Genomic DNA, 72,089 nt, shown 5'->3' with positions numbered 1-72,089 from the left:
AAGCGGTAGTCTCCAAATGGGGTATGTTCATATCATAGTGCACAAAGATGATTCAGTAGCAGGTAGGAAAGAACCATGAGAAAGTTTCCTTGTAAATTTATTTTCATAACCTTTTAAATTTTTTTATTTTTATATATTTAAAAATGTATATAACATTAACACTATAGTTCAGTTATTTAATTTACGTATAAATGCATGCATATGTATTGGAGGTATGTTCTCAACATTGTTATTGATGGAGTGTATGAAGAAACAATTTTCAGAATTCTTCATTAAAAGATCTTAAAATTTTTGCAATAAAGCAATATTACTTTGAACTTACATCACTGTGGGCAACTTTTTGTGTACATATGTATCATCAATTGTGATCCAATGAAACACTTTGGAAAGCGATGCTTTAGAAGCTCGATGCTTATTTTCCAGACATTTTTGCCTGCATTTCCTGGATCTGCTAAAGGGGAATGAAAATGACTCAAATTTTGGTGTGTAGTTTGAAAATTCAGTTATTCTTGGGAACACTTGATCAGAGAGTACAGAACTAAAGCAAAGGTATTAATAATTTGGATTCTTACCTTACTTGCAAGTTAGCCTGCCACACTTTAATAGATGCTGATAGAAGTTATGAAATCCTTAGGTCAGAGATAAATGGGTCAGCCTAAGTGGTAGCCAGAGTATCAGCATTTCTGTTTTGGCCAGTTTCCTAAGCCCCACTTCCCACAGGGAGATGGGAAGAGGGCTAGATGAAACCTGCTCAAGTCATGAACTGCTTACAGGAGGGAAGGTGTGAGCTTCGAAAACCTGAATATTTTATAATGGGCAAGAAGCATGCTTCCTGTTTGCTTCAGATAAAGGCCTTATCTCTAGTTTCCATGGCAGTTCACGATACAAATATCCTTGAAAAGAGTCTGGAATTAAAGGCAGTCAGTGCCTCTCTGGCAAGATGACAAGATATGCAGAAACATGAGATTCATAGAGAAATGTCTCCCACTTAAGCTGTAATAATGATTTGGTTTTACAAAGAGTAAGCCATCATACCTTACAACTAGCTGAATGATCCCTTTCAGACACTTGCACACAGGACCATGTTTATGGTCCTTTGCAAACACATAGATTTCTATGCTCAGAACCCCCTCACCTCCACCCCACACTGTAGCTTAATGGTCTGTGGTTATCTGTGGTTGCTTCCTTCAAATTCTTAATGTTATCTTAGAACTCATATTTTGTATGAAGTCTAATGGGATAACAGAGCAGATGCCAAGCACTTGGAGTCTTGGATTATGTGTGGTCCTGCCTCTTGACACCTCCTTGCCTTCTAGGGTCTAGGCCATCTGCTACCCTTGACACTTCACCCTGCCCAGCCTCCCTTTCTGTTTTCCATCCCAGGAAGGCTGTCACTCTTTGTCCGGAGCAGTGACTGGATTGTGTGAGTTGGGGGAGGCACCCCATTCACTGTTGACCTTCTCCTCTTGGGTTGGATGTGGTGGGAGATTTTTACTCTGAGCTGGCAGTTGCAAATGCATATAGGCCAGGTAAAGATCACATATGGGTGGGAGTAAGTCTCTAACCCACCTTTGATCCAGGTACCAAGTACATCCTGGCATATATTGGAGTTTAAAGACCCTGGGTATGGCCCATTTACCATGGTTGGAGCAGCAGGCCTGTGGGAAGGAGAGACAACTGATTTGACTTCCCTAGAGCCCACTTCATCCACAAGGCCCTATGTTAGTCTAGCAGCTGGCAGGAATGGGACCCCAACATGCTGTGAGACACAGGGTGGAGGCCCCAGGCACATACAAGAGTCTTCCCTTGCCCTGTAAGTGTCCTAGTTCCAAAAGGAGCACTCCTCCTGCTGGCTACATGCCTTGTAGAGCCCATTCTTCTGACTTACAACCTTCCTGAATCTAGTATGCAGTGTTTATTCTAGCTAGTTTGAAGCACCCTCTGAGTACTAGCTGTGGAATACAAATTGTGTAATTTTGATTTTCTTTAAATAATTTAGTGCTCTTATATTCCCAGTTAAAAAGACATTGTAACAATGAGTGCTTAAATTTATGCTAAGAATTTAATATTGTAACTTTCCTTTGCTTAGAGCAATATTAAATAACAAATAAAACACATGATAGAAAGTTGAGAGACAACAGAAGAAAAATTTACATTTAATACTTTATATACTTTTTCCCCACATTTTCAGCAAGGGATCCTGCATTTTCATTTTGCACTTGACCTCTGCAATTTGTGCTGCTACTTTGCTCACTCAAGGTATTTCTGCTTCACCTCACCCCATGCCCTTCACTTCAGAATGCAACGAATTTGGAAACTATTAGAGAAAATATCCATATTCTGTATCTGAACCATGCTCTGTTCTTTCTACTATTTACAATGGAAAAAGAGTTCCTGCTTTTATCCTGCACCAACCTATCGCCTTGTATTCTGCACACTGTACTCTTAGACTTATTAGGGACCTCCCACTAGCAATCATTCTCTCACTCTCCTGAATCATCACATCTTCATTATTTTCATCTCTTCCACGTGATTCCCATGTATATACAAATGTGCTGCAGTATTATGCTTTTTTAAACTTTAACATTATACAAACAACAACAATCACATACACAACAAGGAAATCTCTTGATCTTTCAACCCAGCTGTAGCTGCCTTCCCACTTCTCTGTTGTCATTCACAGAAAAAAATCTCAAGAGTCATGCTGCACTACCCACTCTATCTTCACCTCAAATCCACTCATCTTCCCACTTCACTCCAGATATTGCCCATACATCTTCACTGAAATTATTAAATTACCAAACAATCTCTTTAGTGCCAAAATCAATGCTCACTTAATCCCCCATCACACTTGACTTCTCAGCAGCATTTGACATAATTGACAATTCCTTTTTTTTCTTAAAATTCTTGGTGGTGGTGACTTCTGACTCTCCTCACTATTCATCTACCTTGTTGGCTATTTATTAGTTTTATTTGCTACTTCTCCTCTATTGAAACTTTGAGTGTTGGAACGGATCCAAAACCTAGTACTTATCTTTCTAATTTTTCTTTGCGCACATTTCCTAGGGTACTTCAACCCTAAGACTACATATAGTCCTGAGTATATAGCCACCTGCTTTATCTCAGATATCTAACAGGCATTTCAGAGTTAAGATGGTCAAAATGTAACTTTTTTTTTTTTTAAATGGAGTCTTGCTCTGTTGCCAGGCTGGAATGCAGTGGCACGATCTCAGTTCACTGCAACCTCCATCTCCCAGGTTCAAGCGCTTCCCCTGCCTCAGCCTCCCAAGTAGCTGGGATTACAGGCAGGCGCCACCACACCCGGCTAATTTTTTTTTTTTTTTTTTTTTTGTATTTTAGTAGAAACAGAGTTTCACCATGTTGGCCAAGATGGTCTCGATCTCCTGACCTCGTGATCCGCCCACCTCAGCCTCCCAAAGTGCTGGGATTACAGGCATGAACCACCGCACCCGGCCCAAAATGTAACTCTTGATTGTCCTTCAGTACCCTGTGCTTTGTCTTTTCAAGTTCAATAAATGATATTGTCATCTAATAAGTTTTTCAACCCCTTGTTTTATCTTCCCTTTACCTTTCCCTTGCAAGTCATCAGTTAGTACTATTTGTCAAACCTATAAGTCTAGTTGGAATCTGTTCTCTTTTCTATCTTCTCAGACATATCCCCATCTAAGCTACCAATACCTCCTGTTGGCAATAGACTCTTGTCTAGTCTCATTTCCACACTTGTCCCTCTGCAAAACTGACAATGATCTTGTTACCTGGTGTAATCTCTATGTAAATAGCTGAATTTCTACTCTGTTGTAAATTTACTTATCATTAAGAAACAGGATACCAGCTATAAAAAATTCCCTTTGTAACCAGATCAGCTGAGACTGCTTAGAACCAAGATAGCAGGCCAAGTGACTTCAAAAGGACCTCAGACTTCATTATAATCTCATATCTGTGCTAAATGGCACTCCCACCAGCACCATGACAGTTGACCATTGCCATAACAATGACTGAAATAAGTCAGAAAAAGACAAAAAGCAAGGTACCACTCTAGTTCCAGGAAGTTTGCTACCCATTTCCAGAAGAGACATGAATATTCCTCCTTTTGCTTTTAATGTCCAGCCCCTTCATTAGAGAAACCCTATATTTTAACCCTCTCACCCCTTACTAGTGAAGAAATTGATTTGTGAGCCATGCTCCTCCTTCTCAATTCCATGGCCATGGAATAAAGCCTCCACTGCTTTACACTCACTTTCGATCTCATATATTGGTTTTGTAACATCAAACAGGGAAAGACTGTATCCTTAGTGAGGTACCAGCTTGTTGGTCACAATCTGAATGATTTTTTAAAAAGATAGATTATGTTAGTGTTCAAGTACCATAAGTACCATGGCTTGTAGCATCATACATTACTTGGCACCTGCCTACATTTCCAATTTCACATTGTATTATTTTCCCTAGCATATTCCAGGCATGCTGACCTCCTTGTTCCTTTCACAGACCACAGAGCTCATTTTCTTGGGGACAAATACCTTAGAGCACTGGCTGTCATCTAAAAGCAGTTGGAATATAGTAATCAATATATGTTAAATGAATACATATATTATTCATCCACCCATCTATCCATTTCTTCCCTATTATGAGCATATTACGTTCCTGTTATAATTTGAGGATAAATTTTATTATTGGCATATTTGGAAAATGCCACAGTAAACTCTATAAAACACATGCATTCACATCTAATAGCCTCTGTTTTTAAAATTGTTCATTTCATTCCCTTAAACAGAAACACTTATTTGTTACTTTAATGTTGTGGTTTGATTGTTTCCTTTAGACTATTAGTGTAATTGATTGGTAGAATCATGGTTGTGGGAAACCATATAGCTTAATGGAATTTTTGAGGACCAGGAATTAAAATTCATCCTGACTTTATACATCTATTATTTTTGGCCCTGTACACATCCTTATCTGGAGGGTAAAATTAATATAATATCTATATCAGGGATGAGCAAAATTATGAAGCAGGGTGTCATGTAGCTGTATCCTACTTCTGGTAAAATGGAGGTGGATATGAAGAGGGAAGAAACACTAGAGCACTCATATCTTCATCTACTCTTTTACATTTTGGAGATTCCATCATATTAAAACATTTCCTCTATGTGAACTTTGCTGCTCTTTAGAGGACCATGAAATTACATAAATAAAACTACCAAATTGTCTATTGATTACAAACACCAAAAGCATAGGTAAAGAGGAGTAGATTTTTGGAACACCAGATATTTTAGAAGCTGAGAGAGCAAGGTTATGCCTGACAGTAAAGCACAGTGGCCAGAACTTTCTTTTTCTCTTTGTTGCAAAAGTTTTACAAACAAATTAAACAGTAAGACTTATTTTTCATCCTTTGTCCAGGACTTGAAAATACTTACCATAAAACAATGGTAGTGTCAGAGTAGGTAGTCAGGCAGACCTGAGCAGGGAAGGAGACGACCCCCTAACCCCCAACCAGGAATGTCAGACGACCATCAGGTGATGATCAGTTTTTTTGTTTGTTTGTTTTGTTTTTTTGAAACAGGGTCTCCCTCTGTCGCCCAGGCTGGAGTGCAGTGGTGCAAACTCGGCTCACTGCAACCTCCACCTCCCAGGTTCAAGCAATTCTCCCATCTCAGCCTCCTGAGCAGCTGGAATTACAGGCGTGCACCACCACAGACCAGCTAATTTTTATACTTTTAGTAGAGACAGGGTTTCACCACATTGGTCAGGCTGGTCTGGAACTCCCGATCTCAGGTGACCCACCCACCTGGGCCTCCCAAAGTGTTGGGATTACAGGTGTGAGCCACCACGCCCAGCCCGTTTTTAAGCTGTCTCTCTAAAATCACAATTGGGTGCAGCTAACACCACGGAAAGGTAGTCTCCCAACGGATAGAAACACCTGAAACTGGTGATTAGCAGCCTCCCAATAAGATCTCAGGTGCTGGGAGAGTGGGCTCAAGCATGCACACTAAAAGACAAAATGGCAGAGTTTAACTGGTCTATGACCTTCCTCTAGAAACGCGACTGGTGAGAGAAAAAAGCCTCAAGTGAGCCTGTGTACAACTTCATTAAACACACGGTGCATGTGGCCCCTCCTAAGAGTTGACAGGCCACTGTGCATATGAACAGCCCACCCAAAGGGAAGAATCAGGGAAGAGATGTAGACTCTAGAAGAATGCCCATGTATAAAAACATCAAGTCAAAGGTCAAACCGTGCACTTGAAACTCTAAAGTCACCTTCTTTGCCCTCTTCCAACTGTACTTTACTTCTTTTCATTCCTGCTATCCTACTTTTTAATAAACTTTCACTCTCGATCTAAAACTTGTCTGGGTCTCTCCTTCTGCCTTATGCTGCTCAGTCGAATTCTTTCTTCAGGGGAGGCAAGAAATGAGGTTGCTGCAGACCTGTGTGGATTCACCACCAGTACCAATAGTTCCTATAAATTATTAATGATGAAGCATTTGCATATCCACATTTCTTCTTGTAGCAGGATAATCTCTTCTTTTCTGTGTCAGACTCCTATGTTTCAAAAACTTAAAATTAGAATTTTTAGTTGCAGGGGTAGTCTACATCTCACCATGCATGCTTTTATTTTGATACCTTTGGAAATAGAATAAGATGGTATTGCTTCTTTTAAAAATCACTGAAGTGTTCAAATATGGAGATACTGTAAACACTGGCTCATTATCACCACCCATATACCCCTTTGACTATATTCTTGAGTAACCAACCCAATAGTTCCACGGACTGTTTTTTGTTTGTTTGTTTGTTTGTTTTTTATTAACAGAGAAGTTGATCCTTCTGGTCTTAAAGCTTGAAACTTACATTTGCTTTACCTGTTTCTTCCTCAGGAAAGGAGCCCCAGGCCTCTCAAAAAGTATGAAAGAACTGGAATTCACCAGATCATCACATCCAGACAATGAGACACCAGGCCCCTCATTCATCATGATGGCTTCTTTACCCCTGTGGAGTTCCTGTTTTCCCTTAGATAGTTACATTTCTTCCCTGCTATATAAACCCCTAATTTTAGTCAATCCGGAAGACGGATTTGAGCTTCAGCTCCCACCTCCTTGGCCGCAGACCTGATTAAAGCCTTCTTCCGTGGCAGTACTTGTCATCTCAGTCATTGACTTTCTGTGCAGCAAGCAGCAGGACCTAGATGCAACCTGTGGTGTTTCAGTAACACGTGTAGTAACTAACATTGTCTGACATGCTCATTACATGTCTTTTCCTAATCCCAGTTTTGCTGTCTCCTCAATTTTCAATTGGAGATTATGCCGCATGAGGTAATCTGTTTTGAAAAAAACAAAAAGCTGTTGGACTCTATCCACATGTGCATAATTTTTCACCCTAGAATTAGAGCTTCCATACTTACTTGAAATAATCATATATATTAGTGTAAGCAGCAGATTTAAAAAGAGATTAGGCTTAGGTTCCGTAAACAGTAAATGGTTAATACGATTTTTCAAAATTGCTTTTTACAAGTGAATCACTGGTTCAAACATAGGATAAGTTAGAAATAAACAAAGTTATTACCCTCTGAAAGTTAACTGGTGATTTGGGTTCAGTTCCTAGTTTCCCCTGTACTAGTGACCAGCCTCAACAATTAGATTTAATTTAGCACGGCTGATGGGAAAGGGTTCTCTGAAAGGGTTGCATAAATGGTTTCTGGGGTCAAGTAATAAAAATTCCTCCTAACTCAGGGGTGAAGTGCTGCTGAAAACTGGAACTCTTGATAATTTTATGACCTCAGTCCAATTCAGTTAGATAAAGTAAATACTTCTGTAGCAATCACACACAAAGTACACAGAAATTAATAACTGAAGAAACACTATTCTGAGAACATTGACACATAGGCACACCTCAGCTTTTTGTTTGTTTTTAGGATGCTATTGCCTTCAATTTACAGTGGTAAAACTATAACCATGCTTACCCAAATTTCTCTCCCCACAGGGTAGGTGCTGCAGTTTAATTTAATTAGGGAGAAGTAATTCTTACTTGGGTATTGGTATATTAATGACCATTCTTAAAAGCTACCAGGGTCAAGTAATTCTTTGACAAAACATACCTATTTGTATTTATCATATTTGAACAAAGATAACTGGGAAACACTCAATAAGCAGAATGGTAAAGGAATTTCAAATTTTTAATATGAAATCAAACATTTTTCATTTAAGCGTGAACACCATTGTTGCTAAACATACTTTGTGGGTTGAATTTTCCCAGAAACACCTGGTAACTCTCTTTCCTTTCCCTTTTGCCTCTTTAAGTAGGTGTTAATCATTTGCCAGATCTGTGTTCCAGCCTATCTGTGGTTCAGAGTCAATATTCATAATACATGGTGGTGGTGGTGGTGTGTGTGTGTATGTGTGCACGTGCATGTGTTTGTGAGTCTTTGTTGATTCTACTGAGTTGATGTTTTTTTAACAGTCTTTGTCCAGAATATGTATGTATTAGAGTTCCTCAGATAACCTTCTACAACTTAAACTCAAACTGCAGTCACTCCAAACTTGCTGACCTATTTGCAAATCTTTACACATATCTTTGCATATCTGTTTTCTCATTTTCTTTCTTCTCTTCTCATACTACTATTTTTCACTTCTCCATATCTAATTTTTCTTCAGTTGTTTATATCTGTATTAGGGTTTAAACCCTGAGGTTTGTTCTTTCCCATTCTCTGAACAAAGAGAGAGATTCATTCAAAATTTGGAGAAAACCCATCACTGAAGCAGTAAACATCTGGCTTTGGGCAGTATTGCTACAGAGCACGATTGTAAAACAGATACTGTTTACTGACACTTTTTCTTTTATTTGCTTCTTTCTTTTGTTTGTTTGTTTTTTTAGTTCCTTAATTTAAAAATAAATATATGTTAATTATAGAAGAAATTAAATATAAAAAGAATAAGTGAGAAAAATCAAAGTCATCCATATGCTTAACTCCTAGAAAGAGCCTGTTAACTTTCTGCTAAATTGCCTTCTGATCTTTTTCTAGTGTACGTGAAGGCTAGTTTGTATATATATGAATATATTTAAATAAAATGCATTTGCATATACATGTACTTATACATACATTCACGTATATTTGCATACTTGGGATCGTAGTGTATATATTTCTTTATCCAATTTCTTACTTATTATATTGTGAATAATTCCCATGCCATTTAACCTTCTTTTTCTTTTTTTTTGTTTTTTTGTTTTTTTTTTGAGACGGAGTCTCACTCTGTTGTCCAGGCTGGAATGCAGTGCCATCTCAGCTCACTGCAACTTTTGCCTCCTGTGTTTGAGCGATTCTGCTGCCTCAGCCTCCTTAGTAGCTGGGATTACGGGCACGTGCCACCATGCTTGGCTAATTTTTTTGTATTTTTAGTAGAGACAGGGTTTCACCGTATTAGCAAGGATGGTCTCGATCTCCTGACTTCATGATCCACCCGCCTTAGCATCCCAAGTGCTGGGATTACAGGTGTGAGCCACCATGCCCGGCCCATTTAACCTTCTTTATAAGTTTATTTAAAAAAACTTTTTTACTAGAAGATATAACATGTTAATTGCTGAAACATGGTAATTATGAACAAGTAAGTGGAAAGGAATAAATTCAGCAGTCTCACTGTCTAGAGATATCGTTCACTGTTAACATTTTCATCTATTTCCCTCTAGATTTTTGTGTATATATTATATATGTTTTTTATATATATGTGTTTTAAAAATAAACACTAGTATCATATTGCACAAACTATTTTGTAACCAAACTTTAAATGTAATATATTTTAAATATTTTTCTCACATAATTTTTATGTAAATTCCTATTTAAATAACTGCATAATAATCCAGTTCTTCATTTTTGAGCTTTTCTGCCAAGCTTGCCAAGGCCACCACGATTAGATCTTCTATTTATTCACTGGCAGAAATACCATTTTGCAGATCTTAACATTTGCTCTTCATTGTAAATTTTGTGAGGTCCAGAAGAAAAAGGGGGGAAAAATTTAGAATATATTTCTACTTTTCTTCCTTTTCTATTTGGAATTCAGTGTTGTATTACAAAATCTTCTTGTCGCTATTTGTCTTGCAGTATTTATTGAGTCATAAGGGTATTAAATTATTTATAGGTTAGTAGTTGATATTGATTAAATATTGTAATTTTATCCCTTTCCCTATAGATGCCACTCCTATGTGTAGAGGTTTGGAGACACTAAAAACGACAACAGAGTTGATTGAGAAATTGTAGCAAAGTGATACAGGACAGACAAGACCCCAAATTGAGGCTTAGCTTGGGAGGTTTCTTGGGTAAACCAGGAAAGAATTCAAGGGTGGGTCAGTGGTCTTCAACAGCAATTTTTGTTGAAGCAATAGTGTACAGCAGCGGCAGAGGTACTGCTCCATGCGGACCAGGGCTACCCTATAGGCAGTGTGCTCAAGAGTAGCAGATCAGAGGCAGTTCTGCACAAATATTTATACCCACTTTTAATTATATGCAAATTAAGGGGTGGCTTATGCAGAAGTTTCTAGAATGAGGGTGGTAACTTCCATGTTGTCAGGCCAATGCCATGGAAAGTTGCCATGGCAATGGTAAACTGACATGGCACACTGGTGAGTGTGTCTTATGGAGATGGTGCTTCTGCCCCAGACCTGTCGTAGCTAGACCTCAATTTGTTCTGGTTTCCAAGTCCCACCTCCAGAGTCAAGTCCCACCTCCTATCTCAAAAGCATAGTGTGGATTGTGTGTTTAGAGGGAGCTGAGTTGCTAAGAAAATCGTAACACTGTTCTTGAACTTTAGGTTCAAGTGTTTCAAGTGGAATTAATCTATTAATGCAATAGGGAAGCTATGGAGAGGAGTAGCTGGTGGGAGGTTGGAGTAGGAGTGGGAAGAACACTTAACAAGGAGTGGTGCAGCACCCTGGGAACGTAATGATGGGTTATTATAACCTATAAGACTGGCCCTTGAAAGAAGTGGTAATCCAGTGTTGTAGCAGAGACAGATCTAGGCTTCATGGAGATTAAATCGTCATTTTGTGTGTCCTTATTAAGAAAAAAGATGATAAAATTATGATTGTAAAATTGAGTAGGAAAGTGAATATGCATTTAAAATGTGAAACCATAACAACTTGCAAATTAAAAAACGCTAAAATAAACTGCATCACAAAATCCAGAATAACCTAATATATTTATTAATTAAAGACCTAACAGACATCTATAATCATTTCTCCTGCATTTTTGGCAGCATACTCTTTGATTGCTTTTTTATATGATAAATATTGTTGTACTATCATCTTCTGCGGAGAATAGGAAGATAATTAAGTCTTTCCTCTAGCAAGGTTGGTCTGAAATTGTTCTTTATTATTGATAGTTTAGAAAAGTTTATTTCTGCTTCATAATTTATTGCTGATAATGTAAGGTAATATTTCAGAATTGTTGTCAGATATGAGAAAAGCTCTTGGAATTATCTTTCAAGTGTGAACAGAGAATTAAGAGTTTCTTTTGTGCAATGGCTAATCTTAAATACTCCTTAAATTCATGACATTCATAAACCATTCTGACCTTAGTGTCACCAGTGTTCTTGTTGTGGTATATTATGTTACCGTCACTGATACAAATTTTCAGATCAAATCAGCAAGAAATTGAAATCTTTGTCCAATAGTTCTTTTTTTATTATTTAGATTGCTTGTAAAAATCCTCAAATCTATTTATTATTTCTATTTGAAATTTCCATCTTCCACTTAATGATTACTTTGGTATAATATAAATTTGGTATAATATAAATTTTTTATTATTAAGTTCACATTCCAAAGTTAGAATACTTTTTGCACATTTTCTTTGATTTCACTGGGAAGAACATTTATATGCAGCAGATGCAAAGATCTTAACTGGACAGTTCAGAGTTTTGACAAACATATATCCATGTAATCAACATTCTAATTGAGATATAGGTAATTCCATGAACCCAGGAATTTCCCTTCTGAGCCTTTCTTGTCAGTCTCAACCCCTAGCCCTAAATGTTTGTAGACAAACATTTGGCTTATTTCTGACATTCATGGATTAGTTTTTCCTATTTGTGCTTCATGTAGTTACATTATACAATATTTTCTCTTTTGCTCCTGATTTCTTTTACTCATAATACTGTTTTTGAGAGTCATTCATGTTCTCACATATAACAAAAATTAATTCCTTTTGTTAAATGGTGAGTAGAATTCCACTGTATAGATCAACTTGTTTAACTCTCTTCTTTTGCTAAAAATGCAGAATCTTCACAAATGTAGTCAAAATAGCTTATATCTGAAATATGAGCTAGTTTGACTACATTTATAAAATTTTTCCAGCACTATTTGTTGAAAAAATATTCCCCATTAAATGGACTTTCTGTCTTTTAGATAAGCAACCATTATTTGAACAATTTGTCACCTGTCCAGTTTCACACTGTCTTGATTATTGTAGATTATGACCAGAGCGGCTAGAAAGATTTTGGTACTAATATTTTTGTGCACATATTTTAAATTTTCCTTTGGTAAATGAGTGGAATTCTGTATCATAAGGTAAGCATTTATAAGTTTAGGGATAAGAAAATACCAAACAATATTTCAAAATGTTTGTACCATTTTTCTTCTTTTATGAGTACTGACTATTTGTCCATCTTAAATTTTTCATTTTAGTCAGTGAAACTCTTTGTGTTTTATATGCATTTCTCTTATCCCAAACGATTTTTATTTCCCCGATGGTTAATGACACTGGGGACATTTTAATATAATTTTAAAAATAAATTTCTGGATCTTCCTTTTTGAAGTATCTGTTTAAATCTTTCACACATTATTTTTGCATCTTTATATTGTTGTTGATTCGTAAAAGTTCTTTAAACATTTTGGATACAACTTCTTTCTCAGTATACGTATTGAACATATAGTTTTCCCAGTTTCTGACTTACTTTTCATTTTTGTAATGATGAATTTTGAAGAGGAAAGCTTTTAATTTTGATGAAATTCAATTGATGATTATCTTATCTTTAACCTAATATATTGTCTTGTGTTCTTTGTAGCTTAAGAGTTTTTGTTCATATAGGTTTGGGTCTGTGATTGTTGTTGAATTAATTTTTGTGTAGGGTATGAGGTAGAGGTTCAGATTAATTTTATATAATAATTTATAAAGTTACTAAATTGTTGTTTTGCTGAAAAAGTCTTTTATTTTCCCATTGAATAGTTGGTGTCTGTGTAAATCTATTTCCAAGATCTCTGTTTTGTCCCATTCATCTGTTTGTCTGTTGTACACCAGTTATACCTCATGTACACCAGTTGTTATACCTGTTGTATGCTATCGTGAGTAATAGCAAAATTTATGTTAATTTATGTGTCAACTTGACTCTTGGAAGAAATGACCAGATAGCTGGTAAAACATTATTTCTGGATCAGGCATGATGGCTCATGCCTGTAATCCCAGCACTTTGGGAGCCCAAGACAGGCAGATTACCTGAGATCAGGAGTTCAAGACTAACCTGACCAACATGGTGAAACCTCGTCTCTACTAAAATACAAAAAAATAGCCGAGCATGGTAGCACACGCCTGTAGTCCCAGCTACTTGAGAGGCTGAGGCAGGAGAATTACTTGAACCCAGGAAGCGAGACTGCAGTGAGCCGAGATTGTGCCACTGCACTCTAGCCTGGACAACAGAGTGAGACTCTATCTGGAAAAAAAAAGTTAATTAAAAACCAACATTATTTCTGGGTGTGTCTGTCTCGGGGGTGTTTTCTGAAGAGATTAGCATTTGAATCAGTGTATAGTGTAAAAAATTTCTACCTTCACCAATGTGGAGACGTCATCCAATCTCTAGAGGGTCCAGACAGAAGAACAGGTAGAAGAAGCCTGAATTTGCTGCCTCTCCTTGAGCTGAGATAGCTTCATCTTCTCTTGCTGTTGGACATCAGACCTCCAGGTTTTCAGGCTTTTGGACTCCAGGACTTATATCAGTGTTGTCCATCACGCAGCCTCCAGGACTTATACCAGTGTTGTCTATCACCTCAGCCTTGGGCCTCAGACTGAGAATTACACCATTGACTCCTCTGGCTATCAGACTTTCAGACTCAGACTGAATTACACCAGTGGCTTTTCTGGTTCTCCAGCTTGCAGACACCCTATTTTATGACTTGTTAATCTCCACTTCCATAATAAATCTCCTCATATATTTACACACATCCTATTCGTTTTGTTTTTTTTTGGAGACCCTGACTGATACATCAAGTCACGTGAGTCTTCAACTTTATTACAACTGCCTTATTAATTTTTTCTGAAAAAAACCTGCTGACATGTTAATTGGGATTTTAGTCCATCTAAATATCATTTAGAGGAGTATTCACAGCTTAACAACACTCAGTCTTTTTTTGTTTGTTTTGTTTTTTGTTGTTGTTGTTGTTTGTTGTTTTTTTTTTTTTTTTGAGACGGAGTCTCGCTCTGTCACCCACGCTGGAGTGCAGTGGCGCGATCTCGGCTCACTGCCAGCTCCGCCTCCTGAATTCATGCCATTCTCCTGCCTCAGCCTCCCGAGTAGCTGGGACTACAGGCGCCCGTCACCACACCCGGCTAATTTTTTGTATTTTTAGTAGAGACAGGGTTTCACCGTGTTAGCCGGGATGGTCTCAATCTCCTGACCTCGTGATCCGCCCGCCTTGGCCTCCCAAAGTGCTAGGATTACAGGAGTGAGCCACCACGCCCGGCCAACAATACTCAGTCTTTTAATTAATAAACATGACACATTTCTACGCTTATTAGGTATTTGCATATATATACTTTTAGTGCATGTTTTCAGCTTGATGTAAAATTGTTACACATGTAATATTAGAGTTATTCTATGTATCTTATGTCTTCATTGTAAATAGTAGTGTTTTAAATTTAATTTTATTTTTCAATCACTTGCTGCGATATTAGAGAAATACAAATAAATTTTTATATGAGCTTTACATCTGACAAACTTGCTATATTCACTCATTAGTCCCACTAGTATTTTGTAGATTTCTTAAAATTTTCTATGGAAACAATAAAGTCTGTTATAAAGAGAGTTTTACTTCTTCCTTTTTACCACATTGCTAAAAATAGGTGAAGTAGGTATTTTTGTGCCTTATTCACCATTTTAGGAAAAAGCACTAATATTTCATTATTAATTATGATGTTATCTGTAAGTTTTATGTAGATGATGTTTATCAGGTCAAAGATGTTCTATTCTTAGCTGAATTTTTTTTTAAATAATGAATTGTTATTGACTTTGTATATACTTTTTCTGCATTGATTGAGATTATCAGATAGCTTTTCTTCTTTATTCTGTTTTTGTGTACTAGGCTGAATAGAGTCCCTCTGAAGTTTATGTCCACCTGGAAGCTCAGAATGTGAACTTATTTGGAAAAAGAATCTTTGTAGATGCAAACAAGTTAAGATGAGGTCATACTAAATTCTGGTGGAGCCTAATCCAAAAACCGGTGTCCTTATAATAGAAGACGGAAATCTTGACACAGCAACACATAAAGAAGAAGACCGTATGAAAATGGAGGCAGAGATTGGTATAATGTACCTACAAGCCAAAGAATACCAACAATTGCCAGCAACCACCAGAAGCTAGGAGAAAAGCATGAGATAGAGTCTATCTTATAACCTGCAGTATTAACCACGCCTTCTGACCCCTTCGTTTTGGACTTCTAGACTCCAGAACTCCAAGATAATACATTTCTGTTGTCTTAAGCCAGTCTGTTCGTGGGAAATTATGACAACTCTAGGAAACTAATGCGAACTTTGGTATTAGTTTCTTATTGTATCATTCCCATAGGTACATCTTCCTGTGAGGCAGATTCTAAGGTAGATATTTATATGTGGGATTTAAAAAAAATCAACATATGGGAGACTAAAGAAAACAGGAGTGGCCAGAGAGAGACACTGGACATTGGGCTTTGGTACGGTCACAACAAAGGAGTCATTTAATCCCACAAGCAGTTCTGGAGTAGGATGACATTTAGAATTTTCTCACATTAAGGAAGAGTCCAGGCTACATCAACTACTTAATTCTAGAAGCTTGAGCAAATGCGTTCTTCAGTCCTTAAAGAATTAGGGAATCTGAGCAGCAGCAATGCACCTAGTGAAGCCCACACTATGCACTACTTTGATTCATTTTTTTATATTATTTCTGGGAGCAATTCCTTCAGGATTCTGGTGGTACTCTTTTCCTGAGATGAATTCGTAAGAGGACTGCTAGTGGGATACATTACATCCTCTGCAGCTGCAGCTGATATTGAGACTACAATTGATACTCATGATTTATTATTTATTTATTCTGCTATCCACTCATGGTTAGTTCCTCTGAAATCAAACAATTCAGACCATAATCTGTGAGAGACTTTAGCCCCTAGTCACCATGTTCTTCTTGGGTTGTGGCTATTGCACTTGTTCTTATATCATTTAAATGAGAGCAAAGGAATAAAAAGGAACATCCAGGTGATCCAGGTGGATCACCTAGCTACCAGTCTTAACTTTCTCAGGTTGTGAAACAGCAGCCATACCTGTTCCTGATGCACAGGATCAATTGCACTTGTCATATAGTGACTGCTTTGCTTGCAAGCTGATATCTCAGCACAGAACCTAAAGTGCTCAGGTGCCAGCCATAGGTTAATATACTTAAGCTGTGTTACCATGTTTCCAAATGGAAGTATTCTTAGTCTGGAGAGCAAGACCTCTAAAGTCACAAACCCTTGAGTTGTAGAGTTGGAAATGCAATCACCCAAGTGGGTCCCTGAGAGTGATGGTAAATGGGGCCATTTCTGATTCCACCCTTTAATCTCTAGACCCCCAAGTCTGTTTGAGCTGCCGTAACAGAACAATATAGACTGCATGGCTTACAAACAACAGAAATCTATTTCTCATAGCTCTGGAGATTGGTAATCCCAAGAGAAAGTCACCAACAGATTCAGTATCTGGTTAGGGCCCGTTTTCTGATTCATAGATTTCACCTTCCCAATGTGTACTCCTCACATGGTGGAAAGGAGCAAAGCAGCTTTATGGAACTTCTTTTATAAGGATTAATGCTGTCCAAAGAGTTATGCTCTTATGACCTAATCATCTCTGAAAGTCTTCACCTCCTGATACCATCACATTGGTGATGAGGTTTCAACATATGAATTTTGGAGGACGCACATTTAGACTATAACATTCTGCTCCAACCTCTTGAAATTACTGCCCTTCTTGCCTGTGAAATACATTTATTCCATCTTAATAACCCCCCAAATCTTATTTCTGCATCAATTAGCATCTAAGTCCAATGTCTCATCCAAGTATCATCTCAATCAGATATGGGTGAGACTGAAGGTATGATTCATCCGGGGGCAAATTGCTCTCCAGCTGTGAGCATGTGAAGTCAAACAAGTTATATTCTTCCAAAATACAATGGTGTGAGAGGCATAGAGTACCAGAAGAAAGAAAGAAGAAAGGAAAAAAGAGTAACAGATCCCAAGAATGTCCAAAACCCAAGTGAGCAAGTAACATAAAATTTTAAGGCTTGAGAATATTCTTTGACTCAATGTTCCTCTTGCTGGACACACTGTGGTGGGGACTGGGCTCCCAAGGCAGCTCTACTCATGTGGCTTTGCTGGGGGCAGCTCATATTGCATGTCTTATAGGTTAGACTTGCATGCCTGAATTTTAAAATTCTCCTTCCCTTTTGATTAAATTCATATGTCTTTAAATCATTTATCTCTTCTCACATTTGACCATAAGTTTCCAAGAGAAGCCAAGCTACACCTTCAACATTTTGCTTACACATTTCTTCAGCCAAATATCCTATTTCACACCTTACATGTTCTACTTTCCACAAAACACTGGGATACAAACAATTGAGCCAAGTTTTTTGTTACTTAACAGCAAGGATTGCTTTTTCCTCTAGTTTCCAGTAATATGTTCTTCATTTCTGTCTAAGACTTCATTAGAATAGACTTTATTGTCCATATTTCTACCAACATTGTGTTCACACTCATGTGGTCTCTAAGAAGATTGAGACTTTCTCTATAGATCTACTTCTTTGCTTTTGAGCCCTCACGAGAATCATCTGTAACAGCCCATTCACCACAGTGTAGGCTTTTTCTAGCATGCACCTCAAAATTCCCCCAGCCTCTACCTATTACTCAGTTTCAAAGCTGCTTCTACATTTTTAGGTATTTGTTATAGCAGCACACTCACTTCTTAATATGAAAGCATGGACTAAATCTGTCTTAGCTCATTCAGGCTGCTATAACAAAATACTGTAGACTAGGTGGCTGACAAACAACAAAAATTTATTTCTCATAGTTCTGGAAGCTGGGATGTCCAAGATCAAGGCACTGGCAGATTCAGTGTCCACTGAGGATCCATTTCCTGGTTCATAGATGGCACTCTCTCACTGTATCCTTACATGGTGTAAAAGGGCAAAGCAGCTTTTTGGGGACTCTTTTATAAGGGCACTAACTCAATACATGATAGCTCTGTCTTCATGATCTGATCACCTCCCCTAACCCACCTTCCAATAGCATCATCTTGGTGATTAGTTTTCAATACATAAATTTGATGGGGGTGGGACACAAAGATTTATACTATAGCAACACCTTTGCTATTGGAGACATTATACCATATAAGGATCACTGACAGGAGCACATACTACATCTTGGAGGATGGTTCTCTCCCTTTCAGGATATCATCTTCAAGCTGGTGCCTCAGTTGTGCCATCAAATTATATTCTCTAGCTTTATCAGGCCAACACTTTTGGGTGGTACTGTATGTGATAGGACAACTTGGACATTATGGTCACAATTCCACAAATCTTTGCTGTAACGTGTGCGTCTTTTATTGATATAATGTTATTAGGATCCCATGTTGTTGGATCAAATATGCTGAAAGTCTCAAATAATGGTTCGGTGAGCAGAAAAGGCAAATAAATCCATATGCAGAATATATATTGAATCCAGTCAAAATAAATCTCTTGACCCCCCCAGAACTGAATTTCAAAATACCATCAATAGGCTGGTTGGTACCTTGAGGTATAGTGTCTATCAAGGATTCATCATTGGTCTCTGTTGCTGGCAGTTTGGGCATTAGACAATAGCAGTATCTCCTGACTTGGTGAGTACATGCCCATGACATTGGCCCCATTTGTAGCTTCCATACCTGCCACCATGCATCCACTGTGCTAGCACTAGTCATTTCTGGCTCTTTAATGAAGAATGCTCTCTTGTGAGCATTGAAATGAGATTAAAAGATTGTCACATTTAGTGCTGATTTTTAATTTTTTATTATCTTCCTTTTTTATTATCTATCTTTTTATTAATAATAACACAATAATTATTATTGGCCAGGTGTGGTGGCTCACGCCTGTAATCCCAGCACTTTGGGAGGCCGAGATGGGTGGATCACGACGTCAGGAGATTGAGACCATCCTGGCTAACACGGTGAAACCCTGTCTCTACTAAAAATACAAAAAATTAGCCGGGCATGGTGGTGGGCGCCTGTAGTCTCATCTACTCAGGAGGCTGAGGCAGGAGAATGGCGTGAACCCAGGAGGCAGAGCTTGCAGTGAGCCAAGATCGTGCCACTGCACTCCAGCCTGGGCAACAGAGCCAGACTCCATCTCAAAAATAAATAAATAAATAATAATAATAATAATTATTATTAGCTTATACCATAAAATCTCTCCTACTCCAGCAATGCAGATTTTATTTGAAAAGAACATGTGGCTGAAATGAACATCTGCGTACTTGGTGTTCAGGTATTTATGGGGAATATTGGCTGACGCTGTGGTACCAACATTACTAGGGAGACAGCCTCCTACTCCTACCCATTTTGTCTTTTGGAGTCAGAGAATATGTGTCTAAATTGGGTTTCACTATGTGCCTGGGGCTCACAAAGAAAAACCTAATACATAGTGTTATTTTGTTACTTATCTCCCATCTTATCAGAAAGAATGACTATGCAGAGGGGAATAAAACACTATGGGAACTTCATGTTTCTTTTTATTCTTTTTGCTTTTAAACTTAGCGTCAGACTGATCTTTCCATCCAACTAAGTATCATTAGCTAGTAGACAGTACTCCCTAGGCTTGTCATCTGGGGACCAATTATCACTAACTGTAGCTAACGCAAATATTATAAATTCAACAAAATCTACTTCCAGTGAACATCCTTGTTATGTCTCTGTGTATGTGACTTTAGAAAACTAATAGCTGAAAGTTTCCTTTGTATAAATTGGAAAGGATATTAACCGTAGTGCTGAATTTATGTAATACCTTGCTGCTGAATTCATACCCTGAGTATCACAAGATTAAGGGACTGAACAATGTTCAGAAAGTAGGCAGAAGAGACCTATTTGCATATATATGATTTGATCAGAGATAGAATTTTCCTTTAGTGGAGTGCCATGCCAAGTGATTATCTCAGTCACTAGCTCAGATCTATGGGAAACCTGGTTTGATTCTTGTGTGACCGAGCCCATAGTGGCTCTTCTTAAGGCTGAGCCTCAGGTACAATATGCTGTAGTAAATCTGGACCCCCTTTACAATGTTATTATCTCCCCCACTGGTTTAATTTATGTATTTAATTTTAGTTTCCAGGGCGCAATATGGCTAATTACTGGAGAACTGCAGAACCTTACAAGTGAAATTTTTTGCTTTTATAATTTGTGGCACATCAAGTATAATAATGTACATTTAATTTCCTCAAAAAAGATAATTATGCTAATAGAATTATTTGAATAAAAATTTGTACTTTGTGCTGGATTGTGTTCTCTGTATTATATTCTTGTATTATATTAATACAAGTCAGTAAGGAATTTTATTTTTTATTTTTTTGAGACGGAGTCTCGCTCTCTTGCCCAGATGGGAGTGCAATGGCACGATCTCGGTTCACTGCAACCTCTGCCTCCCAGGTTCAAGCTATCCTCCTGCCTCAGCCCCCCTAGTAGCTGAGATTACAGGCATGTGCCACCATGCCGGGCTAATTTTTGTATTTTCAGTAGAGTTTTAGTCGGGGTTTTGCCATGTTGTCCAGGCTGGTCTCGAACTCCTGACCTCAGTTGATCCACCTGCCTTGGCCTCCCAAAGTGCTGTTACAGGCGTGAGCCACTGCGCCTGGCCAGGAATTTTTAATAAGCCAATTCAACCCTGAGCAAGCCTGGGAACATCATACAGATACCACCCCCTCTCTTAAAACTGGGAGGAAAGAAATGTCTCATAGAACTGCAGGTCTAGTATTCCTATCAGATAAAACTTCATAGGGAATATTGTCTAGGTTTAATTGGTAACACAGACAATTTGGAAATATGGACTTTGGTGGAGGGAGTAAACAGATTTGTGGAAATCTGAGACCAAAGCCAGCTTTTTTTAAAAAAAAATAACAATTTTCTATTGGTTATGAAAACCAAATAAGGCTTTTTGCATGCATAAACATTTTGTGGTGAGAAGTCTTCTCTTTATTTTAATTGTTTAAGGAAGAGTCATTTTAAAAAGTTATATTCAGACTGCCCATAGGTTCTACATAGCCACAGTAGAGTATGATAGTTGAGGGAGTGTTAGATTAATACTAATAACCAATCACCTTGGGTCTACTGCTGTCATTGTTACTTGCTTATTCTACATGAGAATTACTTTTGTTTCATTGTTTAACGTTTTAAAATAATACCATCCATTTAGGGAAACACAAGACTTCTGAGTCACTACTAGATGCAGAGTATACAATTAATGTGCTTGAATGGAAGGACAGTTCTAGTCACTAGTCATTGCAGTGCAAAATCTCTGTAGGGAATTGTGATTGGATTTTATTGCTGTGTTATTAAGGTAATTTGGGTTGTGCTTATGAATCCAGGCCTATCTTTGGACTTCCATGAGAATCCTTAAATAAAGGATGAGTAAATCGTATTTTTATTTTTGTTGAGTTAAACTTTCCTTTTTGATGCTGTTGTTAGTCCAGCAAAATTCAATGATTTGGCAAATGTGTACATTATGTGCCTATTGCAGGCTTACCATGTGTCAGGTGTTTTTAACTTATGGTGGACTCTATGACAGTAGAGCCAGACTGAGTGTCTGACTTCATGGAGTTATTATACATATATTATCACAAATATAAATGGCTTGCAATTAGAAATATCTATTATTTTACTGTCCACAATTGTAATAAGCTCTTAGGGCAACATCCAAACATTACAGAACTGTAAATAAACTCTTCTATTAACGCTACATCTGAAGCTCATGATTAAGAGACGTGATTGGTGGTGTAAAATCAAAAAGACTCAGCTTAAAATTGTGCCTGGGATATGAATTAATTCTATGTTCTTGACAAGTCACTTCCATTTTCTGAACCTTACTTTCATCATCTTGTAATGGAAACAGTTATAATACCTACCTAATAAGATGGCTGTGGGGACGAAATGAAATGAAATGTGTAAAGAGAATGACAATGCCAAGCACATAATGTGCATTTAATAACTAGAACTGTTGTAAAAATAGCAAGCTTGTAAATAGCCTTAGTAACTCTTTCAATGTACGTATCGGTTGCATCACTGCATTTTAAAACAAATTATCTACCTCAACTCAACAGAAATAAAAAATAACTATCCTGCAATTTTTGGAAAAGCTCAAATCACTGCAATTTAAAAAATTATTCCACTATCGTGGCTCACTTAATCTGTAATTGAGGAGGTGCTTCTATGCTTCTTTAAAAGTAGACAATGTTGCTGGTGATGCTGAAAGTCTTAGTTTTCTAGAAATAGAAATAAATTGTGGAATTAGAATGGTGATAAAGCCACCTTATTTCAGAGTTAAGAAAACAGGCATAGGGATGGAAAATAATGGCTATAAAGACATTTTTATTTCAGTTTTTAAGATTTTGTGTTTTTAGAGCAGTGGTAGGCTCACCTCAAAATTAAGAGGAAGGTACAGAGATTTCCCATATGCCCCTGTCCCTACACATGCACAGCCCCTTCATTATCAACATCCCAACCAAAGTGGTATATTGGTTACAACTGATGAACCTACTTTGGCACATCATCATCACCGAAGTGATGGTCCCAGTTGGTGTTGTACATTCTATGGGTCTCAAAGACTTATTTTTTTTTCCAATTATCTTTTCATAATTTAAAATTTGGAAGAAAAAAATATAATTTTTCCTTAATACCTTTTAGACACTTATTTAATTTCACGCAATTCTTTTTAAATCCACTAAAGGTAAATGCAGAAAAAGTTGAGGTAAATCTGTGGAAACACACTAAACTCTAATAACATTCTCATACCACTTGCTTGTGCTACTATGATGTTGGAAATTTGGCCTCTTGTTCATGTAAAAATTCCTACCTTTCTTTCTTTGATGATATTTATATTTATTTATTTTTCTTCTTTTTTAACATGTGACTTCAAATAAAAATCAGTGATGGCAGTAAGCCAAGATTTGAGACATTTCATAAAATTAAGACTTGTGTGATCTATTCTCAAAGTGTGTAGTCAAAGTCATTGTTTTCCGATAAGGAGTTCAGTGCTCTTTAAGTCAGCAATGTTGACCTTTCATCTTGCAAGTTCACTTGTTTGCCTATATATCACATCATAAAATTAATAATAAATACTAAAGAAAGTGTTCTTATGATTCTGGGTCTTTATGCTACAGTGCAAGCTAGTAACATTCTAGCTTACGGGAAATTCTGGGCTTTTAGTATTGTCTTTGTTTAATGAGCTCACAACAGAATTACCTGTTCTTTGGAAAACTATGTGTTTTTTTTTTTAAATTAATTGTTCCTCTAAATTATCTTACCTGAGGTTACTCTGACCCTGGACAGTTAATTGTTCCTTTCTCTGTGTTCCCGTAGCACTCTGCTCATACCATTATTGTAGCATATTGTTGTATAATTATTTTTTTCATTATCTGTGTTTCCCACTACACTTGGAGCCACTTGAGAGCAGAGACATTATATCTTTTATTGTTGCTAGACTAATATTGAGCTCTAGTAAAACCCAGACTAGACTTGGTGCATGGTAATATCATATACTAATACATATTTCCTGAAGTTTAGTATTAAACTATATATGTCTCATAATTGGTTATAATTAAGATGTTTAGTAATAAGATATCACCTATTACATTATTGAGTGCCTACTATTTGTACCATTTTGGGGCTAAATATCATAACACCACCTATACCTACACCCTCAGTTTTTATATTAGGAGGTTTTTACTCAACACAGTTTAGAAATCTGTCCAGTTTCACAAAGTTCTTGAGAAATTATAATATGAAATCATAATTTTTACACTTCAAAGCCATTATTATATTATATAACCTTGTGGCCATATGTAAAGGATCTGGTCAAGGTTAGGAAAAGGGAGGCAGTGAAAATGGAGCCTGAAACTTTCTAAAAGAACAAGGTATGTCATAAGTGCAAGAAAATAAAGTTTTACCTCTAATAGAATAGAAAAAAAGAAATTTCCTGTTTCACATCCTTAGTGACATTATTAGTCTGTTTGTGCTGCTATAATAGAATACTTGAGACTTGGTAATTTATAAAGAACAGAAAATTACTTCCCACTGTTCTGGAGGCTGGAAAGTCCAAGAAGAAGACACTGGCATCTGGTTAGGACCTTCTTTCTCCTTCCTCACATGGCATAAGAGCAGGAAAAGAGAACTCACTCCAGAGAGCCATTTTATAGTGGCATTAATCCATTTATGAAGGTTCTGCCCTGCATTAGGCTCCACTTTCCAACATTGTTACATTGGAGATTAAGTTTCCAATACATACATTTGGAGGAGACAAAAACATTCAAACCATAGCAGTGACTACTTACTCATCAACTGTTTACTGTGTACAACAAGTCAAATATTACACTGGGACACAGGTTAATGAGAAACTGTCACTGATTACAAGGGAATATCACTACATTAATGGAAATGGAACAAAGTCAAATACATTTCCTGGTATAGGGATCATAAGTCTCTATGGTGTAAATATGAGACTGTGTAAAAGGGTATTAAAAAGTATGAACATTGGCATCAGAAAGACATGAATTTGAGTTCTGTTATTCAAATAACTATAAGATCCTAGGCAAGTTATAAACTACTGTTAGTATTAAATCCTTCAGTTGTAAAATTGATGGAGTAAAGTAACTTATTCCTGTGACTTTAAAAAATTACATCTATATTTGCATATAGAAAAGTACTTATTATTTCTTATAATTTATTGTATACAGGTTATACTAGTTACACAATGTTAAGTAAGTGCTTAGTAGGCAGACAAAACAAATAGTTTTCAAAGCTGCAGTTTATGAGAAAGAAAGGAGGTGATTTCGCTTTTCTTGATTTTTTAAAAAATAAAACAAAATAAAGATTAGGAGCTCTCTGATAAATAGCATACACAGGATTTATAAAAGTTCCCAAAGACCAAGTTCCTGGCCTAAAGGAAATAAGAATATTTATAAAGACTTTTTCACAAACCAGACTTCATCTGCATGCATTTAGTTTGAGGTTGATAAAACAAGTGAAGGACAATTCATGCATTTCTAGTTAAAATATTTTGCAATCCACTGTCCTTATAGAATTTGGGTAAAATTGCCAGTGAATATGTTGGCAAGTAAGTAGCATTCTGCAGAGCTTTTGTTTGCTTTTTCTAACCCAGTTGAGTACCGAATGACTAAACATTTCAAGACAGTCAGTAATGGGTAGTAGGCAAGTGTAAGGAGTAGGAAGCACCTAGTCACATTATTACATTGATGTGGCTGATTAGAATCTACTCAAAGGAGCTATGATAAACCAAACACATGCTTACAGAATCTATAGTGAGTTAACCTTCAATAAGCACAATTCATTATGTAACATCCTCTAGTTATGCATTTAATACCCAATGCAGAGTCCCATTATTATTCACACTCATTTAAAGTTGAACTTGCATTGTGACAGTAATCTTCAAAAGGCACCAAAGGAGTTACTGTGTTTGATTAAGCAAACAAAATATTTTGAATTTTTTTAAGTGGTAGAATCTTCGTTACTTGCAAAAGGACAGTCTTGATTCTTACCACTGTGATAGCAACTTAGTCCCTGGGTCTGGCTGATTTCATCTCCGACCTTTCATACACTGTCTGTAGTTAAGATCCATTCATGGGATTCCCTTAGGCGTTAAGCCTATTGTCCAATTGTTCAAAGTATTAAAACACCTTTTGCCCCCAAAATATTAGTTCAAAGTACATTTTCTTTAGTTCCAAGGCACTGATCTTTTCCCTACTATATTCAGAGATTCTGAATAACTCCCTTACTTCATTTATGTTTTTAACTTGAAGTTACAGACCTTTATCAAGTGTCTACTAGTCATTTTTTGTGACCTCCTAGAGAGATACTCTGCCCTCTCAGTATTTCCCTACATTTTATCATTGAACCTTTTCTGTCATTTTTGCCACCTTTCCCCCTCCAGGTTTTTCTGTCCCTTTCATTAAGCTGCAGGGGCTTGTGCTGCACCACAATATCTCTATTGATTGTCACACTAGGACTAGGTGGCCCTTCCTATTCATCTGCAAGAAAGCTTCTTTATTATCAAGTCCTTGTATTGTGAATCTACCAGCTGCGTATTTTTCTTTCTCTGTAATGCTAGTAATATTCAGCATTGACTTAAGCGGCTTAAGTGCTGAAAATCACGTTTCAAAGCTATTCAGAATTGTGTCTTTTCACTTAGGGTGAAATTCCATTGGTCTTGAGAAGGAAATATAGGTGATTTCACAATTCTAAACTTGTTCCTAATGTTTTATCAGGGCTTAGTTTGGAAGACCAGAATGCTTCCGTGAATGATAGTTGAAGGAGAGGATTCTTTGAAAAATAAGAAATTATTCTGTCTTGTTTCTTTCTTTCTTATATAATTACTCATTCTGAATTAAAAAAAAACATTTGCAGAGGCAGGGCACGGTGGTTGACGCCTGTAATGCTAGCACTTTGGGAGGCCGAGGCAGGCGAATCACGATGTCAAGAGATTGAGACCATCCTGGCCAACATGATGAAACCCCGTCTCTACTAAAAATACAAAAATTAGCTGGGCTTGGTGACAGGTGCTTGTAGTCCCAGCTACTTGGGAGGCTGAGGCAAGGGGAACCACTTCAACCCAGGAGGCGGAGGTTGCAGTGAGCCAAGATCGCGCCACTGCACTCCAGCCGGGCGACAGAGCGAGACTCCATCTCAAAAAAAAAAAAAAAAATGTGTGGAACAATTTATGAGTATGCAGTATATGTAAAGTATTGGGTCAAGTGCTATAAGGATTAAAAAATATTAGTTGAAAACTGTCTTTCACTTGTTTTTGAACTGTTCTTTCCAGGGATGGAGATGTATTTTAACTGGTATAGCCACACTCCTTCCTTTTGTCAACTATATAGCACATGCTGCCTTATTTGAGAGATGGTATATGCACTGGATAATAGTACAATTTAAGGAATTACATTTCTTCAAATTCTGACATCATCACTTATTATACAGGCAAAAATTATTTGACTTTTCTAAATCTTTTGTTCCTACTGTGTAAAACTGAATATAATAACCATACCTACCTCATGGTGCTATTGTAAGGATTTAATGAAACCATCAGTGAGAAGCCCGTAGCTCTTCTACAGAGGAAGCTTTCAATGGTGCTTGCTATATTTATTCCATGCTTGTAGGGCCATTTAGGTTGCCCAGCACCTACATTTTCTTCTTATATGGAGATCTTAAAATAGATTCAAAACAAACAATAGAGGCCAATTTTCTGTCCTCTATTACTGGAAAGAAAGGAACAATAATTGTGTGGTTCACCTATGGAAGTTGCAACGTTGTTTCCTGAAAGTGACACAAATTCTAGAGATTACTATTTGTAGCCTCAGTGGAAATTCTGAGACAGTAAACTGCAATGCCCAGGCCTGGTGGGAGTGTTCTGTGGGGCTCTGCCTTTGTAGGCAGATGGTTCGTTGGTTTCCCAGGACTCTCACCTGCCTTCTCAGCTCAGAGAAACTGCCTGGTCTTGCCTGGGCTTCCCTCCCTGTGTGAAAACTCTCAACAGGCAGTGAGCAGATATTTTGATGCTATCATAATTAAGTTACCCAACCATAATGAGGCACAGTTATTGATAAGAGAATCCTATAACTTGAATAAAAACCTGCAATGGCTCCTTGATTCTTAAAGAATTAAATTCAAACTCCTTGGCCTGAAATACGAATTCATCTAGTCATTGGTCTTGTTGTCATACCTGGTAAAAATTCTGACTCTTCTGTTCTCAGACCATGGGGATTTTGTTAATTACCGTGTCCCTCCTGTTCTTTATCTATAAATTGGTAATCATAGGGTTATGGCGAAGATGACGTAAGATAAAACTCAGTAAGTGGTATCTTATTTTCCGCTCTTATTCTATATACATTTTCCCCAAATACTACTGATACTATGTCGTATCAGAGTGTGGTGGTAAATTCCTTACAAGAATAGCTTTCAGATGTTGCAGCAATGTCAAAATTGCAAAACAAAACCATGAACTTCATACCCCTCACTTATTTTTTCTCTTTTATTTCTTACATATAAACTCTTCTACCCCTTTTTGGAATATTCGCCGAGCACTGCCTTCATTTCCTAACTTCATGCCTATTTCAGTGGCTCCTCTATGCTTCACTTATTTTCTAGTAAAACTTTTCTCAGAGCTCACCAGCACTTCTTTCTTTCTTTCAACACTTTTTGAAGTTTAAGTTTGCCAACGTTTACCTTGTTGCGACATAATAAATATTAAATTGTCTCATCCTTCATCACTCTGAACGATGGCTACTATTTATTCCTATTTTCTTTTCATTTGGTTTATTTATTTCATTATTTTGCTCAGTTGTTTGGTTTATTTTAAATAATGAATTACTACACAGGTGTATCTGTGTAAAGTCCTATTTTAAAAGAGGTTTACAGGCTCTAATATTTTTATTTACTTGTTAAGGAAAAATTCTATTTTTAAATTCAATTATAATTTTATTCTCTACCTCTGTATCAGAAACCATGTAGCATTTCTGAAAAGACAGGGCTATGATGGAGCTTTTCCTTCTTATTTATTTACCTTTTTCTTGATTCTCTTTTACAAACATCCTCTTTCACAAAACTGCGTTTACATTAAAAATAGTATAGATCTTGTATTTCTTACTGTAGTTTCCTATGTTTTTATTATTCTCTCAACTTCTGTATGGTAATATATCATTACCTTCATAAGAATAAAAGATGTATATTTTTGTTAGCCGTCTCAGTCTCCCCAAATAAATACAGCAAGAAGAGAGCTGTCTATCTAAAGGCCACCATAAAGAAAAGAAAGGATTCAATTACATGTACAGAAAAAGCAAAACTAATACATATTTGGAAATCACAACCACAACAAACTCAAAAAGTAAAGAAAGTTAAACATTTAATTGACTTATATTTATTTTAACTTTGTACTTTTATTTTATGTGAATTACAGTCTTTTAAAATATTGTGTTTTCATACTGTGTTTTGTATCAATTATTGAGGAACTCTGATTAAAACCTGTATCCAATATTTCTAATTCGATTCCATGATGCATATATAGAGACATGTGTTTAGGGGCCATCTACTATTCTACTGAATAATGAATGGTCTCTTATGAAAGGTTGCATTTGAATAGACATTTGTGGTATTAGAAGGTATTATAACAAGCTCCTTGGAGCTTTCAATCATAAAATAAGTATCATTGAACGTGTATTATATTTAAGGCATCATCCTAGGTGCCAGAGCAATATGATCATTGCCTTTAGGGAACTGAAAATCTAGTTGCAGAGATATGGATGCACATGCAAGCATGTGAAAATGATTATTAATTTATTGACTGTCTACTATGTGCCAGCTGCAATCCCAAGCATATAAGATAGTGGTAAATAAAATAGGAAAAGCCCATAGCATTGTGTCAAATGGATATAATGTCTACCGGAAGGGTCTAACTGGTTCATGGGAAATGAAATTTTTGTGTATGAATACAAATGTGTATTTAAGAAATGCAATATATGAACATACATATATATACAGTTAACAAAAATATAATAGAATGGAGTCCTGAGACAGGTGCATACTACATCTGAGATTTTAATTATCTCCTACAACAATTTTAATTATATGTGACTTTCAACTTAATTACACCTTAAACTTAGAAAAGAGGAAACTCAACTGATATAAAACAAAAAGTAGAGTATATTCTTTAAGTGAAGCAATTGGCTTTTAAATGTTTAATGAGATAATTTTTAAAATACACATTTACAGATTGTCTAAGTTCTCCAGCATTGACAAATAAGCATATTGTAGTAGATTTGGGGTCTTATACTCAAATTGATATGGGCAAATAATTTAATTTAACTAAATTTGTGCATTCTCACCTATGAAATGAAGAAAATAAAGGTAACTACCATATGCAGTCAGTAATGATGAGAACTTTGTCAGAGTTATTGTGTATTTATTTATATATATATTATATATACAAATACATATTTATTTGTGAATATAGATGAATATATACAAATAAATATATATACATTCATTTATATACACACACATGTTTGTGTGTTTATATATATTCTTAAGACCTTGAAGTTCTGTTTCATAATTTGAAAATTTTAAGATAATTTTTATAATCTCAGGTCCAAGCCACCCTAAGCCATATGAGTCTATAATATTTCTTCCAAGAGATAAGTATTAGGAAGAAACTTGTAATAAAAACACCATCTCATTCATTAAGAGAATAGTCAGTAAATCATATCCATAATAAGTAGTCTTTTTAAAAAAAATAATTTTGACTTTTATTTTAGATTCAGGGAGTACATGCATAGGTTTATTACTTGAGTATATTGCATGATGTAGAGGTATGGAGTACAAATGATCTCATCATTTTGGTACTGAACACAGTACCCAATGGGTAGGTTTTGACCCTTCCCTCTCCCCAACAGTCCTCAATGTTTATTATTCATGTGTTTACATCCCAATGTTTTGCTCCCACTTATAAGTAAGAACATGCAATATTTGGTTTTCTCTTCCTGTATTATCTCACTTAGGATAATGGCCTCTAGCTGCTGCAGAGGATATGATTTCTTTCTTTTTTATAGCTGCATAGTATTCCACAGTGTTTATGTACCACATTTTATTTATCCAATTTACCACTGATGGTCACCTAGATTGATTATGTGAACCCCTAAAATTTGAGAGGGGTCACAGTTAATTTACAAAATGTATTTTGCCAAGGTTGAGGACATGTGCCCATGATAACCTGAAGAGGTCCTGATGACAGGTGCCTAAGGTGGTCAGAGCACAGCTTGGGTTTTATTCATTTTAGGGAGACACGAGACATCAATCACCATATGTAAAATGAACATTGGTTCGGTCCAGAAAGGCGGGACAATTTGAAGCAAAAGCGGGACAACTCGAAGTGGGAGGGGGCTTCCAGGTCACAGATAGGTAAGAGACAAATGGTTGCATTCTTTTGAGTTTCTGATTAGCCTTTCCAAAGGAGGCAATCAGATATGTGTTTATCTCAGTGAGCAGAGGGATGACTTTGAATAGAATGGGAGGCAGGTTCACCCTAAGCAGTTCCCAGCTTGAATTTTTCCCTTTAGTTTAGTGATTTTGGGGGCCTAAGATATTTTCCTTTCACAATTCCATGTCTTTGTTATTATGAATAGTGCTGCAATGAACATATGAGTGCATGTGTCTTTTTGGTAGACCAATTTATTTTCCTTTGAGTGTATACCCACTAATGGGATGGCTGGGTCAAATAGTAGTTCTGTTTTTAAGTCTTTTAAGATATCTAGAAACTGCATTCCACGATGGCTGAACTAATTTACATTCCCACCAACAGTGTATAAGCATTCCCTTTTCTCCACAGCCTCACCAACATCTGTTATTTTTTTACTTTTTACTTTTTAATAATAGCCATACAGACTGGCATGAAATGGTATCTCGTCATGATTTGTATTTCCCTAATGATTAGGGAATATTGAGCATTTTTTTTCATGTTTGTTGGCCACTTGTATGTCTTGTTTGGAAAAGTGTCTGTTCATATCCTTTGTTCCATGTTTTAATGAGGTTGTTTTTATCTTGTTGATTTGTCTAAGTTTGTTATATATTTTGTATATTAGACCTTTGTCAGATGCATAGTTTGTCAATATTTTCTTCCATTCTGTAGGGTGTCTATTTACACTGTGGATAGTCTCTTTTGCTGTGTGCAAACTCTTCAGTTTAATTAGGTCCCACTTGCGAAGTTTTATTTTTGTTGCAATTGCTTGAGGAATTGGTCCTAAGTTATTTCCCAAGGCCAATGTCCAGGATGATATTTCCCAGATTTTCTTCTAGGATTCCTATACTGTGAGTTGTTACATTTAAATTTTTAATCCATCTTGAGTTAATTTTTGTGTATGCTGAAAGGTAGGGGTTCAGTTTCGTTCTTCTGCACATGGCTAGCCAGTTATCCTAGCACTATTTATTGAACAGGAAGTCCTTTCCCTCATTGCTTGTTTTTGTCAGCTTTCTCAAGGATCAGATGGCTGTAGTTGTGTCCGTTTATTTCTGGCCTCTCTATTCTATTCCTTTGGTCTATTTGTCTACTTTAACACCAGTACCAGGCTGTTTTGGTACCATAGCCTTACAAAATAGTTTGAAATTGGGTAATGTGATGTCTCCAGCTTTGTTCTTTTTGCTCAGGATTGGTTTGGCTATTTGGACTTTTTTTTCGGCACCTACTGAATTTCGTAATAGATTTGTTTAATTCTGTGAAAAATAACATTGGTAGTCTAATAAGAAGAGCATTGAATCTACGATTGCTTTGGGCAGTATGACCATTTTCATAACATTGATTCTTGCTATCCATGAGCATGTAATGTTTTTCCATTGTTTGTGTTGTTTGATGTTTTTCATCAGTGTTTTGTAGTTCCCTTTGTAGATATCTTTCACTTCCAGATATATTATTAGGTATTTTGTTTGTGGCTGTTGTAAATGGGATTGTATTCTTGATTTGGCTCTCAGCTTGAATGTTATTGGTATACAGAAATGCTACTGATTTTTGTACACTGACTCTTTATCGTGGAACTTTTAAGTTGTTTATCAGTTGGAGGAACCTTTTGGTGGAGTCTTTAGAGTTTTCTGTGCATAGAATCATACCATCAGTGAAGAGAGATAATTTGACTTCTTTTCCTATTTGATGCTTTTTCTTTCTTTCTCTTGCATGACTGCTCTGGGTAAGACTTCCAGCACTATGTTTAGTAGGAGTGGTGAGAGTGGACTTCTTTGTCTTGTTCCTGTTTTTAGGGGGAATGCTTCCAGCTTTTGTTCATTCAGTATAATGTTGGCTATGGGTTGACCACCATGTGTGGGCTATGCATGGAACTTAGATAACTCTATGAGGTAAGCATTATTTTCTCTGTTTTACACAAACATGAGGAAATTGAGACCCAATTTTCTTAGATGAATTGCCCAAACTCATATTGCTAGTATGAACAAAGCAGATATTTGTCCCTAGCTATCTTCAAAGATTATACATGAAATCCTGAATTTGAAGGTATGATAGACATGGAGATGCACTGAATGGATCCCTCTTTGAGGAAATGTAAGTTGCCCCAGCTGCTGGTAGTGCTCAGTCTTTAGCTATCAGCACCTGCAAGGATCCAACAGTGACTGCAAGCCCCTCTCATCAAGGCCATTCCCTTCTCAGGCTGGCCCACGTCTAATGACTGATGGTGGTAAAGATATTTCCACCATTTTAGCCTAAGACAAGATACTCTGATAGGCTGTTTTAATCCCACAGTTTCACATATGTTTGGTTGAGGCTCTTGGCTTGCCTGTATTGTAGCTTCATTTCTTTCTCAACCTGCTCTTACTTCCTCTTCCACTTGTCTACAAGTTTATCTGAAGGGAACTCCCTAAAACATTCTGGGCAGTAAAGCCAATCTGAGGTTTTTTTCCTGGAGAGCCCAACTTGCAACACAAGGCGTCAATTAGAAAATGGACTATTGCGTCCCTTGGGCTATCCCTTAGTTTCTCAAATCATTTTAATTTTAATTTTTTTTAGAAGAGGTGCTTTAATGCCAAGCTCTCAAACAATATTTATGTACTCTTTCTGCTCAACCTTCTATTCCTAGCTTTTGATCTGATAAAGAATGTGATAAAATCAACAATTCTTGATTTATAGTTATAAATGAAAAGTCTTCACTCTGCAATTGATATCTTACTGAACAGTCTTTTGGTGTTCACATTTTTGCAAACTAAGCCATATCTAGCTGGTTTTTGTTTAATGGATGGACTTTCAGACAGAGAACCCAAAAAGCTCAGTTTTTGCTTTGCTCATGCAGGTAACTAACTGGATGACATAGGGACACTTGTATTTTTTCTTTTAGCTCCTTATCTTGAAAAATAGGATGTTTCATACCCAATACTTCAGGTGTCTATTTCCCAAATATTTTATTCTTTATTTCTTGTTGATCTTTGGAATTAAGGCTGTCTGCTCCCTCTAGTCTTTCTACAAAGTAGTTAATGAACTATAAACAATTACTTAAAATCACTAGTAGAGTCTTAAAGGAACCCTGCAGTGAATCATTTGTAGTGTAAATAATCACCTTCTAATTTATGTGTTTTGTAAATGCAGATTCTATTTATACTAAGAAAATTCGACCCTTTACAGTGAGGTAGAAGTGACTTCTAAAAATTGTCACTTTTTGAAATGTAATTTCAAAGGTGAAAAATGGCACTATATTAAGGTCATGTTTTTAACATTTTAACACTCCTCACCGATAAAAATTGTCCACTTTCAGGAAGTTTACCAGTTTTTGTGTCTGAGAACAGTTTCTCTTAGTACACCAGAATCTTCAGAGTTTCTGAGCTGTGTGTATTCAAAGGCTGTTAGTTATACACGTCCTTAAAAGTATCTTTGGCATCCTTAATACCCTCTGAGAACACAGAGGTACACAGAGGTTTTATTTTCACTGCTTTGGGAATCATATACACTATGCTTTATTTTACCAGATGAAACCATGTAAAAATCATTCATTTTGCCAAGTTATGTTGGAGGAAATATTTATTCTATCTACTAATCTGGGCTCAAGCTAAATATCAAAAGCGATGGTGCATCGTGGAACATGAAGGTTTAACCTAACAGAGAATGAGCAGATAATGCAAAAGCAATGCTTCTTAAGGAAATATGCCACATATTAGGGACTATATATAAATTCAAAATTACATAATTATAATTTTAGGATGCCTCTTAATCACAGTAGCAGAGAGAATGTAAGAATTATTGAGCTTGTTAAGTTGTAGGTTGCCTGTCTAGATAGCCTCAGAAATGAATTTAAATAGTCTCTGAACATACGAGCCTTGTTTTCTGGAAAGACCTAGACTGCCTTCATCAAAATCATTTGCTTTCTTTTCTTCTCTCTCATGGAACTTGTTTTCATGTTGATTGCATTCAATTTATTCTCTTTCTATTACAAGGTTTGTTTTTTTTGTTTTGTTTTTTTCTTTTTTTTTTGAGACGGAGTCTTGCTCTGTCGCCCAAGCTAGAGTGCAGTGGCACCATCTCGGCTCACTGCTAGCTCTGCCTCCCAGGTTCACGCCATTCTCCTGCTTCAGCCTCCCAAGTAGCTGGGACTACAGGCACTCGCCACTACGCCCAGCTAATTTTTTGTATTTTTAGTAGAGACAGGGTTTCACCATGTTAGCCAGGATGGTCTCGATCTCCTGACCTTGTGATCCACCGGCCCCGGCCTCCCAAAGTGCTGGGATTACAGGCGTGAGCCACCGTGCCCGGCCACATGTATTTGTTTATATATTTTATTCTCTTATTTGATTATGACCTTTTAAGGGTAGGAGTTTATTCACCTCAGATCATTGAAATCTTATTGCACAATGACTCTCTCAGAATAAGCACAAAATAAATATTAGTTGAAACACTGCATAAATTCTATTCAGAAAAATATTTCCATACTCTATATTAAATTATTTTAAAATAACAATATTTTATCAGCCAACAACCAGAAAGAACATACTATATAACCTTGGTGGTGTACTATTTATAGCAATGATACTGTCTTAAAGCTGGGAAGCACTTAACTTAAAAGTTAAGTTAGAGGTGAATTACAAGACATAACTATTTTATGGTAACTTTAGATGATTTAATTCTATATGTAGCAGTTTTAAAACAAAATCTCTAAAAGTAAAGAAAAATATTGAAAATCACACTAGAACTTTTTGAAAATTGGCATATTAATTTTAGAATTCATCTGGAAGCATGAAAGAGCATAAACAATAGAACAACAATTCTAACTGTTCATTGAAAAAGCTGAAGTTTGAAGTCTATAGTTTTAAAAATCTCCTTCCCTAATGGTTTTGCTAACTTCTATTGTACCTTTCCTTTCCATTTTTGGCAAATCTCTTGTGTATTTCAGCACTTTGTCAGCAATTGTGGTGGTACAACCATCTCATTCACATGTAATAAAAATTTAGTTTTATATAAGTCAAACTTTTTACCTCTCTTATCAATTCAAACTACCTTTCTCCCACTCCTCCTACTGAGAATGGTTAAAGGGTTATTGTCTGATCTACTTTTGTCCACTTGCTAGACTGGTTCTAATTCATCCTGGATTGGCTGGGAATGAGTATTGAAGCATAAAGGGAATACTGGTGCTACTGGATTGGAATTTTTCAGTAGGTATTCTTTCTATGGCAGTTCTTCACACAGTGTGTGTCTTCTGAGATATTTTTGTTGGCTTTTCTGAGAGCCTTCTCTTTTGAGACTCCTATAATGAATCTTTAGCATGAGTGATGGATTTTGTGGCTGGATGCCTCTGAAGTCTCTCAGCTTCTGCATTCAGATGGTGTGCCCTAGAGAAACTTTTTCTTCTGAGGTTCTCCTGTCTCAGCAGTCAGCCTCATGAAGTGGGGTTATCGTAAGATTGCTTGTAGTCTGTTAAAGTTTATAATCTCCAATTCTGACGTGAGAGAACTACATATTCTTGTTATAAAATGAAATATAATATTTAAGATAAATAAAATGTGCAGGAAATATGTCCAGTATGATTTCTAACTTGTAGGAAATGTATATGGATGTTTGAATAAACCAGTAAAAAACCTTTGCATGACTATATAAAAAAATTTTGGCTCTGAGAGTGAGATTACAAGTAGTCTTTCCTTTCACTTTTTTGATTTTCCATGTTTTTCAAGTTTTCTACCAGTATTGTTTGCTTTGGTGAAAAGAAAAAGAATGAATGTTTTTTCTTTAAAAAAATAATGTTTTAAAGTATGTAAAAGTAAAAACACAAAGGCTATTTTAAAAGATATGATTATAGTAGTGTCTGATGGAAGCAGCAACGGCATTACAAAGGAAAAGGATAGGTGATACCAGAACTATTTTAGAAGCAATTGCTAAGATGGTGTGGAAGACTGAGTAGTGTCTTCCCAAAATCCATGTCCACCCGGAATCTGAGCGTGTGCCTTTATTTGAAAGAAGGGTGTTTATAGATGTAATTAAGGTGAGGACTCCAAGATGAGATCATCGTGAATTTGAGTGGGCCCTAAATTCAGTCAATAGTGTCTTTATTAAAAAAGGAGAGGCAGATTTGAGACACATGAAGACAGATAAGGTCTCGTGAAGGTGGAGGCAGAGACTGGAGTTATTTGGCCCCAAGTCAAAGGATGCCAAGTGTTGCTGTCATCCACCAGAAGGTAGGAGAGAGGCAGGGAACATATTCTCCCTCAGTGCATCCAGATAGAACCAACCCTGCAGACTCCTTGTTTTGAACTTCCATTCTCCAGAACTGTGAGAGAATAGCTTTCTGCTGTTTTAAGCCTTCGAGTCTGCGATCATTTGTTACAGCAGCCATGGGAAACTAACACAGTGGGTAAGAGCCAAGTGCAGCTCCAGTGAATGATCGGTCTCTACTTTGGATTTATGTCAAATGTTTAAGATAATATTCAAGAATATGAACAGTAATGCTACCAAATAAGATGATAGAATAATTGTGCCAAAACAAAATAAATTTATAAAAAGGGTTTAGTTTATTTTCTCTGTATTGGATGTGCAGAGATTAACAAGGGGGAAAGCTATTTTGTACTCTCTTACTGTCTCTTCACATCCTGCATGTATATAGAAATATATATATATTTTTCTCAAGTCCCAGCTAGCAAATTACATTTTTTTTTTAATTTAGCTTCAGGGGGTACAGGTACAGGCATGTTACATGTGCAAATTATGTAATGCTGAGGTTTGGGCTTCCAGTGAGCCCATGACCCAAATAGTGAGCATAGTACCCAATAAATAATATCTCAACCTTCACCACCTTGCTTCCAACCTCCCCACCTTTTGGAGTCATCAGTGTCTTATCATTTTCTTTTTTTCTTTTTTCTTTTTCTTTTTTTTTTTTTGAAACGGTGTTTTGCTTTTATTGCCCAGGCTGGAGTGCAATGGCACCATCTTGGCTCACCACAACCTCTGCCTCCCGGGTTCAAGCAATTCTCCCACCTCACCCTCCCAAGTAGTTGGGATTATAGGCATGCGCCACCACACCTGGCTAATTTTTGTGTTTTTCCATGTTGGTCAGGCTGGCCTCGAACTCCTTACCTCAGGTGATCTGCCTGCCTTGGCCTCCCAAAGTGCTGGGATTATAGGCGTGAGCCACTGCTCCTGGCCCCATGTCTTTTATTTTCATCTTTATGTCCATACTCATTGTTTAGATTCCACATATAAGAGAAAACCTGTAGCATTTGATTTTCTGTTTCTGAGCTATTTTTCCTAATGATAATGGCCTTCAGCTGCATTCATGTTGCTGCAAAGGACATGATTTCATTCTGTTTAATGGCTACGTAGTGTTCTATGGTGTATATGTACCACATTTGCTTTATCCAATCCACCATTGATGGATACAGGTTGATTCTGCAACTTTGCTATCGTGAATAGTGCTGTGATAATCATGAGTGCAGGTATCTTTTTCATAAAAAGATTTCTTTTTCTTTGAGTAGATACCCAGTAGTGGCATTACTGGGTCAAATGGTAGTTCTATTTTTAGTTTTTTGAGAATTCATCATATTATTTTTTATAGGAGTTTAACAAATTTACATTCCCACCAATGGTACATAAGTGTTCCCTTGTCTCCGTGTCTTGGTCAACATATGTTATTTCATTTTTTTTTTTTTACCTTTTTATAATAGCCTTTCTGATTGGTGTGAGATAGTATCTCATTGTGGTTTTCATTTGCATTTCTCTGATACTACTGATGATGAGCATTTTTTTCATATGTTGGTCATGTCTATGTCATCTTTTGAGAAATGTCTGTTCATGTCCTTTTCTCTGTTTTTAATGGGGATATTTGTTTTTTTCTTGCTTGTTGGTTTAAATTCTTTATAGATTCTCGATATTTGGCCTTTGTTGGATGTATAGTTTTCCATTACTTTCTCCCATTCTATAGGTTGTCTATTCAGTTGATTATTTCTTTTGCTGCTCAGAGCTATTTAGTTTAATTAGGTCCCTTCGCCTATTTTTATTTTCGTTGCAATTGCTTTGAGGTTTTTTATAGGTATAAGATCATGTCATCGGCAAAGAGAGAGATAATTTGACTTTCTCATTTTCCAATTTTCATGCCTTTGTTTTTCTTTCTCTTGCCTAATAGATCTGGTGAGGACTTCCAGTACTGTGTTGAATAGAAGTGATGGGAATGGACATCCTTGTCTTCTTCCAGTTCTTAGTGGGGATGCTTCCATCTTTTGCTAGTTCAATATATTGACTGTGGGTTTGTCCTAGATTGGTCTTTAGTGCCTAGTTTGTTGAGGGTTTTCATCATTAAGGGAGCCATCCTTGCATCCTTGGACTAAAACCCACTTGACCATGCTGAATTATGTTTTTGATATACTGCTGGATTCAGTTTGCTAGTATTGTGTTGAGGATTTTTGCATGTATAGTAATCAGGGATGTTGTCCTGTTGTTTTCTTTTTTGTTGTGTCTTTGTTGAATTTTGGTGTCAGGATAATATTGATTTGGTAGAATTCCTCCAAGTATTAGGGAGGAATCCCTCCTCCTCAATTTTTTTGCAGAATAGTTTCACTAAGATCAATACCAGCTCTTCTTTGTACATCTGGCAGAGCTTGGCTATGAATCCACCTGGTACTGGACTTTTTTTGATTGGTAGGTTTTTTATTACTAATTCAATTTCATAACTTATTACTAGTCTGTTCAGGGTTTCAATTTCTTCCTCGTTCAATCTTGGGAAGTTTTATGTTTCCAGAAGTTTATCCATTTCCTCCAGGTTTTCTAATTTGTACAAGTAGAGATGTTTATAGTAGTCTGTGAGGATCTTTTGTATTTTTGTGGTATTAGTTGTAATGTCACCTTTATCATTTCTGATTGTGCTTATATTTTGTCTTTTCATGGTCAGTCTAACTAGTGGTCTATCAGTTTTATTTGTCTTTACAAAAAAACAATTTTTCATTTTGGTGATCCTGTGTATGGATTATTGGTCTCGATCTTATTTGGTTCTGCTCTGATTTTTGTTATTTCTTTTCTTCTGATAGCTTTGGGTTTGATTTGTTGTTTTTCGGAGGTATGACATTAGGTTGTTAATTTGAGATCTTTATGTCATCTTGATGTAAGCATTTAGAGCTATAAACATTCCCCTTATTACCACTTTTGCCATATCTCAGTGGTTGCTTGATATGTTGTGTCTCTATTTTTGTTTCAATTTTTATTTGATTTCTGCCTTATTTTTGTTGTTAACACAAAGGCCATTTAGGAGCAAGTTGTTTAGTTTCCATGTACTCATGTGATTTTGAGACTTTCTCTTGGTATTGATTTCTAACTGTATTCCACTGTGACCCAAGAAGATATTTCATATAATTTTGATTTATTTGAATCCATTGAGACTTACTATGTGATCAAGAGTACTCTATCAGTCAATTTTCATACTGGTATAAAAAACTACCTGAGACTGGGTAATTTATAAAGGAAAGAGGTTTAATTGACTCACAGTTCAGCATGGCTGAGGAGGCCTCAGGAGACTTACAATCATGGTGGAAGGAGAAGGGAAAGCAAGGCACCTTTTTTTACAAGGTGGCAGGAAGGAGAAGGAAACCAGGAGGAACTACCAAGCACTTATAAAACCATCAGGTCTCATAAGAACTCACTATCATGAGAACAGCATGGGGGAAACTGCCTCCATGATTCAATTACCTCCATCTGGTCTGTCCCTTGACATGTGGGGATTATGGGATTTATGGGGATTACAATTCAAGATGAGATTTTAGGTGGGGACACAGCCAAACCATAACACATCTGGTCAATTTTGAGAATGTTCAATGCACAGAAGAGAAAAATGTATATTCTGCAGTTGTTAGGTCAAATGTTCTGTAGATATATATTAGATTTATTTGGTCAAGAGTCCAGTTTAAGTCAAGAGTTTCTTTGTTAGTTTTTTGCCTAAGTGATCTGTCTAGTGTCATCAGTTGGTTGTTGAAGTCCCCCACTATTATTGTATGGCTACCTGTTTCCTTAAGTACTATTTGTTTTACACATTTGGGTGCCACAGTATTCAGTATATATATGTTTAGGATAGTCAAGTCTTCTTGTTGAATTCCTTCCTTTATGATTAAATAATGCCTTCCTTTGTCTTTTTTTTTTAATTTAGTTGGTTTAAAGTCTGTTTTATCTGATACAAGAATAGCAAGCCCTGCTCTTTTTTGTTTTCCATTTGCATAATAGTTCTTTCTTTACCTCTTTAAGCCTGTGGATGTCATTTCTCATAGGTGGGTCTATTGATTGCAGCAGATGGTTGAGTCTTTTTTTCTTATCCAGTTTGACAAACTTTATTTTTTAAGTGGAACATTTAGGCCATTTACATTCAAGATTAATATTGATATGTGAGGTTTTGTTCTTGTCACGGTGTTGCTAGCTAGTTGCTTTGTAGTCTTAATTGTGTAATTGCTTTATAGAATCTGTGAAACTTGTACTTATGTGTGTTTTTATGATAGCAACTATCTTACTTTCATTTCTGTGTTCAGAACTACTTTGAGCATTTCTTGTAGAGCCAGTCTAGTGGTAAAGAATTTTCTTATCATTTGCTTGTCTGGGAATGATTTTATTTCTCCTTTATTTATGAAGGTTAGTTGGGTAGGATATAAAATTCTTAAATAGCATTTTTTTTCTTTAAGAAAGCTAAAAATACATCCCCAGTCTCTTCTGGCTTGTAAGTTTTCTGCTGAGAAGTCAAGTGTTAGTCTGATGGGTTTATCTTTATAGATGATTTGACCCTTTTCTATAGCCAGTTAAGATTTTTTACTTTAGTTTTGAACTTGGATAGTCTGCTGACTATATGCTTTGGTTTATCTTGTATGGTATCTTGTAGATGTTATCTAAATGTCTCTCATCTGGGTATCTACCTCTCTAGCAAGATTAGGGAAATTTTCTTGAATTATTCTCTCAAATATGTTTTCCAAATTATTTATGTTTTATTCTCCTTCCTCAAGAATGCCTGTAAGTCATACGTCTAGTCATTTAATATGAGCCCATATTTCTCAAAGGCTTTGTTCATTAAAAAAGCCTTTTTAATTTATTTTTGTCTAACTGGGTTACTTTGAAAAACAAATCTTCAATATCCAAAGTTCTTTCTTCTGCTTGGTCTAATATATTGTTAAGGCTTTCAACTGTATTTTGAAATTCCTTAGGTGAATTTTTCAAGGCTAGAAGTTCTTTTTTTTCCTTAAGTATACTAGTTTGTCTTTCATATACTGAATTGTTTTTCTTGTTTTTCTATGTTGGTTTCCAAATTTCTTTTGGATCTCATTGAATGTCCTTGCAATTCATATTTTGAATTTATCTGTCACTTTAGAATTTTCATTTTGGTTACCATCTTTTGCTAGGAGCTAGTCTGGTCCATTGGAGTGTCAAAACACTCATCTTCTCATACTGCTGAACTTTTTGTGCTAGTTCCCTTTCATCTGAAGGAGATGTCACTTCTTATTTTTAAAATTGCTATCATTTGAATGGGACTTATTTTTTTAATTCTTTTTTCCCTTGAAGGTATGACTGTAGTGTATGTTGTGTATCTTCTTTTGGCTTCGTTTCTAGTCCTTTCAGGGGACCAAGGCTCTGTAATGAGTTCCTTGGTTGTGGATAGCTTTCGCCTGGGCGAAAGAGCAAGACTCTATCTCAAAAAAAAAAAAAAAAAAGTGATCTCGGTTCACTGCAAGCTCCGCCTCCCAGGTTCACACCATTCTCCTGCCTCAGCCTCCCGAGTAGCTGGGACTACAGGCGCCCGCCACTGCGCCCGGCTAATTTTTTGTATTTTTAGTAGAGACGGTGTTTCACTGTGTTAGCCAGGATGGTCTCGTTCTCCTGACCTTGTGATCCGCCCGCCTCGGCCTCCCAAAGTGCTGAGATTGCAGGCGTGAGCCACCGCGCCCGGCCTGTGTGATGGCTTTCTTCAATGCTGCTTGTTGTAGGGATGTATTGGACAGGTGAGCCAACACACTATCTCCTATGGGGCTGAGAGTGTGGAGATTTCAGGAAGCCTATCTCATACACTACCACCCTTCTGAACAGCAAGCTTTTTATTTGGTGGTGCAGTTCAGTCTTCTGTCCAGTTAAGTGGAGATTAACAGTAAGTACTGGCTTGCTCTCTGGTAGCTTCACAGTGAGTGAAGGCTCTGGTCCTGACAGATGAGGCAGGGGAGATTGTGTTGGGGTGCACTGACGTCTTGAGGGTAGGGGGGCGGGGGTCGGCACCAGCTCCTCATCCTGGGCAAGCAGGAATGCAATCTGCTTTCCTACCATGTCCCTATCATAAGGCTTATGACAGTCAGTACATATAGACATTGTCCTTTGGCTCCTTGCCCCAGCTAGGGATCATGTTCCTCTGGTGGCTACCACCAATATGGGCTTGGGGAAGAGCAGAGCCTCTTTCCTCAGTCCAGAGCAGACAGCTCTGTGGTTTGTCTACCCTCTGTTGCTGGGACATTGCTACTCTGTGTAAGGAGGGGGCAATTGGCACCACCCTTCCTGGAAGCCCATGAAATGCCAGCTCACTTTTAATGGCGGTACAGCCATGGTGAAAAGCATTGGAAAGGCTGTCTCCAAGTGCACATCTGCTGGCCCACAATGGTGAGAGCCTCTGTTACATCTTCAACAGTAGGGAGGGGAAATGGGAGATGACCCCCTCACCACATCTGTTCATGGTTGTTGGTGCCGCCCTCTTCGGTGGCCAGAGCTATGCCCGCATTTCCTTTTTCTCAAGGGTGGCTTTGCTGGGATGTGCTCCCATATCCCCTAGAGCTGGCCTGTGCTGAGGACGAGCTTTCCAGGGAAACACAGCTAGCTCCCCCAGGGACCCACCAGTCCCCTATGGTTGTCAAAGTCATAGCAGGTTATCTCTGTAGGGGATCTGTTGATGTAGCAACTTAAGGGATGAGGTTTCCCAGGCAGAGCAGTGGCCCACAACGGGTGTGCAACCAGTATGGTATCAACCACCTGTTTGGGCCTGTGCGGAGTGCAGCTGCACCTATGTGAGCTAGCCACCTGGATCCCTGTCCCCAGGAACTTCCCAAATTGCCACCAACATCATTACCTGGAGTCACCAGGGTACAGGGATTCCCCAACATTTTGGAGGTTATCAGATTGTTGTAGGGCTAAGGGGAGTAGAGAAGCCCCTGCTATTACCCTTTTCGTGGGGTTCTGAGTTCCTTGAGAGTCAATCTCTGCCAGATTCTTGCTGCTTTTGTGCACGCCACCTTGTTCCCGTGGGCTTTCTGACAGGTCCTGGCTCTCTTCTTTCAGCTCTTCATTTGGATCATGACCATTCACCTGTAACTTTGATCTTCCTTATGAAGGGAGTTGGTATCTGACATCCTAGTCGGCCATCTTAAAACATACATACACACACACACACACACACACACACACACACACACACCACACACACAGATTGTAGTTTTTTAAATGATCCCTAAGAATGTGAATTTAAGAATGTGAATTGGACTCTGTAAAAGAAAAAATCTTTATATCAAGGAGCTGCCTTTAGAAAATCAACTTACCACAACATTTCCAATTGAGAGATATAGGATGATAATAGTTATCTGCGACTTTTCAGTATTTCAGTGTATTGGATGGAATAACAAAGCATAATATGAGCCCTGATGCTGGATAGAGATTCAAAATGATTCTAGGATTCCATAGATATCAAGGTTCTCAGTGAACAGTCAAGAAATCTAGGACCTATTATGTGGCATAACTAGGGCTTGGTAGCTTGAAATAGGATTGTGGTGAAGGGGATGTAAAGAAATATACTGCTAATATTTAGGATGTAGTTTATAAACCTTTGGTCTTTGTGTATAATCTTCCCTTTTCGATATCCACTCTTAGCAGAAGGAAGGAAAGAAAATATAATATAAACAAGAGGTAAATTGATTAATTTTGAGATTAATGACCCTTTAAGAAGTTATTGATATTGTGTATTTTATTATTATCGATATTTTAATATTATTGCTGTATTATTATTTCTATTTATTTTATTTATATTCAAATTGTTTGAATTTATAATTTAGAGCTTGTTTTCGGCTAAGGAAGTTCTAAATAATCTTATAAGATTAAACACTAGCCCTGTGATGTTAAAACAAAAAGGTGGATCGGAGATCATTTTAAAAGAGCGCTTAACCTATGGTTGAGATCACTGAAATCCCTGAAAGTTTATGTTCAGTTTTTTGTGTATGTGCTCGTTAGTCTTGGCAGCAGCTTAATAACTTTGATTATGTCCTCAAAGGAGTAGTAGGCCCAGAAATGTTAGGGACCTTATATCATAAATAGAAGAAAGATCACTGTACCAGCAACCCAGAAATATTTGTTACATTCACTGAGTATTGAATTTAGCTCTCAAAATCCTGGAAGCTAAAGTAAAACAAAAAAAAACACACCAAAAAAGCTATGCATAATTCTTGTACAATAAAGAAGTACAATTTCATTTGCAGAGATAGACTATTTCCTAGTACTAAGCTTAAAGAGAAATCAATCCTATGGCTGATTCTTCAAGAAATATAACATCATTTAATATCCAAATATCTCTGACAGCAGGATTGTAAAAGATATGAACAATTTAAGTTGATGTTTCTAGTGAAAAAGAATGAAAGAAAAGCTGAAGACATAACTTTATGTCTTAACTGCAAAAGCATAACTCTAGGGGAGGCAAGATAATATAGACCAGATGTAATAATATAGGAATCTAGCTTAGGCTTTGAGAAATGGAAGTTTAACATATCTGTTAGTTGGGTTCTCTCAAATATCAAAGAGAGCATGTGGTGAATGTCAATCATTGCATTGTTGAATTCTTCTGTCTTGGCCTGCATTAAAATTGTTTAAAGGTATACCATTTATTCATTTATTCTAAAAGCTACATACTAACACGACAACAGTGGTTTCTGTTATGATGAAGAAACTGTCCTAAATCTGCCTACGTGTGGGTAATAGATGTACCCAATACAGAGCCAAAGTTTTCTCAAAAATTAATGTTGTCGTATTTGAACACTTAGACACTTAGGACAGATATTAGAATTTAAATTCATTAAATTTATATATTTACTATGCTGTCTTAAATTAATACAAACTCATTATTATGAGCCTATCAGATATTTAGTTTTCACTGGACAAAATATTGATGGGCTCCTCAGTATACCTTTAGTGAATTTTCACTCACTTAGACAATGGCAAACATTCTAAAAGGTAATATAGTTTTAGTAGTTTTTTTTCTGACAGTGATTCCTTTATCAGGGCTACATTTGTTTTTAGCGATAAACATTTTTCAGCATAAATGAAATTCTGTCCTTTTTCTTCTCCGAATCAGGTTTGTATCCACTTAATCTAATAACCATGTAAATTATTATACTTATATACATATTTATTATCTGCTTCATTCTGAAAGGATTTGAGAGAGTTTACAGAAGTTTCTTCAGTTATACTATTAAAAAGTAATGGGAGAACAGAAGACTTCTGAAAGCCATTAGCATGAAAAAATATATCTTGATTTTTCTCTTTTCAAAAGCTCTTATATTTTGTTAAGATATTATATTAAATCAGTTTTATATGTAACTGTATTCAACCCAAATAATAGTTTAAATGAATATATATACACATGTACAGATACACATATCTATGCAAACAGATAGATATTTAGTATTCATTTGGATGATCATTGTAAGCACATACCATGTTACAATCCAGATCAAGTTTGTAACTCACTCTGAATGTCAAAGACAGAAACATACAGAAAAAAGATAATTTAAAAAAGTTATTACAATGAAAATGCTCATAGTAATTATAGCGTTGTCACAATGTGACTGGATAAGATTTAGTCAATTTTATGCTCCCTTTTATGTCAACTAATATATATATATATTCACATGTTCATAAACTAGTTAAATAATCTAGAATTGAACTGAAAAAAGTTATGTGGACTTTACAAATGTATGTACTATCTATCATATGATATATGAACCACAGAGCGTTGAGAAATTAGAAAGATATTTATCCCATAACATGCAAACCTAAATATTAATATATGAGAACGTTTAAATGCTGTATAGAGGAGATGTAACAAAAATCAAAATACATAGCAAAAGGTTTATTCTCAAATATTCATAAAAGTGCAAATAAAATGGTATTTTCTGTCTTGATCCGAAATACTACTTCCTGATGAAATACTATATTCCTGTTGACTCCTAGTAGCTGTAGGTGGTGTTTAGAAAACAGTATTTGCATCTCTCAGCTGGCAGCCATGAAAATGTGCAGAAGTTCCAAGTACTACTCTGTGTTCTTAATGACTTCCTTACCCACTGGTTACCATGCCATCAGAACCTTGATGTGCATATGTACTTAGTCTCACAGATCACTGCAGTGGGATGAATGGTTCCTGCATGGACCCTGGCAGGGTGGAGGTTAAAATCCCATCCCAAGCAGCCATATGCCCCTGCTGATCCACTAACAAGAGTGAGTGGATCAGCGGGGACTCCATGGTAGAGTGCTGATGAGCCTAATTGGCAACAGATGCTTCATTCCCTGGAAGCAAAAGACAGAAACAAGTAAAAGAGAAGGAAATGAAGACTTGAAACTACACTGCATTCCAATTACACCTTCATGTTGGAGGAAACTCAGGCAGTTACTATTGAGATACCAGATTGATAGTAAAATGATATTAGCCCCCTTCTTTATATCCTTTGATCTTTCAGATAACTCTTTCAGTACTTTAGTCACTAAATGAGATGTATGGATTAGATAACTTCCAAGATTCCTTCAGATTTGATATTCCATGTGTTTACTAGTAATTTCATTGATTCTTGTTAAAACTCACTAGATATTGAAAATCTGTATCTTGAACAATTTTTATTTGTTTGATTTGAATAAAGAATGGTATAATGGGACCAGGTGTGGTGGCTCACGCCTGTAATCCCAGCACTTTGGGAGTCCAAGGAGGGCGGATCACGAGGTCAGGAGATCGAGACCATCCTGACTGACACGGTGAAACCCTGCCTCTACTAAAAATACAAAAAATTAGCCGGGTGCGGTGGCGGCCGCCTGTAGTCCCAGCTACTCGGGAGGCTGAGGCAGGAGAATGGTGCGAACCCTGGAGGCAGAGCTTGCAGTGAGCCAAGATCGCGCCACTGCACTCTAGCCTGGGTGACAGAGCAAGACTCCGTCTCAAAAAAAAAAAAAAAAAAAAAAGAAGAAGAATGGAGAATGGTATAGTGGAAATGGAAACAGTCTGACGTCTGACTTTTGGAATCAGAAAGACATGGACTTGATCTGTAATTCTGTCCATTGCTGTACATCTTGAGTGAGTCTTCTTAGTTTTTTTCTCTTATAAAATTGACAAATACATAACTTGCAAGGCAGTAGTGGGGTAATTTCATTCTCAGCACACTTATATAGCAGTATTTCCTTGAGCCTACTTGCAAATGTAATGGAAGTTTAAATATGTCAGAAAAATATATTTTCACGTTATACAAAGAACATTCTTTACTGAGAAGACTAAAAATATTATAATTTACTTAATTATACCTCACCTTTGAGGATGTTTGATGATATAGCCAGGCTTTCATTCCTGTGCTTTAATTTTGTTCTTTTAATTCGCATTTAAATCCATATTTGACAAACTTAAGTCTTATGACTGAAGTTTTTTCACACCTAATGATTTTCACATTTGACACACCTGATGATTGCAATCATTATCTCAATTATGCGAAGTTTACGAGACATATTTTTTATCACTAGAACAACATATTCTTTTCTGTTGTTGTTTTATATTCACTTAAAAAATATTACAGCAAAATCTAAAAATGGTAAATCCTGAAATGTTTGTCTGCCAGCACAAAATTCTGAACTCTTTGTGCAACAGAGGTGCAAAGTATAACATAGGAAAGTTTGGATAGTATGAAAACTAAACATATTCTTCATCCTTTATGAGTCACTTTTTTGATATAATTATTTTCAGTGTCTTAGTTAGTTTTCCATTTTCAAGTGAATTAGTAGCATTTTATGTTTTATTCATCTCCCAGGCTAAGACTTTACAGTTAGTGGAAAGTCTGAAGGGTCTTGCTGTATATTTACTTTTTTCATGTTCGTTAGGGGGTGTATCCAAATCTCTAAACTAGTTTTGTTAGGCTATTTTAATATGTAGATGACTAGATGAGCTTACAATTTTTATTTTTTGTGTTATACATTTTCAATTTAGAAACGAACAAACAAATGAGAGACAATATAGAAAGCAAAGATTAACAACCCAGAAACAGTCTCTATCAACATGTTGGTGTGTAACTACAGTTTTTTTCTGTATAACCATGGCAACCATGTATGTGACTAAGCAATGTTGTCACCTTTATGAATGTGATAATTGTGACACAATATATTCACTGGAAACATATTATTTTTGAATCTTTTTTAAGAAGATAATACAAAGAGATCTGTGATTTAAGATTAGGAACTTGTCTTTTACCTCCATTGATTCTATTCAATAATCTATATGATTTTTAGAGAAAAATTACTGAGAAAGATCATAATTTCTATAAATCACAATGTCTCAAAAGCTTCAGACATAATACATTTCCCTGTAGAAATTGATCCCAGGGTGAATTATCAAAATTCAGACCTTTTTTAAAGCTTTAAAGGTAACATCAATTATTTTCTGTAGCTGTCAGCATGAAACTATAATTAGCTTTATATGGGCAAAAGTAGTCATGACCATATGAAATATTGAGACAACAGAAGATCTCATGAACAACAAATGTGTCTCATAATTTCACATTTAAATCAGTTGATGTTAAATGAATCAGAGTCACAGATTCAGGGCTTTTCTGCCCCTTTTAAAAATATATATTTTAGTTGAAATCTTAGGAGTAGAAATATTTGGCAAGAAATTGGTTATTTGGTTAATACAAACCATAAATCAGTTTTGTGATTTTTATAAATACATAATTCTGTCATCTCTAATAGGGCAGAATTTTTTAAAGTAGAGCTTTTAAGTTTGAAAAGGCAGCTGCTATGCATCTATTATGAATCTTTACTGTGAATTCATTATAGTGGATTATTATGAAATGAGGGGATGAAAGCAGCAATCTAACTGGGATGAAAGCAGCAATCTGGCTTGCTGAGAGGCTTCCTTCTCCTGTAATCATCCTATGGAATTTAAACCACAGAGAAGGGCTAATGTCACATGAAAGTGCCTACTTAAGTACTCATGAGTGATGGCATTGGGTGACTTCTAATGTTGGCTGCACCTCCATATTTCTATTTTTAAAGGGTAGTGTGAACTGTGGCACCTAATATTTACCTTTGTAATGTCCCTTTCTCATTATCAACATGGTGAATATGTGTAGGAGTAAACAGAGTCCAATTTGCTATGACAATAGCTGGGAATAAGGTTTTAGATAATGCTTGAAATTTAACTAAGCATATATATGTTGTAAAATACGGTTATTTTTAATTATGTGAAATGAACTGAGCTATTATTTGAGCCTCTTCACTGACTCTTTCTTTAAAGCAGAATAATTGGTTACTTAACAGAAAAAAAATTATGTACGTGCATTTTCAAACCTGAGGACACCCACACATTTTAAATAGTTTTAAATTTCTCCATTTCAAATAATTTTTGATGAAAGGTTTTTAAAAACAACATGAATTTTTTAAAAACATGAACTCTCATTTTTTAGTCAAATTTACATCTTTCTGTTAAAATGTATTACAGAGTCTGCAAATGGGAAAGTTTATATTGTCTAATCACGTATTAATAGAAACATTTCTTTTGTGAAAGTGTAGTGGTGTAGGACGGGTTTAAAACACCAGTTCTGGATTATTTACTTCAGTGTAGAAAAAGAATGTATAATACAAAACATTGCAATATTTTCTGTTATCTTTTTAAAGTTCCCAAATCATATTTCTTTCTTTTTGGATTTCTTTGGTATAACTATCATCCCTATACACAACAGTAGTTCAGTCTCTTAATAAAATCACATTGAAGAAACAGCTCATAACATATTTTTTAAAAAGTATGTTCACTCTTTATTTGCATCTTTAGAAAAATTTTACGAAATCCTTTTTTTCCTTGCCCTGTAGGTGAGTTGGATGTGGTGACCGCATAAATCTCCCTCTGGCATTTTAGACGCCAGATTTTTTGATTCGACTTTGGATTTACTCAATCATTTGAGTTTGAGGTCTTCTGTAGTCTACATTTGAATCCCATTCCAATGTCATGTAACTTTAACTCTTGAATGCATTTTCAAGGGGCTAGAGTTTGCACATACAAGAATAGGGCAGAGAAAAATAGGAAATGAACTCTGTATACCTAGAAATAATCAGGTTGGTTGAATGGCTACAGTTTACTCTAGATTGTCTTCAAGGTAGAGTATCCATACAAGGGAAACTTTGAGTTGACTATACTTTGCTCTGTATTGGTATAATCATTAATAGTGGTGGTGTAGATTTCAGCATGGGGGATGAATCCCAATTGAGAGGGGAGGTAAGTAATAATATTACTTTCTCCTCTTCTGTGCCAGACTAACAAACACAGAATTAAATGATAAAGCAGAAAACAATTTGATGACTGGAACACTTAGTGACATCATTTAATAGCCTGTGGCATAGAAGCTATTGCAGTAATAATTTCTCTCCAGTGAGGAAGACTACATAATGGTACTTGCCTGGAAGTCTTAATTTTCCGATCCAAAACTTCAGGATATTTTTCAAGCCTCCTGCCACGACCCCATATGCCACAGCAGACAAGATTTTGCAACCATTCCTGAAGAAAATAGATAATAAGTACAAATATATTTTCCAGTACTAAACTGAAGATCATGCTGTCTTAAAATTTTATATTGCCTGTATGTGTACAGTGGAAAGTTAGCATTGATGGCAGCCAGGTTATAAAAATTTAGTTCATAAAAACCCATGCTTAAAATATAAACTATAGGTCAGGTGTGATGGCTCATGCCTATAATCCCTTTAGGGAGACCAAGGCAGGAGGATTTCTTAAGTCCAGGAGTTCAAGACCAGCCTGAGCAACAGAGCAAGACCCCATCTCTAAAAGTATATATATAGATATAGATATACATATACATATGTGTATATATATAGATATAGATATACATATACATATGTGTATATATATGTGTGTATGTGTGTGTATATATGTACATATATACACACACAGAGAAAGAGAGAGAGATTTCAAGCATAGATCCCTGAGAATTTGTTGTGATTTCTATTGTATTTCACCAGTTGGTGGCGACATTTTTGACTTCCAAATGTAAAAAGTTCTTTGCCATTTTCTCCATGATTGAAGGGATACTGATTTTTATTCCAGAGGTTTTTTTCCTCAAGTAATTTCAAGAATCTTGAATGCCTGCAGTTTTGTTTTGATTGTTGTTCATTGATGCTAAGTGTAGATAATCATACTAGGAGTCTCTAACATTCCACAGAAGTGCTCCCTCAGCTAGAATGTTGTTTCCATCATCAAGACTACCAATTGCCACCCATATTTATATATTGTACATATGTGTATATCTCGAAAGAAACCATTCCCAGTGCCAGTGGAACCAGACACCAACTGTTGTTCTTCAGTCATGTATATTTAGTTGTCACAAATAAGGAGTGGGAAGGAGAATTCGCCTTTTTCATTACTCTTCCCTGGGGGCTTGCACAGTAAGATTACTTGAGCTTCAGAATGCCAATAGTCAATGGTGAATTTTTCTGTCACTTTCACAGTTAGTCAAGTGTGCGCTCTGCAATATCAATTTTACACAGCCATAACATTTCTTCCTTTATGAAGCAAAACCCAGGTAGTGGTGGAATATAGTTCTGTTGCATCTCTACACATCTGGTGCTGGTAGAGTTTAAAATCAGCCACCTGTCACTGATACTAGATACCTAGATACCACTTATGGATATGGAGGCTTGACTTGCTCATAGTCGTTTTAATGAAGTGAGGGGGAAGCTTTAGCTTCATAAGTGCTCTAAGTGTTATATATATAAGTGTGGTGCACCTCTTTCAATATCCATGAGCTACTACTGATAACCAAAGGTGGGTTTTATGCTGAAGCATAACTACCACTGATGGCTAACCTCAGTCTTTGTCACTGAATCATGTTCTTAGTCCTTGTCATAGTATCTTTCCTTATAATGAGTTTTTGCTCAATATAAACTTCAATTTTTCCTCTGTTAGGGTATCCTAGTATATTAAAAATATTTGTATAGACCTGGACATCATTGTAAAAATCCTTTTGTCCTCATCTTCTCTGTCCACTGCTTCAGGGAGATTCCTAGTCCTTATTAGAGTAAGTTGGCTCATTCATTCAACAAATATGTATTCATTTTTCACAACGCACCAGGCAATGACATAGGCATAATGTTCAAAAAAGAGAGAGATGCAAATATTTGTAAATTCAGATATCTTTTTCTCCACAGTGATTATAGAATAAATAATTAAATATTCAAGAAATAACATACCAGATAGTAAAGAGAAAAATCAAAATAAGGGCTAAAGAGAAAAATAAAATAAGGAAGTGGTATTAAGTTGTGTCAAGAGTGAGGATGGTTTTAAATTTGACATAGAGTGAGTAGGGATTGCCTGTAATGAAGGACAAATTTGAGCCAATACATGATGAAACTGAGGAAGTGAGCCAAGGTTCATGGGAGGGATCAGTGCAGGAAGATTGTGCCTAAAGTGTGCAGTCCTGAGGAGGGAAGGTCGTATGTGACTATGGTCAGAATAGGTATAAGGTTGAGGTCTTAACTTTATACAACAGCAACGTCTATGTTCCTTCTCTGGTCTAGTCAAGACACTCATTTATAATGGAAGGGGGAAAAAAGTAGTTGACGTGATCAATCTATTACAAATTAATATGGGACACAGAGGGGGTGAGCAGGCTATGAAGAAATAGATAAATAGAAATGCTGACATATCAAGGTAAAATAATGCCTTGCCATGTCTAGCTAAGAATATACTTTCTTGGTGAGAGTTGATTAAAACATAATGCAAGACTATTAGGTGTTTACATTTGGAAGCATTGGCCCAAGTTCTCCACTTAGCAAGCAATGTATAGAGTGCCTAGAGTAGCAGTCTTAGAGGAATTAAATAATTTTCCATTTAGTGTTTTATTTATAAGTTTTATCAAAGATAAAAACTTTTAGCAATGGAAGTCCAATTCTAGATACAATCAAACTTCGCTGCTTTGAACAAACAATCAGAAGAAAATAAAATCTGGCAATATTCTTGGATGTTGTTTTAAAGACTATGTTTTGTTTTGATGTGTCCAATTTAGCACACCTTTCTTGATGTTAGGCCATATTTTTACTTGACATATATTTCACAAGTATTTATTATGTGCAAGGCTGTTTTAGGTGTACAGGTATAGCAGTGAATCAAACGATATCCCTACCTTAGTAGAATTTCTGTGCTGGAAGGCAAGGTTCTAGGTCAGGTTCTAGGTCAGTGTAAGTGGATAGAGAATTTCCATAGGAAAGTTATTCAGGAAGGCATGTCAATCAGAATATGCTGTGGTAACAAATACACCTCTAAAATTTACTGTCTTTATAAACAAAGATTTTTTTCCTGTTTATACCATATGTACATTGGTATAAACAGAGCACCGGGCTCTACTTATTGAAATTACTCATAGACCCAGGGTGAAGAAACAGGCACCACCTTGACTGTTGTTTGTCATTGTGCTTCAGGGAAAAGAAAATTCTGGAGGGACTAGAACCAGGAAATGTGACATGTCTCATTTCTACTTGTAACTCATTGCCCAAAACTAGTCGCATGCTCCACCCAACCACAGGGTACCCAGGAAGTGGGGAAGCCTAAATATGTTGGTTAGATAGCACTGATGACCACAAAATAAAGCATATCAGATAAAGAACTCTCTGAGAAAGTGACATTTGAGCTGAGACTTGAAGAAAATGAGGGAGTGAGAGCCAGAGACAGAGCTTTTTCAGCAAAATGAAGAGTAAGGAAGTTAAGGCTCATTTAGTTTGTTCAAAAAGTAGTGAAGATTTCTTCAAAGTTAAAAAAATGCAATTAATAAAATGTAAGAACATGAAGAGAAGCTACAGATGAATAGAAAATAATTGCAAAATTTTATGTGCTTAAAACTGCATATTCAAAATGTACAAAGAGCACGTACGAGTTAATAACAAGGAGACAAACAATCCAGTTTTCAAAAAATGAGCAAAATATTTGAGACACTTTACCAAAGAGGATATACCAATGGTAACTGAATACATAAAAAGATTCTAAACCTAAGTAATTATTAGGGAGGCATAAATTAAACCACAATGAAATACCATATACATTCACTAGAATAACTATAATGAAAACAACTAACAGTATCAAGTGTTGCATGAATGTGGAGAAACTGGACCTTCATATATTGCTGGTGGGAATGTGAAATGGCATATCTGCTTTGAAAAACAGTTTGGCAGTTTCTTAAAAAGTTAAATACACATGTCACATAACTATTTGATAACTAGGAACTTTATTGAATGTGAAATAAAATCTACTAAAGAACAATGTAAATATATGTTCATACGAAGACTTGGATATTAATGTTCATAGGAGCATTATTCAAAATAGGCAATAAGAAGAGAAAATTCAAAGGTCAATAAAGTGGTGAAAGGATACACAAATGTAGCATGCCTATAAAATGGAATGAATGACATATATGCTACAGCATAGACAGGCCTCAAAAATGTTATGCGAAATGAAAGAAGCCAGACGCAAACAGCTTATTTATATTGTATGATTCTGTTATATTCCATTACCACAAAAGGGAAAACTAGAGATGTAGAAAGCATATCAGCAGTCACTTGGAACTGTCAGTGGGAGAATAATTAACTGAAAATGAGCACAAGATAAATTTTTTGAAATAAAGGAAGTGTTCTAAGACAAGACAGAGTTAATATTTGCAGAATAGTATAAATTTACTAAAACAAATGTACACTTAAAGTGAATGGGCCCGGGCATGATGGCTCATGCCTGTAATCCCAGCACAATGGGAGGCCAAAGTAGGAGGATCACTCGAGCCCAGGAGTTCAAGAGCAGCCTATGCAATACAGTGAGACTTCATCTTAACAAAAAATCAGAAAATTAGCCAGGCATAGTGGCGTGCACCCATAGTCTCAGCTACTCAGGAGGATTTCTCGAGCCCTGGAGGTTGAGGCTGCAGTGAGCCATGCTGGCACCACTGCACTCCAGCCTGGGTGACAGAATGATGAGTCCCTGTCTCAAAAAAAAAAAAAAAAAAAAAAAAGGATGGAATCTTATGGTATGTAATGTTTGCTTCAATAAAGCAGTTTAAAAAAAGAAACAGTAAGAAGGCCAGTGTGGCTCTTTTAGAATAAAGAAGGAAAAGAGCCGTAGATGGTGTGGTTAGAGGTATAGCCAGTGACCCTATTCTCATCATCAGTGAGGCCTTGACATCAAGATCCAGTTTCGGCTTCTTTTCAAGTTTGTGGGAAGTCAGCGGACTATTTTGAGTATTAAAGGTACTGGAATTAATTTATGTATTTAAAGGACCCTCTATGTTGATTTGCTGCAGCAGGTAAGATTGAAGCAAGACAATAAATTACGACGCTTTTATAGTAGTTCAGAAAAGAATATATGGGAAGTAGATCAAGAATGAGGAGTAAACGTGGTGAAAAGTGGTCTTCCCTGGAATAAGTTTGAAAGTAGAGGCTCCAAGGTGAGTTAATGGATGTGGTTGGGTTACTAGACTTTTAAGCATTCGTATTAACAAGTAATGCGAATAAATAACATCCTTATCCCATTCCTAACCCTCTGCTCAACATTAAACACAACTCTAAGTCAATACTTAAGTCTTAACCTTAAGGCTTAGGGTTAGGGAGTAATCACTAATGGGATGTGGATCATGGAAGTTTGATGTGTATACATTTTAATAATTAAAAAACAAAAAAACCCACTTGTTTGATGTTGATTTTTTTAAATATCAATAACTCTGCATCAAAATGGCCTTGCCACATTTTTTTGTTCACCGTTAAAATGATATATTTTATCTGAGACTGCAAAAAACTACCACAGGCTTTCATGATAACCATCCAAAACAATTGAATAGAATTAGGCTATACCTCAATTTTCATGATATATAATGTGTAATTTAGGTTAACAGTTTAGTACTCAAATAAATCAAATATAAATGATAAACATTTCTGAATGCAATTTCCCTTCTCAAATTTGAAGTATGATTTCCTATTACAATAATGCATTTTATTTTTGAAGAACAATTTCAGAGTAATTGCAGATAATTAAATATATTGGATTGTAATTTTGAAAATTACCTGTGTGAAGGGAATAGATATAGTAATTTGTCTTTGCTTTTTATAGGTTGAACTTGTAGAACTAAACATAAAATATTTAAGTTTTACTGGAACAAATAATTTAGGAAGAAGCAAATTGTAAAACTGGCTTCAAGTATTTGCAAATTAGAGTTTTAACAATTTCTCCTATCAAAAAATTAAGGTGATAGAAATTTATATTACTACCAATTATGGTAAGAAATTTCATTTTGAAAGTTTTTAAGAGGCTAAAATAATAAACTTGCCATCTAAATGGTCAATTGCTTATTTTTGTTTATATTCTATATAGTGAATGCTGGGAGACACTTATGACTATTCAAAGAGTCAGTCTCATTTTCTTTCTGGAATACTAACTCTTTTACCTGAAGCAAAATAATTGTCTCCATGTAATGCTTCTGATTGATTATTTTGATTTTCCTGTAATTGTTTTACTAATTTTGGAATCTCCCTAATAAGAATGGTTTTATAGTAAAACAAAACAAACAAACAAAAAATAGTACTACCTGGAGTAATGGGTAAACTCCAATATCTTAGTGGGAAAATGTAACAAAAGTTTAGTTTTAGCTTATTTAAATATTGGAGTGATGCTAGTGATTTTCTGAGAGGCTTTCTTGTAATTGTTTCATTATGTCAGCCCCTTTTACTGTAACTATGCTATCTTCACCATATGGCTTTCTTTGTGCCTGTTTCTATTAAGCCGATGAATGGTAAAGATTACGCAGGATCTTACATGAGAGCTTTGTCTGGGCCAGAGTGGAAAAAAAGTACACCTCACTACTGCTTTCCTTTCTATGACTAGTCAGAGCTCACTCATTATGGTCCCAAATAATAATTGTGTTTTTTTTAAATTCTAAAATAAGAAGAAATTAAGTTATTGACTAGTCAACAGTCTTTGCAACTATCAGGAAGCTATATATTATTTTCAGCAATCTAGAGAAAGAATCCTCATTTAAAAATTACTTTGCTTGATACTTATGTAACGTCCAGATCAAGACGAGATTCTTTCATCTCATGATTTCTTTCTTGACTTTAAAAACAAAACAAGGCCGGGCGTGGTGGCTCATGCCTGTAATCCCAGCACTTCGGGAGGCCAAGGCAGGTGGATCACGAGGTGGATTCGAGACCAGCTGACCAACATGGTGAAACCCCGTCTCTACTAAAAATACAAAATTTAGCCGGGCATGGTGGCGTGCACTTGTAATCCCAGCTACTCAAAAGGCTGAAGCAGGAGAATCACTTGAACCTGGGAGGCAGAGGTTGCAGTGAGCCAAGATCGTGCCACTGCACTCCAGTCTGGGCAACAGAGCAAGACTCCATTTCAAAAACAAACAAATAAAACAGTGTTACTGAGAAATAATTCACATATCATAAAATTCACCCTTTTATTATGCAAAATTCAGGGTTTTTTTCGGGAGGAGGAGCTTGCAGTGAGTCGAGATCGCACCACTGCACTCCAGCCTGGGCGACAGAGTGAGACTCTGTCTGAAAAAGAAAAAAAAAAAAAAAATCAAGCTTTTTTTTTTTTTTTTCCACAAAGTTCCATACACAGCACCACTCTGTAATTTCAGAACATTTCATCACCCCCAAAGAGGCTCCTTACCCATCAGCTGTCATTCCTCCTTCTCCTCGTCTTCCAGCCACTAGAAATCACCAATTTACTTTCTGTCTCTATGGAATTGTCTATTCTGGACATTTCAGATAAAACGAATCATACTGTATGTGACATTTGGTGCAAGGCTTCTTTCACTTAGCGTAATGTTTTCAAGTTTGATCATTGTTGTAGAATGTATCAGTACTTCATTTCTTTTTATGGTTGAGTAATATTCTATAATATGGATATGCCCCTCAAGTGTTTGGGTGGAGATAAATTTTTAGTTTTCTTGGGTATATACCTAGAAGTGGAACTACTAGGTCATATGGTACTCCCTTGTATAAGGTTTTCAGAAACCTCTAAACTGTTTTCCAAAGCTGTTGCAACATTTTGCGTACCTGGCACCAACCTATGAGGAGTCCAATTTCTCCACCTCCTCACCAAAGCTTACTATTCATCTTTATGATAGTCATCCCAGAGGGTACAAAGTAGTATCTTATTATGATTTTCCTTTGCATTTCCCTAATGAGTCATGATGTTGAACATCTTTTCATATGCTTATTAGCCATTTATATATCTTATTTACAGAAGTGTCTTTAAAATGTGTCCTTAGCACATTTTAAAATTGGTTTATCTGTTTTTATTATTGAATTCTAAGTTTTTTTAAAATATATTCTGGATACAAATCCTTTATCAGATATATAATTTGCAGATATTTTCATCTATTCTGGTATTTATCTTTTCATTTTCTTGATACTGTCTTTCAAAGGATGAAAGTTTTTAATTTTGATGAAGTCCAATTTATCTAAATTTTCTTGTCTCATTGGATTTTTGTGTCACATCTAAGAAACCATTGCCTAATCCAAGTTTGGGACAATATAATCCTATGTCTTTGTCTAAGAATCTTATAGTTTTAGCTCTTACATTTAGATCTTAGATTCATTTTGAGTTAATTTTTATTTATGGTCTGAGGTAAAGGTCCAACTTTATTCTCTTGCATGTGGATATCCAGCTTTATCAGCACCGTTTATTCAAAAGATTATTCTTTCCCTGTTGGAAGGTCTTGGCACCTTGTTGAAAATAAACTTAACATAAATTTAAGCATTTATTTCTGGACTCTTGGATCTATTTTATTGATTAATATGTATCTACTTTTGTCAGTACCAAACAGTTTTGTTTACTGTAGCTTTGCAGTGAAATCGTGAAGTCAGGACGTGTGATGTGAAATCAGGAAGTGTGAATACTTCAAATTTGTATTTTGTAAAGATGGTTTTGGGTATTTGAGGTTTCTTGCGTTACCACATGAATTAGCTTATTGATTTCTGCAAAATATTAACTGGGATTTTGATAGTAACAGTGTTGAATATGCACATCAATTCAGGAAGTGCTGTCATGTTAACAATGTTGCCTTCCTATACATGAATACAAGATGCCTTTCCATTAATTTTGGTCTCTTTAGTTACTTTCAGCAGTGTTTTTATAGATTTCAGTGTAGTTTTTAAATTCTTCTATTAAAAATACTCATGAGAATTTTATTCTTTTAGATAATGTTATAAATAAAATTATTTTGTTAATTTTATTTTGATTGTTCCTTGCTAAAATGTAGAAATACACTTGATATTTGTGTATTGGTCTCACATTCTTCAACCCTGCTCAACTCATTGTTAGTCCTAATAGTTTGTGGTGTGTATGTGTATTCCTTAGAATTTTCTATATTCAAGATTACATCATTTGCAAGTAGAGATCCTTTACTTCTTCCTTTCCAATATAGATGACTTTTATTTATTTTTATTGCACAATTTCCTTTATTAGAACACCAATACAATGTTAAACAGAAGTGGTGAGAGCAGAAATCCTTGTCTTGATCTCAATTTTAGGGGAAAGTTTATGAGTTTTCTATAGATGACTTATATTGGTTTAGGGAAGTTCCCTTCTATTCCTAGATTGTTGTGTTGAAAAAAGATTTCTGGCCAGGCGCAGTGGCTTACGCCTGTAATTCCAACACTTTGGGAGGCCAAGGCTGGTGGATCGCCTGAGGTCAGGAGTTCGAGACCAGCCCGGCCAACATGGTGGAATCTCGTCTCTACTACAAATACAAAAATTAGCCAAGTGTGGTTGCTGATGCCTGTAATCTCAGCAATTTAGGAGGCTGAGGCAGGAGAATTGCTGGAACCCAGGAGGCAGAGGTTGTGGTGAGTCGAGATCCTGCCATTGCACTCCAGCCCAGGTGACGACAGCAAGACTGTGTCTCAAAACAAACAAACAAAAACAAAACCACACAATAAAACAAACAAAAAACCCCCAAATTTCTGACCTTTTGTTTTATATATTTTGATTAAGACTTCAAAAACATTCTATAAGAGTTTGCTGAGGTCTAAAAGGATGTTAAACTTGTGGTTCCCTTTGTAAAAAAAATATACATTTTAATGTATAGTAATTTGCTGTGAGAATGAGTCCATATTCCTACGGCAGTGCTTACTTTCCCAGTTATTCTGAAAACTTGTGTGCTTTATTCACAACGTCACAACATGCTAAGTACTCTGCTTTTAAATAAATCTATCATGGTAGTTAAGAATTATTAACTAATGATTATCCAAAACACCTGCATGAGGTGTAAAATGTATAATTTATCCTTTAATTCTAGAAAGAAAAAGCATTAAACTTTGTTTTTAAGCAATAAAAAAGCATAAGAGATAAGATCCAAATGCAAACGAGACACTTAGTTGATATCACATATAAATTTTAAAGTACTGGCTTAAAAAAAGAGAGAGATCCCACTGCCCTATGTTCTGCATATCAATAGAAAATAGTTTTTCATTACCTATTAATAAATGGTTATAGATTTCTTCTTTGTGAACACTGTACATGTGGCTTTATATTTAATAGCTTCAGAGTTATCAATGTATGTTTATACCTTTGGGTATATTATACCAGTAAAATATTTAATAATTTAATAAATACTATTTACAACATATCTTCCTGCTTTATGAATCCACAATATTAAAGTATTTCAACAATATTATTACCACATTTTTACATAGCGTAGTTGCTGAACTATGATTATCAAGAAGGGTGAGGATATTAAATGCTTCATGAGATTTTTTATAAAAATTATATACTATAAAACATGTGCAATATATTAGGTAAACAGATTACAAATTAGCTTATATAGTATCATTTTATTAAATTATGTATACAAAAAATAACAAAAAATATTCCTTTTAAGCCTAATTGCCTTGATTTCATCTCTCAGTTTAAGATACAAGAATTCATTATTCAGAGCTTATTGTATTGCATGTGACAAAACCTAAACATTTCTATCGCAAACAAATAAATAAAGTGAATTTGTTGGTTGACATATTGGGGAAATTTGAGCCTTGATGTTGGCTTTGGTGCCACTGTAGTGAGGAGTTCATAGAATAACCAGAATTTATCTTTCAATAAATGAAAATCCTTTTAAAAACTTATATGAGACTTGTCTCCCTTTCTGTTGATGTCATTCTTAGGCAGACCCTCACCCAGTGTTAGCAGTAGTAGCTACAGTGATTCAAGACACATATTCTTTTTAGCTATTGATATTGGTAGGAAAAAAAAAGAGATATTTTTCCTCCTTGCCTCAGTCTGGGTTATCTACCAATCTCTTAATAAATGGACATAACCAATGGATTAGAGAAATTTTATTGATCAGGCATAAGACCCATCTTCATGGTTTCTAGAAAATACATTCAGCCTTAAAGTCATGAAGGGGTAGTTCCCAAAAAGATGTCTACAGTAGAAAAAAATGAAATTAAAAACTACATAACCATTGTTCTGTGGAAGAAAAGCAATCAATACAATATTTGGTGGTGGTGGTGGTTGTTCAGAGTCTTCAGATTCTGAAAATGAAAAATGAGGTAATTCATATTGACATTCTTTCTGAGGTCATCTAGAAAATTAGATCAAATAATAAAGCATTATCAAGTCCTGCTTCCAGGTATGAGAAACTAAGACAATCCCAGATGATCCTCTTCTGAAGAATACAACTAACATCCGAGACGTAGTACAAAAAGCAACTACCTGAAAGTACTGGAAAGTGAAAAGAAGTAGTCATACTTTGGTAGAAAGTTTATATTGGCTTGGAAGAGAAGAAATACAGAGCTTTGTAAGTGACAAAGAAAATCTGCTGTCGGCAGACCTGTACATTAAGAAATTTCAAAGGAGGATCTTCAGAATGAAAAAAGATAGGAAAAGATGAAAAATTAATTCCTCCAAAAAATGAACATTAAACATGGTAAATATCTGGGTCAGCACCAGATTCATGGGAATGGCACCAATACTGTTGCACAGGACACCTCTGGCCTTCTCCTACCCACACTCAGAAAGAAGCCCTGTACTTGGGAGTTAATATTCTGTGGTCATCGTCTGGAATTTCTTAATAATTTCATCTTCAAATTTTTCTGTTGTATGTGAAATCCTGGGGACTTTGAGTTTCAGCTCCCATGTGGTCCCACTTCCCAACACTTCCTCAAGAACACAAGATAGGTTCTCTGCTGCCGGATTCTAAATCAGCATCTGGCAATCACTGCTATCCTCTGCCCTCAGGTAGGTCTTAGTGCTGATGTAAGAAGGGTCAGGGTCAGGCGTTTGTGACTTGCACACTGAAATGGGCAGGGTGCTGGGCATCTATGAGGATCTGCATTCACCTCATAAGATTCCTAACCCAGAGGGAGCTCATCATTAAGTAACAAATAAAAAATACCATGGCAGGTTACAAGAGAAAAATTGTGGTAGAAAGGAAAAGTTTGTCCTGCCTTTTGAATAACAAAGTCCTGAATTCTCATGTTTCCTTAGGCCCTGAATATTACGTAGCTAGCCCTCATCTGGGTAAATGCAAAGTCTACATATTTACTTTTGCTTTTTAATTTTAATTTCTTTCTAAAGCATATTGCTATTACCAAATGATGATACTGTTTTGTGGAGTTTGTGACATGCAAAAAAGCATAAAATGAGAAAAAATCTGAAAAACTGTTCTCCTGCATACATGGGCATGTGAACAAAGGTATTCTCTAGTGTGGAATGCCCATTTACACAGATAAATTGAGACAGAGGCTATACAAATAAGTTCCCATCCATATAACTTTTAAACTGGGGATAACTAAAGTGCTTACAACAGAACAGTGGGGTGATGGTGAGTGGAAGCACTCTCTGAAAATCCTTACAAAATTTCTTGCTGAGGGATCAGAAAAGTGAAGTCAGGAGCCATGAATGCCAAAAAAAAAAAAAAAAAAAAAAAAAAAAATGAGAATATCAGAAGAAAGAGAGCTAGAGAGTAGAATCCCTAAATCTGTCTATCCATGTCTCCAACTGTCCCCAAAATATGCAAGTGCAGGACAAACTCAAAAAGACAAGCTAAAGGAAAAAAATATCAAAACAAAGCCCAGGGCTGTTGTACGCTAAATAAAGTATTAGTTCAATCTCAGCCAAGAAAATTATCCCCTAAAACAAAACAAACAATGGAGTAAAGTAATATAATCGTGAATCTTCACAACTTAACATTGATAATGCTCAGCATAAAGTTCAAAATTATCTGGCATAGAAATATTCAAGAAAATGTAACAACATTTCAAGAGAAAAGACAATCAGTTGAAACTGGCTCTAAGATGCACCAGATGTTTGAACTAGAAGAAACAAATTTTAAAGAGGTTATTATAACTGTCATCAGTGAAGTACGAGACACGCAACAAAAAGGTAAAATGGTAGGCCTATACCCAACAATTTTAACAATGATAGTAAATATTAATTGACTAAAGACTCAATTAAAAGACAGAGACTGTATGAAAAACAAACAAACAAACAAAAGTAACAAATAAAGGGGCAACTATGCTGGATCAATGAGATACATTATAAGTAGAAAGACAAGTAAAATGTAATTGAATGATTGGGAAAAAATACATCATGCAAAGAGTAATCTTATGAAGGCTTGAGGGACTGAATAATATCAGATAAAATAGACTTCAAAAAATGTATTGGGGACATGAGACATATTTTGTAATGACAAAAATTTCAATACAATAAGAAGACATAAAAGTATAAATGTGTATATTTTGAATTACAAGTCTCCAAAATACATGGAACAAATTTTGATAGAATATACAGGGAGAAAGAAAAAACTCCACAGTCATAGCTGAAAGAACTTGAAAGAACTACTCAAGAAATTAGGAAAGACAAGAAGGTCTAAACAATGTTATCAACCACATTAATTTATTTTATATATTTATATATATTTTTAAAAATGATATATATATTTTTATATATATAAATATATATATATATGTATGTACTTGTGTACCTTGCAACAATGGATTTCACATTCTCCTAAGTGCACATTATATGTTACCTAGGATAGAAAACATCCTTCAACTAGTCACAATAAATTTCAAAAACTTGAAACCAGACATGGAATGTTTGCACAATGGAATTTAATGAGGAACAATAATAGAAATATAATTAAAACACTTCTAATATTAAGACACTTCTAATATTAAGAAACTAACATTATACTTCCAAGCAATTATGGGGTTAACATAGAAAAATTTAGATTTAGAAAGTACAAAACTAGCGACAAGAAATTAGAATGTTGTAAAATGAATAAAGTGCAGTATATCAAAGTTTGTCAGATACAGCAGTTCTCTAACAGAGATTAATGTTTTAGAATGCCATAGTTAAAAAGGACAACAATCTCAAATCCATGATTTAATGGTCAACAGGTATAGGAAAAAAGGCTCCACACCACTAATATCAGAGAGATGCAAATTAAAACCACAATGAGACAACACCTCACCCCAGTTAAAATGATTTTTATAAAAAGACAGGCTATAGCAGATAGATGCTGGTAAGGACGTGGAGAAAGGGGAACCCTTGTGTACACTGTCAGTGTTAATGTAAATTATTACTCCCACTAACAAAAATGTATGAAGGTTTCACACAAAAACTAAAAATAGAACTACCAAATGATTCAGCAATTCCACTACGCGGTATATATCCAAATGAAAGGAAATCGGTACATCAACGGATTGTCAGTACTGCCATGTTTTTTGCAACACTGTTCGCAATAGCTAAAATATAGAATCAATCTAAGTGCCCATCAGTGGATGAATGGAAAAAATGTGATATATATATACACAAAGAAAAATTACTCAACCATAAAATGGAATCCTTTTATTTGCAGCTACATGGATGGAACAGGAGGCCATTATGTTAAGTGAAATAAGCCAAGCACAGAGAGACAAATACTACATGTTCTCACTCCTTTGTGGGAGCTAAAAAAGTGGATCTCATGAAGATAGAGTAGAATGGTGGTTACCAGAGCTGGAGATGAAGGGAAAAAAGAATATAATTGTATTTATTATCACTGAACTACATACTTAAAATGATAAACACTGCAAATTATTTACGTGTATATTTTACGTCAATTCAAAAAATGTAAAAAACTTTAAAAATTAAAAAAATAGTAAATGAAACTCAAAGCAAACAGATGAAAGTAAATAAAGAAGAAAGCAGAAAACCATGAAATAGAAAACAGAAAACAATAGGGCAAACTCAATAAAACCAAAATCTAGTTCTTAAAAAAAAAATGATAAAGCTCTAGCCAAATTGATTGAATAAAAAAGGGAAGATGCAAATCACAAGTATTAAGAAAGAGGGGGCCTCACTACAAGTTCTTAAGACTTTAAAATGATAAAGGAATATTATGAGCAACTTTATGCCAAAACTTTGAAAGTCTATATGAAATGAATAAATCTCTGGAAGGGTACAAATTAAGAAATCCGGCCTGCAACTAAATAGAAAACTTGAACACAGTAAGTACATTAAGTAAATTCAGCTTGTAAGTACAAGCCTTTCCCCAAAGAAAACTCCAGGCAATGATGGCTTTAATGATGAATTAAATCAAGCACTTAAAGGAGCAATAATACCAAATTTAAACAACCTCTTTAATAGAGTAGGAGAGAACACTTCTTAACTAACTTTATGAAGTCAGTCTTAACTGAATTCCAAAATTAGACTTAGACCTTGCAGTTTGACTGGCAGCTCAGCAGCAGTACAATAGAACAGCAGTTAGAATTCTAAAGTTTTTAACTCTAGTTCCTGTCTCCAGGATGTCACCTCTACAACTGCCCAAGACCTGGGGGAACTCACCACCCTGAAGGCAAAGACACAGGCCTGGCTGGCTTTGCTACTTGCTGATCATAGAGTACTAGGGCCTTGATTGAACATAGGCCATGGAGAAGGAGTGATTAGGGCAGGTCTTGTGTGACACTCAGTGCTGTGCTGTCTTCAGGAGTGACCACGCTCACTCCCGGTGGTGGTGGCCACAGTGGTACGTGTGTCATTTTACCACCAGCACCAGGTGGCTCAGAACAGAGAGAGTGACTCTGTATTTTGGGGGGATAAAGTAAGGGAAGAGAGCGAGAGTCCCTGCCTGGTAATTCAGAGAATTCTTGTGGACCTTGTCCAAGACCATCAAGGTGGTACTTCTAAGAGGCTATAAGAACCACAGTGTTATTGAGATTAGAGTGTCCCTAAAGCAGATACAGGTTAGACCACAATACCCAAGTCCTTTTGAATATCTGGAAAGCCTTCTTAAGGACAGGAAAAACAATCCTAGATCGTGAAGACTACAATAAATACCTAACTCTTCAGTGCCCAGACACAGAAAATTCTACAAGTATCAAGACCATCCAGGAAAACATGTCTTTACCAAATGAAGTAAATAAGACACTAGGTCCCAATTCTAGAGAAACAGAGATATGTGACCTTTCAGATAGAGAATTCAAAATAGCTGTTTTGAGGAATCTCAAAGAAATTCAAGATAACACAGAGAAGGAATTCAGAATTCTATCAGATAAATTCAACAAAGAGATTGAAACAATTTTTTAAAAATCCAGCAGAAATTCTGGAGCTGAAGAATGCAATTGGCATACTGGAGACTGCATCAGAGTCTTTTAAAAGCAAAACTAATCAATCAGAAGGAAGAATTAATGACCTTGAATACAGACTTTTGAAACTACACAGTCAGAGTAGACAAAAGAGAAAAGAATAAAAAGCAGTGAAGCATACTTACAGAATCTAGAAAATAGCCTCAAAGGGACAAAAATAAGAGTTACTGGCCTTAAAGAGAAGGTAGAGAAAAAGATAGGGGTAGAAAGCTTATTCCAAGAGATAATAACAGAGAACTTCCCAAACCTAGAGGAAGATATCAATATCCAAGTCAAGAAGGTTATAGAACACTAAGCAGATTTAATCCAAAGAAGACTACTTCAAGGCATTTAATAATCAAACTCCCAAAGGGGAAGTAGAAAGAAAGAATCCTAAAAGCATCAAGAGAAAAGAAACAAGATAAAATGGAGCTCCAATGAATCTGGCAGCAGATTTTTTTAGTGGAAACCCTACAAGCCAGGAGTGACATGACATATACATTGCTGAAAGAAAAAGCTTTCACCATAGAATAGCATATCCAGTGAAAATATCCTTCAAACCTGAAAGAGAAGTGAGGACTTTCCTGGACAAACAAAAGCTGAGGGATTTCATCAACACCAGACCTGCCCTATAAGAAATGCTAAAGGAAGTATTTCAATCAGAAAGAAAAGAATGTTAATGAGCAATAAGAAATCCTCACACGCTACAAAACTCACCGCTAATAGTAGTACGCAGAAAACCAGAATATTATAACACTGTAACTGTGGTATGTAAACTGCTCTTATCTCAACGTAAGACTAAACAATGAGCAAATCAAAAATAATAACTACGACAACTTTTCCGTACATAGAGTGCAATATGATATAAATAAAAACAATGAAAATTCAAAAACTGGGGCATTAAGTTAAGGTGTAAAGTCTTCATTGATTTTCATTTTGCTTATTTCTTTGTTTATGCAAAATTGATTTTCATTTTGCTTATTTCTTTGTTATCAGCTTAAAATAATTGGTTGTAAGATAATAGTTACAAATCAAATGGTAACTTCAAGCCCAAAAAACACAGACAGGATACAAAAAAAAAATAAAAAACAAGAAACTTTGTCATATCACCAGAGAAAATCACCTTTACTAAAAAGAAGAAAGGAAAAAAGGAAGAGGAAACTACAAAACAACCAGAAAATCAATAAAATGGCAGGAGTAAGTACTTACTCATCAATAATAACATTGAATGTAAGTGGACTAAACTCTCCAATAAGAATGCATAGAGTGGCTGAATGGATAAAAGAAAAAGATCCATTGATCTCTTGCCTACAAGAAACATTCTTTACCTATAAAAAGACACATAGACTGAAAATAAAGATTTGGAAATAGATATTACATGCGAAAAGGAACAGAGTTGCTATACTTATATGAGACAAAATTGATTTCAAGGCAAAAACTATTAGAAGAGACAAAGAACAATATTATATATTGATAAACAGGTTAGTTAGCAAGAGGATATAACAAGTTTAAATATATATGCCTAACAGTGGAGCACCCAGAGATATAAAGCAAATATTATTAGAGCTAAAGAGACAGGGAGAGTCTCAAATACAATAATAGCTGGAGACATTGACACACCCCTTTAAGCGTTGGACAGATCTTCCAGACAGAAAATCAACAAGGTAACACCAGACTTAATCTGTACCACAGACCAAATGTATCTAATAGATATTTAGAGAACATTTGATCCAACATCTGCAGAGCACACATTCTTTTCCTCAGCACATAGAACATTCTCAAGGATAGACCATACGTCAGGTCACAAAACAAGTCTTAAAACGTTCAAAAAATTGAAGTAATATGAAGCATATTTTCTGACCACAATGGAATAGTAGTAGAAATAAATAACAAGAGGAATTTTGGAAACTATACAAATACATGGAAATTAAACAATATGCTCCTCAATGACTAGTGAGCCAATGAAGAAATTAAGAATTAAATTGAAAAATTTCTTGAGACAAATGATAATGGAAACACAACATAGCATAATCTATGGGACACAGTAAAAGCAGTACTTGGAAGTTTATAGCCATCAATGCCTACATCAAAAAAAAAAAAGAAAGAAAAATGAAATAAATAACCTAACAAGTCACCTTTAAAAAGTAGAAAAGAAAGAGCAAACCAAACCCCAAATGAGTAAAAAAAAATTAAAGATTAGAGTAGAATTAAATGAGATCGAAATGAAGGAAAAATATAAAAGATTAATGAAACAAAAAGTTGGGTTTGTTTGAAAAGTTGAACAAAATTGAACAGCCCTTAGCCAGACTAAGAAAAAAAGAGAGAAGACTCAAATAAATAAAATCAAAAATGAAAAAGGAGACATTACAACTGATATTGCAGAAATTCAAAGGATCATTAGTAGCTACAGTGAACAATTATACTCCCATAAGTTGGAAAATGTAGAAGAAATGGAGAAATTCCTAGACACGCACAACCTACCAAGATTGAAGCATGAAGAATCCTAAAACCTAAACAGACCTATAACAAGGAACAAGACTGGAGCTGTAATAAAAAGTCACCCAGTAAAGAAAAGCCCAGGAGATGATGGTCTTACTTACTGTTGAATTCTACCAAACATTTAGAGAAGAACTAATACCAATCCTACTCAAATTACTCTGAAAAATAGAGGAGGGCAAGGACTTCTGAAGTCTTTCTTCAAGGCCAGTATTACAAGAAACCAAAACTAGACAAAGAAAATAAAAAAAAAAAAAAGAAAGAAAGAAAACTATAGGCCAGTATCTCCAATGAACATCGATACAAAAACCCTCAACAAAATACTAGCAAAGTGAATTCAACAATGCATTAGAAAGATCATTCATCATGACTAAGTGGGATTTATCCCTGGGATGCAAGGATGTTACAACATATGCAGATCAATCAATGTGATACATCATATTGCAGAATGAAGCACAAAAACTATATGATTGTTTCAACTTATGCTGAAAAGACGTTTGATAAAATTTAACATCCCTTGTGATAAAAACCCTGAAAAAATGGGTATAGAAGAAACATACCTCAACATAATAAAAGTCATATATGACACATCCATAGTTAGTAACATACTGAGTGGGAAAAACTGAAAGCTTTTCTTCTAAGATCTAGAACACAAGGATGTTCACTTTACCACTGTTATTCAACATAGTAGTGAAAGTACTAGTTAAAGCAATCAGACAAAAGTAAAAAAAAAAGGGTATCCAATTTGGAGAATAAGAAGTCAAATTATCCTTATTTGCAGATGATATGATCTTATATTTTGAAAATCCTAAAGACTCCACTAAAAAACGATTAGAACCGATAAACAAATTCAGTAAATTTGCAGGATACAAAATCAACGTACAAAAATCAGTAGCATTGCTATATGCCAACAGTGAACAATCTGAAAAAGAAATCAAGAAAGTACTCTCATTTACAATAGCTACAAATAAAATTAAATACCTAGAAAGTAACAACAAAAAAAGTGAAAGATCTCTATAACTATACAACACTGATGAAAGAAATTGAATTGAACACCAAAAAAAGGAAAGATACTCCATGTTCATCAATTGGAAGAATTAATATTGTTATAGTGTCCATAATACCCAAAGAAATATATGTATATTCAGTGCAATCCCTGTCAAAATATCAATGAC

This window comes from Gorilla gorilla, chromosome 2 (assembly GCF_029281585.2).
Source record: "Gorilla gorilla gorilla isolate KB3781 chromosome 2, NHGRI_mGorGor1-v2.1_pri, whole genome shotgun sequence".
In the NCBI taxonomy this organism is placed as follows: Eukaryota; Metazoa; Chordata; class Mammalia; order Primates; family Hominidae; genus Gorilla; species Gorilla gorilla.
The sequence above is the reverse complement of the archived record's forward strand: the minus strand, read 5'-3'. Positions refer to the sequence as shown.